The following is a 72,089-nucleotide window of genomic DNA, read 5'->3' as shown; positions in this document are numbered from 1 at the left end:
GTATCTTAAAAAGTCTTATCATGCCACTGCCTGGCTGAGAGCCCTGAATGTCTTCAGAGAAGTTCAAAATTCTCACCATAGACCATAAGGATCAACATGGTCACTGCTGACTTTCCAGAATCTATGGGAGTTACTCTCCCATAGCACTGGTCTTACTTCTGTTCTTGAAAGTAGCCTGCATTTACTCCTCCCAAGATGTTTCTATTTCTCTTCCCTTGATGATTTGTACTTACCCTTTGGGGCTTACAATAAATTATCAGTTGCTCAGAAAATTTTGCCTCCTCCCCATCTCCCCTTGACTTCAGAGCCCCAGATAGACTCTCTCAGCAAGTGGTATTCTTCCTTCACAGCTTGTATCACTGGCTATAATTTTACTTGTGTTTCTGGGATTCTTGGCCTCATGTCTCTTCCTCTACTGGAAATATATATGCTACCTGAGGGCAAAGGGATCATGGCATTTTTAAAATCTGGCCCATAGAAGATGCTTAATAAAATTAATTGAAAGAATCAATGAGTTGATTATTTATCAAGTATCTTCTATTCACCACAGTAATCATCTTGAAGGAGGAAGAATGCAAATTAATTCAAAATAAGTAAAAAAAAAAAATCAAAACAAAACAAAAAATCTTAAACCACTAAACCTCCAAACAATTAAAGAAGAAAGGAAGACAACATGCAATTAAGTGTGAAAATGTATAATACAGCATGAAACTGCTAGAGGAATGCAAGCAAGGAAGAGATACTCTGGGCCTCCACCTGGTGGGGTGACTCTTTGGACTGGGTCAGATTTCTGTGAAACAGGTTTTGGTCACTTCAAGTAATAGATATACATTTTTATTCTCCCATAGCCGAACCTCAATTATAACAATTATAGATTCTTTTTACAGCCATTCTTTTGCTGTTGTAAAGGGCCTCATAAATATGTTATTATTTAAAATTCCTTTTTTCATCTTGACATAGTCATATGTTTCTCTGCTGCTTACCACCCGTTTGAGTGACATCAAGCAATTCAGCATTTGCTCTAGAGGGGCTGTCCCAAATCAGAGCCTTCAGAAGGAATGGTGTTCATGGCACCAAAGTGACACTTCCCCCACCCCCAGCAGCAGATGAAATATTTCAAAGAGGACATCTGCCACCACCACTGAGATTTTATGGTGTACCCACACATGTAGACTCACTAAAGTGGGCATGACAGCTGAAAAATATTAAAAGTGTGTGTGTGTTTTTAAAAACAACTTATGGTTAGGAATTAAGAAATGACTTTTAAATAAGAACAGAATTTTTTTTTTTTTTTGCAAGTGTGTACTTTTTTTCTTTTTCCTTTTTTTTTTGAAGACCCCACACTTGCAAAATCTTTTAGGTCATGTGTTTGCTTTACGAAACATTTGGCAAGTAATAGGTGCCATGGGAATATATCCACTCCATCTGGAATCAGCAGATCCTCCTGGTTTCCTTGTACCTGTGTTACCACCAGTCCCCACGGCTCACAAATGTTTTTGTTTTCTTTCTTTAATAAATTTTGGATGCAATAATTAAATGGAGGAGCCCTAGTGAAGAGACTTATTCCGTAAATTTTGTAAAGCAAATCTTGGGGAAGAAAGTCAATGTATACTTGCCAACCTCATGTTTATAAAAATGAAACCTGTGTAGAATGTCATTACTTCTTTCCTTGATAGAGTATTTTCCTTTTACAAAACAAGGCCCAGTGAACACATTATTTCTGACCTGGTTTGCTTTCTACCCCTCACCCCTCCAATGTAAAACTTTTTTTTTTTTTTTTTTTTTAAAATGTAAAACTTTTTAAAAGCATTTAATTTTATTTAGATAACAACAAGTTATGGGTCATGTTGTCCTAACTTCTGTGTTCCTTTTAAAATTTGAACAAATATTGTAACTGGAAAAATGATTTGGTTATCTGATCCATTCACTGTCAGAGTAAGATTGTTTCTTGCTATATCCTTTTTTATTTTCAATTTCTGTCATCAACTGAGGATGGTTATATCATTTCACAAAAAAACCTTCTGGGTTTCCACTCCTCCAATTACTTTATTTTGTTTTATTTTCTTTTAAAGGGGAGGTCATGTAGAAAATCAGGCTTATAATCTCACAAATACAGCATCCCTTGTTTGATATTTGGATCTTTCTTCTTTCATTTTGGCAAGAAATACTGTGGGAATAAGTGTTTCTGCCAAGTATCAGTTATTTAAATATTTCATTACCTCACAAAATAAAAAAGAAGACAGAAAAAAAATAGCTTCTCTAAGACAATTGGACAAAGACAAATTCCTGATTTATCTGAAGACTGAGTTTCTGCCCTTTCTTTAGAATAACACACTAATTTTTAAAAATTCCTATAAAAATTTCTGGAGGTATTCATATTATTAAATTGATTCATATGTTGACAATTGAAGACACAGTTTTCCGAGAAGGAAACAATTTAGTTTAAGAAAAAGAAGAATTTGTCTCACAAAAGCAAAGCCAAAACAACACAGGGTAATGACAACCAAAAAATATAATAATAAAGTATCACATTAAATACCCTATTAGGAGAAAGAACATACGTTCACACATATATCCACACACATAGAAATGTCTTTCATTTATTTTAATGCCTCTTGCCATTTTCTTGTTATACATATATTTCTTTTTTTTATTGTTAGTCACCATAAAATACATCATTAATTTTTGATGCAGTGTTGTATACACATATTTCTAATTAAAAATATTTGAGGGGATAGTAGTCATGAGAAGAGATTGGTGTGATGTGTGTGTCTGTGCCTGTGTGTGCGTGTCTATGCAAGTAGAGACTGAGCAAAACCAGAGATACTATGTAGAAATGAATTAGTTTGTATGTGTTAAAACTTTTTGTTTGCTTAATTGCTACAAAATACAATTTTGTTTTTGGTAGAGAGCCATAAACCTAAATTTAGTAGAAATCCAAGTAGATCTAAGTAGCTCTAATTTTGCTATCAAAAATATATTGTCTCATTTATTTGGCAAGAAACAGTCAAATCAATTTTAGTAAAACACATTTCTAGTTTCATATTTATTTCATCCATCACTTTATAAATGTGTCCTCAAGTTATTGACTAACTTGCTAAAATATGAATTTCAAATAAAAAGAAAAAGAAGAGAAGAGAGCAGTAAAGGACTAATACACTTTTCAAAGAGAATCTTATTAGAACATTGCCCATAATGGTGGGGCATTTGACTCAAGATTGTTTCTTTTGGATCTAGGTCCAGGGTCTTTATTATTGGTAGCTTCAGATTGACCTTGCTTTTAATTCATGTCAGCAGCCCGACAAACCCATAGCATGGCTGTAAGGAAAGCATATTGTTAAGTTTCAGTATCTTATTATTTAATAATATTTTAACTTTCTAATGACAGATGGAATCCCCTTTATGCAGCCTGTTGCTCCATGCCTGGTTTTAAATTTCCATGTTAAAATAAAGTGAATGCCTCCATTTCAACCTAAAACAATTGATTTCTGAATTAAAAGTACCAAACCTCTGATAAGCTAGAGATAGTCAAAACTCTAGGACACACTTCTCTGCGTGCAATTATATATAATTTGAACACCAGTAGCTTACACATTTCTTATATGTCAAATATAAGGCTCTGATCGTAATGAATGGAAAGGTAATTTTTTCCGACATTATTATTTTTTTAAAAGACTTTATTTATTTGACAGAGAGAGAGATCACAAGGCAGAGAGGCAGGCAGAGAGAGATAGGAGGAAGCAGGCTCCCCGCTGAGCAGAGAGCCCAATGTGGGGCTCCATCCTAGGACCCTAAGATCATGACCTGAGCTGAAGGCAGAGCCTTAACCCACTGAGCCACCCAGGTGCCTCTTCTCAGACATTATTAATGAAAACTTTTCAACATATTATCATGTACATTCTTGATGATACTATACTTTAGAGATGATACATAAAAATGAAAAGAATGAGTGATTATATATATTACAGATTTTACAACAGACTGAACACTTATTACACCTGTGACTTCAGCTGATACTTCTAGTATTTCTTTTTTTTTTGTAATTATTTTTGTGGACAATCCTCTGAAGCCCAGTTATAGCAAATCTCTGAACATTTCCATATATTACAGATCAGGGGAAACTTGAGTCAGATTATGCCTCTCAAGTCATAGATGACATAGAATATTAAATTACAGAAAGAATATTTATCAGTTCTGATTTTATTCATAAAATCAGGTTTTTTAAAAATCAAGTTTTAATGGAATTTTAATTTCTTTTTGAATCGTTGAAAATAACTTACCCTTCAGAATAAAGACTCAGAAGGTGTTCCAAGAAATAAACAATTTCTGAAACTTCCCCTTTTATGAAATATGGTTTTAGTAATCATTGGATTGTCTTCTTTTCTTGAATGGATTAGCCTAGTCCCTCTCTCTCTCCCTCTCTATCACACACACACACACACACACACACACACACGGCACCTTATGCATTTTTCATTATATTCCCTTGACTGGATACATTTGGCCACGGCATTTAAATTTGGGGATTTGAGCAGAAGTGGATATAGGTGTTTAAGGCCTGAAATGCATAGAATTTGGGAAACCCTTCTTGAGAAAAAGAATACACAAACATAAAAATAGGTATAACGATCTTGGAAGGAACGCTTGTTGGTGAGTTACCAGAATCTTATGCTTCATTAGCTTCTGAGAAATAGTCTGGTGAATATAGGATTATAGATTGAGGCTTCTGTGTGAAGCCTCAAACACCTCTCTAATCTTTTTCTCCTTTTCTGCACGAGATTCCCAAGGGGAAGTGTTAATGTTGACAAAGTCATTGAGGACACTAACATGCTAACGTCCTAGTCTCTCTCTCTCCCTCCTATTTTCTTACCCTGGGGCTGGTCCTTTTGGAGACTTTTTTTTTTTAAATTAATTAATTTATTTTTTCAGCATAACAATATTCATTGTTTTTGCACAACACCCAGTGCTTCATGCAATACGTGCCCTCCCTATTACCCACCACCTGGTTCCCCCAACCTCCCACCCCCGCCCCTTCAAAACCCTCAGGTTGTCTTTCAGAGTCCATAGTCTCTTATGGTTCGCCTCCCCTTCCAATTTCCCTCAACTTCCTTCTCCTCTCCATCTCCCAATGTCCTCCATGTCATTTGTTATGCTCCTTTTGGAGACTTTTATCATCACTTCTTCATAGCAGTTTTAGATTGAGACATGTCTTAAGAAAGTCTGGAGGGAACAATGACATTCTCCTTATTGAGTAAGAACCTCTTACTTTCCTCTCTCCCTCTTGAGGTCCTTGGTGCTCATTCCTTGTCATTGATGTTTTCAGATACAGAGGGCAAAGCCAGGCAGGTAGTGAACATGAACAAAGACGATTTGGCATAAGAGCTGCAACAATGAGGGACAAAGACTGGACGTTGTCTTTCATGGACAGAACCACCAAGCTTCAACTCTGGAAAAATGGTCACAGATAGGCAAATATTCCCAGGGGTGCAGATCTTTTTTTGTTTTCCCCATAAAAACAGCAAACTTGCTTTTTAAAGCAAGGAATGCATAGAGAGGAGCTGTCCATCCTTTGGGCTGCAGGCTCCATAAGTCTGCGTCTAGTTTAGGGAAGAGGAGTCTTTTAGTCCATGCTAGATATTTGGGTTTTTTCCTACTCCATCAGAGGAATGAAGAACGTGTATTTGCTTAGCCATATCTACTGTGCATATATCTCTTCTCTAGTGACCTTGTGTTGGTCACTAGATGAAGTGATGAAATTTTAATGGAATTAAATTCACTAGATGAAGATGGAGATAGGAATTGTGACCTAGTGGCTGGTGTCAGGACAAGCAGGAATTCATGATCCTGATCCCTAATCAAGTACCTTCTGTTCTTAAATATTATTAATATAGCATGCACTGTCCTTTCAGGGAATTTCTGTAACTTTTTCTTGGGCTTCAGTCTATAGAAGCTGTTCCTTAGCTCTGTAACTGTGGCATTTTGTGGTTTCAAATCCATCCAGGAATGCTGTGCTGTTGAGGATATTCCTATTCCCACATTAAACATGAGAGCAGCCTGATTCTACCAAATGCATTTCCTGTCACTTGGCCTCTTGACATTTGCAGTATGTTCTATAGCTGAGCCTGGAAGGGGTTTTGTATGTAGTTTAAATCACTTGCAAAAAAAAAAAAAAAAATGCAGGTCTGGAATCTCATTTCTTTTTTCTCTAGGGAACATCCATGCACTAAATTGACATCAACACATGATAGAAATTGGTCACTCCCTGATATAGTCATTCAGGAATTTTTGCTATTTTAAGGCCTATTATTATTTCCAGCAGTTGCTACTTCATCATTCAGCAAAATACAGTCATCCAGAACTTCCTGACATATCAGTAGTCCTGTTCCAGGCCTTAACTCCCCAGTAGCCGGCCCTGCCACTTACAGACAGTGGGGCATGAGCTTCTGGGTGTGGCGCCAAGAAGACATGGAGTACTCTGTCCTCCATCCCTCCCTCTTGACTGCCCCAGCAGTCTTATCTGAATGAAATCAAGCTGATTTTGAGACTGCATCCTGCCTGTGCTAGTCCGATTGCATCTGCAAGTTCTTTTTATGCAAAATGAGGGACATGAACAATGAAGGAAGTGAAAAGAGCAGAAAAATAAAGCATGTATAGTTTGTTGCATAAACTCAGGCGCAAAGAACAGAAAAGATAGGGAAGAAAAAAATGTGAGACCATAAGAATGAATAAATAGGAGGGAATTAGGGGAAAATGTATGCTCAGTTATAAAACTGTTCTTTCTTTTTCATCTTCTGTATTTGAGTGTTTTACAGAATTTCTTCTGTAAGAAAGAAATTTCTTCATTTTACATGCAGGAACTCAATAGGATATTTGTTCCCTTCCCTTCCCTTCTCTTCTTTTCCCTTCCCTTCCCTTCTCTGTCCATTATGCTGGTTCACTATAGATTTTACATCTATGTAGTTGCCAAATTAATGCTTCATAGGACATGATGTCTGCCCATAGCCTGATCTTACATTCTTTCTACAAATGCCCTTGTTTTATTTTTGAGGTTTTGAATTTCCAAGTTTTCAAAGCATGGATAACTGAAGATTGATTGACTTCAGCACAAATGAGTTTCTAAAAAAAGGTTTGTATAGATGTAGCCTTACATATATAAAAATTTAACAAACTTCAGAGAATAAATCAACAGAGCATGGCAGGAAAAGCATGTGAGGTCTGCAGCTGTGAGAACTTTTAATAAAAATATGGAAAAGAATCATTTTAAACCATAGTTTACTGCATTATTGGTTTATAGTAGGTAGTATGGACTAATTGTGTGCTATTGTTTGCCTAGATGACTAGGTTTTCAGTTAATTAGTTTTTGTTTTTCTTAAAGGCTAATTGCTTTTAAAAAATCAAGATTTCTTGATTGCCAATGACAAGAGTAATAAGTAATATGGTTACATACTTTTAAAAGAGTATTCACAAACCTTTCTAATTGTACAGAACTAGATTCCCTTTGCATTTTTTAAAAATAAGCTACATATTTTTAAAACCAGAAAAACACATATTTACTAATAATATTAGTAAAATAATATGTCTTGTTTTTGGCAAGTGAATCGCTGCTAACATATTTCATAAAACATAAACAAACATTTCTGGTTCTACTTGGCTTTAAAATGTATTTTATATCTTCATTTCCTTATAACTATCATATCTTTCTGGACTAATACACTATACTATCTAAATAAATATGCCATATATACAAGTGCTTTGGGGACACCTGAGTGATTCAGTTGGTTAAGCATATGCCTTCAGCTCAGGTCATGATCCCAGGGTTCTGGGATTGAGCACTGGGTAGGGTTCCACACTCAGCAGTTCTTCCTTCTCCCTCTGCCCCTTCCTGTTCGTGCTCCCCCTCTCTCTCTTTCAAATAAATAAAACGTTTTTTTTTAAAAAAAAGAGTTTTTACTGATACCCCCTACTAATAGGTATGTGCTGTAAAGATTTTTCCTTGTTCAGATCACATTCTGAATTGCATGGTGTCATCAATATTTTCTTATCATTGTGACTTACCATATACAATGTTTAGGTGGAGGGGAAATACTAAGGTATTGTCTTTGTTGTAGAATGCAGATTTCCCTTCTGCAGGGCTAACTGATTCACAGATGAAACAGGTGATTAACCTTCTTCCCATGTTCAGAAACTATTGGCTAAATTAAACACTTTAGATCCTTCCACAGGTTTTATGGACTACTTGCAGGGTGTACATGTTTTGAGCACCTACTATATTCTAGGCACTGTTCACAACAGTGAATAAGGCAGACAAAAAGCCCAGTCCATGGGCTCTTATTTTCATGGGAGAAAGACAGATGATAAATAAGATGAATAAGTAAATTAAGTGGAATATTAGTAAGTGCTATGGAGAGAAAGTGAAACAGGGAGGGTAAGTTGCAGGTAAGTGTAGGAGAGTTGCACTTTTAAATAGGGAGGCCAGAGATGATTTTCCTAAGAAGATGATATTTGAACAAAGATTTCAAGGAAGTAGGAGGTGAGCCCTAGGGTGGGTGTTTATCAGGGAGAGGTGGGACAGGGAAGCACAGCAAGTAAAGACAAGAGCTAATGGAAGGGTTGAGGGATGTGAATGTGCCTGGTGTCCTCATGGAGGAGTAGGGCCTACAGGAGAGGTCAGCCAGGGAAAGAACCCAGGAAGCTCGGTTAGGGTGTTAAGGTGGAATGGATCTTATAGGGCCTCCCGGACATCTGAAAGATTTTGGATTTTGCTCACAAGAGAAGGGAAGGAGGAGATGCTAGCCAGGATGGTCAGAATCGCACTTAGCATCTGATGAGAACATTCTGCTGGAGGCACTGATGGAGGAGGGTAAAGCTGGGGGCTGAAGGATCATTGACGAGGCTAGTGTAACCATCCGTGTGTAAAGAATGTCAGTTGTCTTTAGTGTTTCTCCACTTAGCACAGTTGAGAACTTTAGTTCACCACCCTTATGGAGAAAATGATGGTCAAGCATTGAGAGGTCACCCAGAGCTCTCCTCGTGACTCCCTCCCTCACGTGTTCCCCTATCACAGAAACAGACACAGGGAAAGCTTCTATCAAACTCTGGGACATTTTGGTAAATATGTAATTATACATGCAGTATCTTCACATGTTCTTTTCAGCAACTGATTAATAGAAACCAGATGTGTGGTGAGCTGGAATATGCTCTGGAGGTTGTCCCGAGAAAGTAAAGACATATTGATGGGGAGAACACACCTGCAGTCCTTGCTGCTGTGGACTGCTTCTGCCTCAGCTGTGACGTCACCTGCTGAAGGGAAGACTTTGCTTCCCAAATCGTCTCTTGTTGATTAAGCAGAGGAACTCTGGGTCAACAAGATCATCTAAGCACCTCATTGCAAAGCACAGAGCATCAGGAAATGGCATCTTCTTAGAAGGGGTCACCAAACCCCACCTGGTGTTGAACACGATATGCTTGTTTTCTAGAGAGCTCGAAGCAATCACTTCTGGTTGTTTGTGAAAAGAGAGACCCAGAAAATGTAAGAATAGGTAGAAGTATTTGAAAGGTTGTGAGAAAAATGTAACCTCGCTCAATGCTCTCCATAAGCCAAGGAAGAGTTGTTTTCGCTTTAAGCAAGATCATGTGCTTAAGACATCTTAAAAAAGAGATGAACTAAAATGGAATTGTTAAGTCCACAAATAGTTAAAAAAAGAAAGGATGGAAATCTTGGGATTTAAATTATTTATGAGAATAATCTGGAACTATAGCCAAACAAAGCACTAAACATGGCTTAGATCAAAAGTGTTTTTTTTTTTTGTTTTTTTTTTTTTTAATTTCCCTGTTTTGCTGCTTAAGCGCTGAGTGGAAATTTACTATACTATTGGTAAAATAGGCATAGTTAGAACATTCTTCTTAAAGATTAAATGTTCAATAATTATTGAAGATATTGGCAATAATTCCATCTCAACTTTGAGGCTTGATTTTTTTTCCCCAGATTTCAGTTATGTGCACCCAAATTATTACAACCAAATTTTACTAAAGAAATCTTTACTTCTATTATTATTATAATTTTATTAATAAAGATTTGGTTAACCCAACACCTATATTTCATTATCAATTGTTCTTCTCTTGTATAAAGAAATCCAATCCTGATTTTTAGAAATCATATAATATCCAAGGTGGAATAGTTCATGTACCCAGTAAGGCAGACAATTTGGATTGTTTTTCTCTTGGTCAGGATAAACCTGGACTTCCTCTTTAATTAATAGAATAAGAATATTTTGGTAATGGAATTTTGATAGGTTCCCAAGAGAATTTGATAGTTAAAGTCAGGGGAGAAAACATACCCATATAGAGAAAAGTTGCAAATGGAGGTTGTAGGTTAGTCATTCTCTTATAATAGGAAAGTTAGAGATCTCTTTAGTGCTGGCTACTTCTTCCCTTGATGTAGCCACGGATCCTGAGAATACTCAGCTCTGCTGAATTTCTCTACTTCTGTTATAACGCAGGAATCAGTTGGATCCTGTGTTCTTCCATCTCCTCTTTTAACAAAATAGAATAGCTGCATTTTCTTCCACAAATATGAAGGTTAATATAAATGATAATATTTTATTTTTTAATCTCCAGACAAGATAAATGATTTGAGGGCAAGGAAACACCTATCTTCCTTCCTTCCTTCCTTCTTTCCCTCCCTCCTTCCTTCCTTCCTTCCTTCCTTTCTTTCTTTCTTCCTTTTTTCTTTCTTTCTTTCCCTTATTTAAAAAAAAAGAATAAATTAATTTCATTTGAAGAAAGCCAGATGTCCTCAAGATAAGTCCTGTCTGCCAAAAGAGTTCTTTAGAAATTCTCTGATGAGTCAAAATTCCAAGGTTTTTTCCCATGTTGGCTGTGTGGTTCTTTGAGTTAGGTCAGAGCGATAAGGCGTCTCTCCCTAAAATGTTCCTATAATACTCTCAATTGTCAGTTGATTCCCTGAATCCAAAAATCTTATCCCAACAAGTCACTTTATTTCTCACTGATTCCTGAGCAGAGCCATTAACTAAACAATGAAGGAAACAACATTTATATGAACGCTGATTGATTCAAATACTAATTGGTAATATCTGTGTGCAGTAGTTTCCTTCAATATATGTTCTATTATACTTAACTAGTCTCCTGTCTAGGTTATCAGATATCATGCATTTGGACAATATTTGTTATACTTTGTTTAACTGTCCTTTATAGATTATCAATAGAACATTTAAAAGAGATGAATGGGAAATACATGCAGAGTGCTGCTCCGTAACTGAATGGGTGTGTATTATATTATCCTTGGTCAAATTTCCCAGAGACCCTTCTCTGAAGTAGTCATTTAAATGATAGTGATCTCCGGATGATGCTGTTAGGATTAGATAATAGGAGTATGACTCATAAACATATCATTTAAACATGGGAACAAGTAACTAGAGCCACTCTTTTTAGCCAAAAACCTCTCATTTTTATGGGTTTTCCACCCCCACACAAATGGCATACACCTCCAGTCTTTAAACTGGCAGATTTTCTTAGAAAAATGACCCATTCTGTGATGAAGAATACCTAAATCCCACAAGTAAAAGAAGCAGTCTGTTATTACTCTTCCTGTTCGGCGCATGAAAAGCAGAAGTATGTGAGAACCAGACCCAACCTGTAATTTGGTAGCCAAACAACAGATCTGTGCTGTCACAGGAAAAATAAAAATATAGCTCTACTTTGGTATTCTTGGCTGGTTTTCCCTGGAGTAGTGAAACCTTTGCTTGATTTTTTTCTCTTCTAGAACAATGTTCTTGTCTACCGCTAGATTCCCACTAAAGAAGCTTGTGCACATGGGGAGTTAGACATTTGCTTCCATTCCAAGGACCGAGATTGAGGAGTGTAGGGTTTGTGTTTCCTCTGTTATATGCAAGGCTTTCCTCTACTAATGCACATGCTTTCTCCTAAGTACCTTTTAAGATCGAGCTGTTTTAGGCTATATATATATAATTTTTTCTCTCTATGCAAGTGATAAAAGATAAACAGAGATACAATAACATTTTCAAAAGTTTCTTTGAGTATATATCAATTCAAATCGGACAGTGTCAAACAGAAAGCGGTTAGGAGGGCTCCACCAAGGGGAGCTAGGAGAGATTTTTACAGACAAGGTGGAAAGCAAGGTGAAGAAATGAATTGATTGGCTTGTAGCTTAAACAGGTTCCTTATTTGGGAACATCTATGTGGCTGTTTGTGATTGGTTGTGCTTAACTGTCATTTTTGTGGATTCAAGTGCATGGCTTTAGCTTGGGTTTTGGTTTATTTTCATGGGCTGCCAAGATGTTAGAGCCCTCTCAGTCTAATGGCCTCCCTGTTCAATTATTTTTAACACAAGGGACATAGTTATCTCACTACTGAAGTGATCAGAGTTCCTCACATCCAAGAGTGATTACATCTTGCTTAGTGACAAAAAGGGCAGGTCTTCCTAGTGCAGTCCATACTACAATAAAAAGGAGATTGATATTAGTCCTTTTTTTATCAGTATCACTGGCACATGTTGACCCTTTTGAGTAAGATAATATCATATTTAGATCTATAATTTTCATAATGGGAAACTATATGTGTAAGAACATATGTGTGTGTCTCTGTGTGTATGTATATATACTCTCACATACATACATACTTATACATACATATACACAGAAAAATATACATGTATGTATGAATATATATAAGGGTGTATATAATTTAACACAGAACATTCATATTTGTCTTGGTCCCTATAAAAACAACAAAAATAATGAAGACAGTGTTATTTTTCTACAGCTACCATTGAAAACAAGATCTTGTCATAGGTCAGTAAGGAAAGGGGAATTTGACACAGTTGTAAGAGAAATAGCTTTTAATCCACACAGATTCCCCAAAGCACAAATCATTCCACCGAAATGCTGGGAATCTGAAGCTCAAAGACAGACTTGATACCTTGACAATAGGCGTCTTGCCTTCTTTATCTAGTACATGATCTGGGGTCAAATCAGTGATTTGATTTTTAGACCACTGAGTTTCCCTTATTCCAGGTTGCCTTGTCACCTGAGGTGTTTAGATCCCAGGTGTTATCAGTTTCTTACTTCCTTAGTGTTCAATTCCTCTGCCTTTTTATTGAGTAATGTATATATATTAATAGAATTTGACACTCTGAAAAAATGTACAGAATAGCTTCCATCATTAAAAGGAATCCAATTAATATCATGATAAAATTTTGTGTGCAGTAGGCATTTATAAGGCAGTATCTTAAGATAGATATTAAAGTATTTTTCTGGTAGATGAAAAATCTGAAGAATCTTTTGGTGGGTTCCTTTGTTATGGGAAGAAATAAAATGTTACTAATTGATGTGAACCTTTGAATTTAACATGTGTGTAGTAAGATGAGCCAAAAGCTTGCTTTTTCTATTCTTTCCTTAGCCTCACCCTAAATTGGTGGGGTTAACCTCTGTGTGTCTGAAGGGCTAAGTTGCCATTATTTCCCTGTTCACCTCTAGGACAGGGAAGGGGGAGGATGAAAAGTGCAAGATTTCCATGTTTTAGGACCATTGAAGGGGATTATTGAGAGTGCCAGAGCTGAGCTAGTGGTTTGAGTTGATGAGGCTTTGTTGCAAGGGAATTGGGAAAAGAGGAGTGTTTTAGAGTGTTGAAAGTCATTCTGATATGAGAAGGTAGACCTTATATGTCCTCAGCCCATGCACTGGTAGATAGTCTTAACCCTAAGAGATGCCAATATCACTCTTGAGGTGGTTTAGGGCTTCTGAAGGTGGGGGTGCAAAACATTAGTAACCATGGCCATGAGGTTCACCGTGAAAGGTGCCTGTACCCAGCAGAGAAAGCTCCTCATAATCTCATCTGGCATACATAACAGCAAAGTCTCATGTACACTGATGGCCAGAGTGCCCAGATACAGATGTTCTGGAATGACCCAAGAGGAAATCGTGACTAAATCACAACTTCCTTTCTAAGAGACAGGAGGGAATTCTGAGCACATTGTTTGATGAGTAAGAGAAATGTTAAAAAATGAAAAAAAAAAAAAAAGTACGGACCAAATTTCATTCACATGCCAAAAAACCTAGCCCACTCAGATGGGTTCTTTCCCTTTTTTGTCTATGTGCATATCCTTCATTCAAACTTTGAGGTGAGGAGGATGAGTTGGAAAAAAAAAAGAAAAGAAAAACCATGAAAGTTATTTCCTGGCATTTCACCCAGGAATGAGTGATGAATAGAGCCTGGAAACAACTTTAAAAGCTATTTTCTTTGCTCATGTGAGGTCACGAGGTTGCTCCGTGCAACTCTCTGGGCACTAGAATGAATGAAAATGGCACAAAACACACCCAAGGTCTATCATTGATTTAAAGTGATTGATGGCTGGTCTTGTCTGATTGTGCTGTATTGTCAAACCATTCATCATTCCAAACAAACCCTATCTATACTCCATAGTCTAATATACAGTTACATGTGGCCAAAGAGTTAAGGAGTGATTATTTTATTTTTATTTTTTTTTTTCCACAGAGCAGTTGCTGGTGAGGTGGGGGCAGGGAGAGGGAAAGAAAACATGTTGCTTCCTATCACAAAACTGTAAAATCGTTGTCTGTTAAGAAGAAAGTGCTCTGATGACACATGCTACATTCTTGTTAAGTTTATGTAGGAGTGTGTTCATTTCCATTGAGCAAACCATATTTTCCACATTTCCCACTCTTTCTTCAAGCCGTGTCTTCCCAAGCTTTTTCACAAGACCTAGTATTTGTCCTACTTAGGAAGTCAGCTGTTCCTAATTCCTAGACCAATCCTGGTTTGAGACAGGAAGTTCATTTTTTAGAATACCTAAAAAATGAGTATAAAAGTATTTCATACTCATTACTCAAAATGTAGAAGATAAAGAAAAGTATGAAGAAATAAAAGTAACACATTATCCCCTATCATCCCATATCTTAAAGCATATCTTCATGTTTTCCTTCCACGTGGTTTCCTAAGTGTTATTATTTATATATAGTTATGTATGATTGCATCTTTCCCCCCTTTATTATAAAAGTAAGATCACACTATGTATGTAGTTTTGTGTCCTTTTATTCCCACACAATATTGTATTTTGATCCTTTTAACCAGGTTGTTGCAAAACCTTCCGATTCATGACTCTTGAGGCAGACAGGGAGTGTTAGCATCTCTTGACTCACTCTACTGGGTTAGCAGGACTGTGTAGGAGTGCACACTAGAGCATTAGGGGTGACCCTGCCCAGTCTGAGTCACCACTGCAGCTTATCTCACCCATGACATGGCATCTTTTGCTTACCTCTAGGCTCCAAGGTTGAGCCCAGAATCAAACCTGCCCCCTTGAACCCTGAAGTGCCTTTAGTCATACACAATCTCGGGTCAAATTCTGCTCTAGGTGCCATAGTTCCTAGATCTTGGCTTTTCCTTAATCACCATTCAGGCCTCTATCTTTACACAGTAATGAGGACCAGATTTTGCTTTTGTGTCAACCTGTACTTCTCTAACTTAGAGAGGAATGGTGATGTGTTTCAGAATCTAAGTATCACTACATTAGATCCCATCCCATCCATCCCTGCTTCCCTGATGCTACATTATGACTATCTCTTACGAAGTTCTACTGCATCTTGGACCCTGAGACTAAGCCTGTATCATGAATATGTATAGCTATATTTTATGGGCAAACCTGTTAACCTCAGCCAGGCCTTCCATTTTCATGAGCTCCTAAGTCCCATAGAAACACACTTGTGGCTTCAGAAGTTATAAGCTAGTTGGGTGAAAGAATTGCTCTAGCAAGCACCCAGGTGGCTTAGTTGATAAAGTGTCTGCCTCAGCTGAAGTCATGATCCCACGGTCCTGAGATGGGGTCCTGCATTGGCCTCCCTGCTCACTAGGGAGCCTGCTTCTCCCTCTCCTTCTCCCCCTGCTTATGTGTTCTCTCTCTCTCAAATAAATAAATAAAAGCTTGGCGGGGGGGACGTAACTGCTCAAGGCTTCACTTCCTATCCAGTCTCTTCAAAACATTACCTCCAACTGGTTGGGTTTTTGTTTGTTTTGTTTTGTTTTGGTACCTGGATTTTCCTTCTTGGGAAGCTCTTTCAAAGTGACATTTCATCTGGGTGGTTTATATGAATTTAGGAATTCAAATCTCCCAAGATGCTTTGATTGGCTCATTGTGTTAAGCCAGTGGTTCTCAACTGGGTGTGATTTTTGGCCCACCCAGAATGGGATCTATTGGAAATGTCTGGAGATATTTTCCTCTAGTCATAACTAGACGAATGCTACTGGTATCTAGTGAGTGGAGGCCAGGGATGCTACTAAATGTCCTACAAAGTACAGGATTGATCCACATGACAAAGAATGAACTGTCCCCAAATGTAATAGAGCCAAATTTGAGAAACCCTGCCTTAAGTTGTCCACATGATGGCCCATAAGATTATGAAGCCATACCCAACTCTAGCTCAAGACATGCTATGCCTCCCCTTTTTTGAAGATATACTCAATGTCCCTCCACCTGCCTAACTTACCACTTGTAGGTAAATGTAATACTTGGCTCTGAGTCCTCTATATTGAAAATATACTGTCGGTGAATTCTGAACCCTGCATTAATATATGAAAAGCACTAAGCTAAACACTTTGAATAAGACAGGTTCTTCATGTTCTAGAAATTTTTAGGCTAACTTGGAAAGTAAAATGTGTTCATAGAGGACTACATAAATCCCTGTCAATGTATTAAGACATGAATCTGTCCAAATAATTAATTACATGGAATATGACTATTGCAGGTCACTTCCTTCCCTCCTAATTCCCAGGGATATATTCAAGTCTGGATAGGCACTTACAAAAAAATTTGAAAAAAAAAAAAATCCAGAAATAAAGTATCAAACACACCAAGCCAGTAATTTCATATGGAAGCCAAAATACTTATGTTGCCAAAATTTTTATCTGACAATATCCTTCACTTCACCTAATAACTCCTATGTTCTGATGAATGGGAAAATGAAAAAAGAAATGGTTTCTCCTTCACTGCAGTGCATTTATACTCTCCATTACCATCTTCCTCCTCATTGCTCTTGGTTTTTCCTTTACGTTTCTACTTCAGTTGAACCCAGAGAGGCTTACCTGCTCAGCCATTTGTAAGCTTTTCTGTCAAACTCTCTTCCCTTTATATACTTCAATTTCACATCTCTTTGGTATTTAGTTATTCTCTTTTTTTCCCTCAACATTTTACTATAAAAATTTTAGACATAAAAATAAGTTGCAAGGACTATACAGTGAACACCTATAGACACACCATATGGATTCTACAATGATGCTATTTGCATTATCACATAACCGTTTATCCATCTATCTACTTCCCTTTTTGATGTGTTTCAAATTACATCCTAGTCATCAGTACACTTCACCCTTACAGATTTCAACATGCATATAATTGCTAGAATTTACATCTAATATGTCCAGGATATCTGTTCACATATTTTTATGATAAAATTTATGTACAGTGAAATGTTCAAATCGTAGGTGTTCCATTTAATGAGTTTTAACAAATACATACACCAGTGTCACCCAAACCAGAAAGACATTTCCCTTCTCCTTCCTTCCTTCCTTCCTTCGTTCCTCCTGTCTTTCATTAAGCATATGTGCTGAATGCCTAATGTATGTCAGGTACCTGGACACTCCTAGGCTTTGGGCAAGTGTGGAAATCACTCTATCAAACATCAAAATAATGTCAAGGTTGGAGATAAAAGATGACCTGGAAATTTGGGGTGGTAGCTTTAACCATCATTTCTCTCCTTGCCCCCTCTCTCCCTTCAGTGAATGCTGCTACAATCAAGCGTATAATGTAGTCAATGCATCTAAGAAGTGAAATCTTATCCAGAGTCAGCCACCACTCAGCCACTAGCTGGGAGATTGAGTTAGGAGAAAGGAATTCTACTATAAGGTTACAGAAGCATAATCCTGGAGCCTTTTGGCCACATCCATGGTCTCAGTATTTTCAGACTTTTTGAAGTACTTGTGTCCCTAATAAATTCATGGGGCGCATCTCTCAAACCCCTGAAAAAGACTCTGTAGTGTTTTTCTAATCACTTGGCCATACAATTGACATTAATATAACGATTTCCATGATCCATTTAAAGCCTTTGCCTCCCATCATCTTAATGTAAGCCCAGGAAAGGGGCAAGATGGACCTAGATCCCATGTGGCTGCACCGGTGGTATCCATAGACTAGGTGTGTTCACTTGGACTTACTGAAATGATAGATGATTGGGGGAAAAAAAAGTTGCAAGATACCTCTTTACTTTGATGGGTCCCTTATCAGAGCAGCTTATTAGGTAGGTAATACAGAAGGGCGTGTGGATCCTCCCAGCACTTCCAAATATTCACCACCCCAGAAACATTGGCATTTATTTTACATTAAGGATAAAGATGAGAACCTTTGGGAGATCAGAGGAGGAGATTTTACATCTGTCTGAGATTTAAGGCACTTATGGTGTAGGTAGCACTGGATAGAAGAATATTCTAGTAGAAGGGACAGAAGACATGTGCAAAGGCATCCTTGCAGGGAAGTACATGACATACTTGCAAATGAAAAGTTATATGTTTTGATTGGAGTGTAGTGGGTGTGAGAAGGATCAATGAGTAGAGAGGCTGGAAATGGAGATTTGGGCCAGATTATAGCAGGCTTTGAATTTTAAAGCTAAGAGTTTAGGCTTTATTTTATGGGCAATAAGGACCCATTGAGCTGAGTGTGTTATAATCAAAGCTGCACTATAACAAAATTACTTTGGCAGCAGCCTGAAGGATAAGCAGCAGCATGGACTAAAGTCTCAGACCAAATCTGTGTGCTAGACCTGTCAGGTATTAGCTGAGCAAACTGGAGTGAGAGATCACCAAATCTTTCCTCACCCATTTCCTCATTTATAAAATGGATATGGCAATACTTACCCTGCAGGGCTCTCACACCAATTTGACATACTGGATTTAAAAGACAAGTATCAAGCCTGGCATATTCAGGCACAGAATTTAGTTCTTCAGCAGGTTATTTATATTATATTAGTAGATAAGGACCAAATGACAATTGTCATATAATTCTTCATGGTAGGCACATAAGGTATTATATATTATCCTTATTTTAAAAACCAAGAAACTGAGATCCAAAGAGATTAATTGCCTAAGTGCCCAATACTACTAAATAGCTGATCCAGGCATTAATTCCAGGCACTCTGGCTCCAGAATCAGGAAGCATTATCTCTATGTTATACGGAAAGAGCTTAACATCTTAGAAGAATTTCTAGATAACTCAGCTTTGCTGAAGGACTTTTCAGGCATGGCTGGTCTACTGTGGAGAATTATAAAGATGTAGAATGTCAATGACTTCCTACAAATTTTAGTCAATAAAGAAGTTTATCCGTACCTTCTTTAAATCAATTCAAATATGACAAAGGCACTGTTCTACCATGGATTCTAGGTAAAGTTAAAATGTTGGGGAGTTATTCCAGACCTTAGTAAATCCATTTTATGTATTACTGAGGATCCATTTGTATCAGCTTATACAGGTACCTGTAGGTCTAGTGACTCTACAACTCCCAGGGTCTCTAGAGGCAGGAGAAAGTTCGAGATTTGGGGAGTCCAAACTTCATGTCCAGTATCTTTAGTTGGTCACATCCCTGCTGTGAAGTATTGACCCCTCCCAAGGACTATGCCACAAATTATGCCTGATACACCTACTCTTTCCCTAGTTAAGGAAGTCTCTTCATACTTATTTGGAGGAATTCTCTTCATTCTCCTCCCTTATCATGAAACCAAAGATAATTTTTCAGCGAGTTTTGGCTTTTACAAATAAGTGAAAATGCCTCCACTTTTAAAATTGCAAAAATACTCAGGGCAACATATAACAAGAGATTGACTCAGGAATTGAAAGCCCTCCTACAAGGAAAAACCCAAACCCAGATGACTTTACTAGTGAATTCTACCATTTATAAGAATTAGTGCCAATTTTCGATGAATTTATCAATAAATTAGAATAGGAGAAACTCATTCTGAAAGGCCAGTAATTACCCTGATAGGAAAACAAAGACATCACAAATAAACTGCAGAACAAAAACAGTTTTCCTTATAGAAGCAAAAGTCCTTGATAAATCCTGCAGGCCATATCCAGAGACATATAGAAAGGATTATATACTGAACAAGTGAAATTTATCCCAGGAATGCAAGGATGGTTTAACTTCTCAAAAATCAACTAATAGAATACAAAATGCCAATAAAGGACAAAACTACATGATCGTGTCAAAAGATGCAGAAAAAGCATTTGACAAAATCTAAAATTTTGTCTTGATAAAAGCACTAAGTAAACTGGGAATTGAGGAGATCTTCCTCAACATCTATGAAAAAAACCATTAGCTACCATTATACTTAATGATGAAAGACTGAATGTTTTCTCCCTAAGATCAAGACGATGTTACTCTTGCCATTTACATTAAACAATTTACTGGAGGTTATAGCCAGAGCAATTAGGCAGGAAAAAGAAATAAAAGACATCCTGAGTGGAGAAGAAAAATTAAAGTTTTCTGTATTTGTAGCAGTCATGGTCTTATATATAGAAAATCCTAAAGAATCCACTAAAAATTTTAGAGCCAATAAGAGTTCAACAAGGGTGCAGGGTATAAAATCAAAATAAAAATTCAATTGTATTTCTATACACTAGCAATATACAATCTGAAAACAAAATTAAGAAAGCAGTTCCATGAAAAAGAATAAAAAACTCAGAAGTAAATTCCATAGATTCAATACAATCCTTATCAGTAGTTGAGTTGTTTATTCTGCAGAACTTGACATGCTATCCTAAAATTCATTTAAAGGACCCAGAATAGTCAAAATAATCTTGGAAAAGAAGAACAAAGTTAAAGGACTCACAATCCCTGTTTTAAAAACTTAGTATAAAGCTACAGTAATCAAAAGAGTTTGGTGCTGGCATAAGGACAAACATACAGATAAATGGAATAATTGAAATTCAATTTAAAAAAGACCTTCAAGAAAAAGGAGGGGAGAAAAACATAGAGGAAAATCCAAATTTATATCTTAAGAGAAATAATTCAATATATTATCTATCTGTCTATCCTCTTATAATATTGGTTTTCATGATTCCCTATGAAATCATTTTGGAATGAATATAATCAATTGGAATGAATATTTTCTTTTTTCTTTAAGATTTTATTTATTTATTTTACAGAGAAAGAGAGACAGCGAGAGAGGGAACACAAGCAAGGGGAGTGGGAGAGGGAGAAGCAGGCTTCCCACCGAGCAGGGAGCCCGACATAGGGCTCCATCCCAGGACCCTAGGATCATGACCTGAGGCAGATGCTTAATGACTGAGCCACCCAGGTGTGCCCATAATGAATATTTTCTAATTGAAGACTGACAATCGAATCTTTTTGTCACTGCAGAGAAAACAATCGGTATTTCTCTTTTCCATTCCACGATAGTATCCCCTGTCCACCTCCTTCACTCCCAGCCCCATTACTTCACCCCCATCCCCATGGCCAGCCACCTGGTGAAGTCTCTGGAAAGGAAAAACCCTAGCTGATTTAAATACACACTGAGGTACAAACGATTCATATCCCAAATTTTTCTGGGGCTCAAAGGTCCTTGGAGGGTTAGTGAGCCACAGTATTCCAAAAGCTCTTCTGCGACCTCTGAAGACAGACCCAATCAAGTTACCATGTCACTTAGGATCAGGATTTAGAGCAAGGCAGTCAACTTGGTAAAAGAGACTCTCTGAGCTTTAGTAATAAAACTATAGTCCGGTTCTTAGAATTACTATAAAGTAACAACTGTTTTGAAAATTGTGTTAAGTTCAGAGAGTTGAGAGGATTCAGTTAAGATTTAGGAAGATGTAGGGAACATCCAGAGGTATCAAATTGGAGAGAGTATTCAAAAAGGAAAAATATTCTTTGTAAGAGATTTTAAGTAGGAAAGTAAGGCGGATTGCTGCTGTTTCAGAAGGGGTAGGGAGGAGACAGAACAAAACCAATAATTAATCTTACAATATAGGAGACTGAAGGAAATTAAAGTCAAATGAATTCTAGTAACTTGAGTTTGTTTTGGAATAGAGAAACCTATTTAATAATGAGGCAATTGCCCAGACTGAAAAGAAATACTTGGGGTGGGATGAAGAGAAGTTTATAAATTTATTGAGCTCTTAAAATATGATCGTGTTGGAGCAAATTTCAGAAGTTGTGATTATTAAAATTACTTACTATTCTCTTCATTTTTATCCTGTCAAATCCTGGCAGTGAAAGAGCACACAACTCACCCTATTGTAACGGAATTTAGAGAATCCACAAACCTTCATCAATCATCACAAAAAAACACACTGAATCTAGCAAAAATCAGTTTTGCCTACCTTTCAAATATTAGTTCATTTGAAGAGTCCATATGCCAAATATACGGTGGTAGTGAAAAGAAGAGCTGCTAAGTTGCAAATGTTCTAAAGACATTGTGATATTCATCTTCAATATATATATTGTATTCTCAGCTGTGCCCCCCCCCCCCCCAGTATTCTGGCACATTCAGATAATATGTGCTACAGAATTAGAAAATCTCAGTGAGGGCACCTGGGTGGCTCAGTGGGTTAAGCCTCTGCCTTCGGCTCAGGTCATGATCTCAGGGTTCTGGGATTGAGTCCCGCATTGGGCTCTCTGCTCAGCAGGGAGCCTGCTTCCCCCTCTCTCTCTGCCTGTCTCTCTGTCTACTTGTGATCTCTCTCTGTCAAATAAATAAATAAAATCTTAAAAGAAAAAAGAAAATCTCAATTGAAATCATAACCTAAACATCTAATCGTAATTCTTAAAAAACAAAACAAAACAAAACAAAACAAAACAAAATGAACAAACAAAAACAACAGAGCTTTTTCCTCTAAATTAAAAAATACAAGAAGATGAATTTCAGTGTTGTATATTAACATTAAAGCTTAACAAGCTTGGTGGTGAGAGATGGGGTGGGAAGGACAGGCAGAACTGGGCAGCAGCACCACTGGAAATACACTGATAGATTAACAATTAAAAAATTAAGTGGAAGGAAATTGCCTACACATTTTTACAAGAGAAGGTTAATCTAAAACGACATTAGTCCTGAAAAGGTTAGCTGTCACATTCGGCGGCAGGGGCATGCGGCATTCACCTGCTACCTAAAGGAAGAAGCTGGTAAATTTCTCCATGTCACATACTTTCTGGAAAGATCAGCTCTTCGGTCTCTTTGGCTGGCTGCTTTAGGAAGGTTTCCCATTCTGTGGAAGGTTTTGTGAACCCAGCTAGCAGCAGGTCCCGATTGGTCATGGGAGAATCTGGGCTAAATGGTATACATTTCCGATGATGTAAAAGTAAATTAGAGAACAGGGCAAGTTATTACACCAGAGAACGGGGGCATTGGGGAATAATAAAAATCAGGCTACTCTAATTTCCTTTGAACAACTAAATATATACAGGTCATTATTTCCTGTAATCCGCAGGCCTCCCAGTGCAAGTCCTGGCCCTGTGTTAAAGCCTCTGAGACAAAAACAACAAAATGCAGTGTGGAGAGAAATATAAAAAAGGCTGTAATGCTATTTAAAGAACGGATTAAGTACAGTTTTCAGTCGCCAGATTGCCTCTCAGATTGGAATGTTGAATTAGTTAACCAAGAGGAAAATTCACCTTGTTTGAAAAATTTAGATGTTTCCCTACCAGTAATTTCCATTCATATTTTCTATAGTTTGCTCCTGCACATCATTGAGGTGGCTGGGCCGCATTTTTACTTTTCTTTGCCAAGGCTGGATCATAAAGGGAGTCACAGTTTCTCTTTGAGTGGGGTTTAGGCTATACTTAACATTATTTCTCTGGAGATTGATCTTAGTCCTTAATTTCAAGTCTATGCTAAAAGTGGTCTGTTTTCCCAGGACATTACCTTACCACTTTTATAGGAATGAGGAAGTCTCTTTTCCAGGCACAGGTAGGTCTGAGCATCCCTCCTAATGCATGAGGACATGCAGACAACCAAAAGAAGCTACCGAGAGGCCCACAGCATCCTGTGCATTGACAAGAGGACGACTGAAAAAAAAATGAAGGCTTTTTTCTTAGTGCTTTTGACCATATGGACCCCTGATACCCAAATCACCTGATGGGTTTATTATACATACTTCTTGGGCATCTAATCCAATTTGCTGAAGGATGGAACTCAGGAACCATTACAAATGACTCCAGGTGATTCTTATAAATACTAAAGTTTGAAAATGACTGCTAGCCATTCTTTACATTTTCACAAAACGTATCCAAAGGAACTGCTAGGGATTTTTTTTTTTTTTTAACAGTCTTATTTGTACCTGGAGACAAGTACAACTAAATCCATCATGACCATGCCAGGGTTTTTTGTTTTTTTTTTTTCTATGCACTCTAATATTACAGCAAATAGGATTTCTTCCCATGGTACTGTGTTTTTGTCCTACTAAGTCAGCTTGTGATAGAGTTCTACTTCATTTCACATGTCCTAATTGTTTCACCCATGCAACCATGCATAAACCATGAAGCTTTTCTTGAATCGGGACTCTTGGCTCCCAGCTGGCCTGAGACCGAGGGTCTGAGTGATGGCAGAGAGCTCTCACTCTAGGAAGCTGGCCTGGAGACACCAAAGTCTCACCTGATCCTAGCAAATCTATCTAGAAAGCCTGGAGAATATCTGGAGATGGCAAAGGTTGAATTTAGACTCTAGGAAGCTAGTGGTGTTGACCCAGGAGTTCAGCTTAAAGGATGGGGCAGTAAGTGAAAGAAGAAGGAGGGGTTGTCTGGTAAGGAAAAAGACAGCGTACAGCCATCTGATGTATGTCTAAACATGGGTTTCTTTACTATCAAATATTTACATAAATACATAAGATGGTCCATTTACCTGGGACAGTTTTGGCTTGGGCTTCTTGTCCCAGTGCAATAGTTAATTGCTTGGATGTGCAGTTTGGTTAAAGATGGTGTACCTCAACAGTAATATCTAGTCCACCCATGACCTTTGTTGGTCCTAAAGGAGGCCACATATCCAAGTTCTCTAGTTAAAAGGTAACTAAGACCCTTTAAGACTTTCTCATTGCTTAGACTTAGGACAAGTTTTAATGAGAAAAAGAGAGAAATAACAGATTCCATTGGTATTAGGCATGCGGTGGGGGAAGGGTGGCATCCAAGAGAATGGTGTAGAATACAAAAATTGAGGACAGATTTTCTTCAGGCCATCTCATAAATAAGAAAACTTGTTACCTCAGATAATATTATTTCTTTAAAAGTCCTATTTGTAATTCAGAACACACAAAATGTTAAGACTTTATCTTTTTATCAAACCATTGAATGTACTTATTTTTGTTACTTTTCTTGATTATTCTCTTGAATATTAAATACTAACATGTTTGAAAATCACACATTTACTCTGATTTACCTAGAAATAACACTTCTAGCAATCTTTTCCAGCTATTTTTCCCCATTATCTTTTGTAACAGTTTAAATATTACTGACGTATTAGAAAAAAAATCCCTACCTTTCCAGGAAATGTTGTTATTCCAGAACCATAGAAAATTGGACATCTCTATTTAAAGAAAATGATTGTCATAGGTTCACTTAGGTCTCAGAGGCAGAAAAGGAAGTTAAACAAAATAGGGGACTGATATTTAGTATTTTAAAATTGGGGGAAAAAAAGAAGATACTTGAATAGAACTGAGTTCTGTTGTCACTGCCAGAAAGTGTCGTGAGAAAATAAACATATACACTCCCTTCCAAAAAAAAAAAAAAAAAAAAAGTGACAACAGGAGTTTTTTCCCCCTTCTTAATTTGCTGTTTGTTTCTAAAAAAAATCCACCCCCACATAGGTCACTTGGAATTCATTTTGTCTACATCCTGGACTGCACGTAGGGAGACAAAAAAAATGCCTGGGATCTGAAAAGAGGAATGTGGTAGGGCATGGGAATCGCAGTGTCGTGGTGGTCACCGAGCATATTTTGGCTTGTCTTAAAACAAGCAAGCACCGTTGGACCTTTGGAATACTAGCAAGTTGGTCCCCTATCACCCTACCTATCAGAGGCTGGCTGCCTGAGAAAAAGTGTGTGGGTTTGAGGCTGCAGCCTGAGGCGTTGTCAGGCTCTGCGTCAGCCCCTGCCCGATTTCTGACTTCCAGAACTGTTTCAGCGACCTCTGTCCCTATCCGGTGTACTGTTACAGTTCATTTCAATAATTAAACAGTTCGGGGATGGCAAGACTTTTGTGTTGTCAAGAGAAAATCAGGGCGACGGCTTTTTCCTTAATACTGAAATCAGGAGTGTTTGGGTTTAATTATATTAGCCAGTGACTGTTCATTAATTTTAGCAATCATAGAAAGGCATGGTTGCCAGCAAGATTGGCAATGGGTTCAAGCGGTTATTAAGGCAGGGCATTTCAAAGGAAAGGGATCCGAACTCTGACAAAATCCGATGTCTGAAATTTCAATCAAGTGCCCTGAGTTCCAGTGGCAGCTTTACTTCTTGAAATAAGACAGCTTCTCTCCCATCTGGAATCCCAACTTGCTCAGGGAATGGGACTAAGCCATTGGATGCCGGCTCCAAATATGGTGATTTCTCAATGCCAGGAAAGTAAACTGCTTCCTTCAAACTCCCAGTAATTGGTTAATGTACCACTTTCGAAAAGTCTCTTACATCCTTACTATTGCTCAGTGAAGCTTTACCACCTCCCCACTTCAAGAAAAAAAAAGAAAAGGCAATATAATGTACTTAGTGAAACCAGCAAATTTGTTATTTTTGCTACTTTAGCAAAAATGTTAATACTTCAACTTTTTGTTAGGGATGTCTTGGAAATTTTGCTTATTTTTTCCCCCCTTTGGAGAGTTTAATGTGTACCTTAATGCCCCCTTTCATTATTGGCCTGGCCTTCTTCCCAGCTCTTCCCTGCTGACTCCGGACCAATCCTGGTTATTTTGCGGTGGTGGCTGGCTCTTGGTCATTCAGACATGTTTGTGGCTTATAAGTGTATCAAATTAGATGCCTCAGTCTTTTAGGTCTCCTCCCTATACCCTGACAAAATTTGTCTTGTTCACAAATCTTCACTGGACTCCCTTTTTTTTTTTTTTGTTAAGTCATCTCTTTTGTGAGTCTAAGAAATGCCCAAATGCCTATCTCTACTCACAAGGAAAATGGCCAAATCATAACAACCCAAAGGTATCCTACTCACCCTTTTTTAATCCTTGAAGTTACAGTTTGCCAATGAATAACCTTGATGTTTAAGCTTGCAACCAGTCATGTTTATACTGAGTCTCGAGGGAATGAAGCAATGACTATAATAACCATATACTCTTCCCAATTTCAGCTGAAGAACTGTATTTCCTTGCTGACTAGCTGAAAATTCAAGTGGAGAAGACCATTAGAAGCTGTGAAATATTTCTCAAATTTAGTTCTGCAAAATTTTATTGGTTTTGCTCACTCTTGTGGACTCCTAGGAGCTATGCAGCAGAGAGTTAAAAAAATGGCTTTTGGAGTTTGAAAACAGGACTCAAATCCTAATCCTGTCTCATCTTATCCTTAGGATTTGGGCAAGTTACTTAAGGTCTATCACCATTTTCTCATGTGTAAAATGGACTTAATAATATAATCTGAGAGCATTAGTGGAAGGAGTAAATGAGTAATTCATCTATAGAACAGTGTCTGCCACAAGATAACAAATGTCAGTTCTTTTTTTTTTTTTAAGAGTTTATTTATTTGTCAGAGAGAGAGAGAGCAAGCGAGCACAAGCTGGGGGAGTGGCAGACTGAGGGAGAAGCAGGCTCCCTAATGAGCAAGGAGCCCAATGCAGGGCTCAATCCCAGGACCCTGGAATCATGACCTGAGCTGAAGGCCGACACTTAACCAACTGAACCACCCAGGTGTCCCCAAATGTCAGTTCTTATTATAGTACCATCACCTGACAGCTATGAGAACATCTAAGACTAACCTATAAATTTTATTTAAATTATTTTATTCCTTTGTAAGTTCTTTAAGGGTGAAGACATCAGACTCCTCATCTCTGTGTTCTTAATGCAACAACCCAGTGTTTCATTCAAAGCTACTCCATAAACATGTGTTCAATGGATGGATGGATGGACAGAAATATGGATATATTGCACCAGGGTTGGTCCTGAGCATCACTTTAAAATCATGAGGGGTGCATCTGGGGATATCTCCTTTCTATCTTCTCCTTCAACTGCTTTGACAGTGTTGCCATTCCAAGTTTGGAAATGCTCCAAGCCTTGTTTTTCCTCCTCTTTCTTATCACAATTTTCTCCTGTTTAGTCCTTCTAAGTGACTAATTATCTAGTTTGATCAGTAAGTAAAAGGGGCTTTATGTGTCATGGCTCTGAGATAGCTTGTATATTTTATCAGATAATTTTTTTTCTCACTGCTTCATTCCACAGAAGTGACTAATATGGGAATATCAGGAAAGCTATTAGAAAAAAGTATTTTCAATAGGGAGTTTTGGACATTAAAAAAGAAAAATCAAGCCCTATAAACATCTGCCTTCTTTACCTGGGGCTAAAGTTTACCCTGAACAGTCCTTTGTTCCAGTATATGAACAGCTAAATAAACTAATTTTGCAAAGAAAAGGTAGGGGGTACATATCAAAAGACGAGGAGACCACCAGGAAACCCCTGTGGCATATGCTGAGTTACAGTCCAGGGGCAGGATTAACACATGAAGTTCAACCTCTCTCTTCATCCCCAGGGGAAGAGAAGTCAGAGTATCAACATGAAATATTTGAGTCTCATATTTTCCAGGTGTACACAAGCCAAATCTCGCAATGATGTTGGCGACTCCTTAGAATTGCAAAATAATGGAGAAATTTTCGAGTGAGTGATTCTCTGGCTCTCTTAAGAATATTCTTTATTTCTGTTTGTTCTTTCAAACTTGATATTTCAACACAGGTGAAAGGTCAAAGTGGAATTCAGACAAATGTCACATATTTTGTTGAGGTGACAGGTATGTCATGAAGGCTTCCTAAAACTGAGCATACAATGGATGAAAAAAGAATTGCAAAAAACTCTGAAATTTAATATGCGCAGTGTTGAGGCATTTATTAGCCAGGTTGGGACTATGTCATTACCAGTTTTCCAAATGCCTGGATAATGGCTATTGGTTATTAAAAGAATATTAGGAGCACTGTTGAAAGGGTAATATAACAGAGAGATGGATACTGTCCACATCAGCTTTTCCTTGTAAGCAATCCCTATTCATTGTGGCTGCCCTGAAAAGAGCTAATAAAGGAAGCTGTAGAGGAGACAGGAATGGGGATCTTGGGCTCACTCATGGTGAAAGAGTGGGTCTGAAAGGGAAGGGAAAATTAACATAGGGGTGAAAAAGGAAAAGTCACTGAAGTAGGAAGGAAAATCCAAGAACTTACTTCTACAGATGATAGGGAAAGATGTACTGATCAGTGGAAGATATTCCTTGAAGAAAGGTGGAAGAGTGTGGGAATTAAGAACAGAGAGAGGATACATTTATTATTTACCTCCTATATTCTGGGCAGAGTTGGTCAGGTTCTGCCACACCATCAATCCTCTAATATAGGTATTTTGGGCGCCCATTTCATAAAAGATTAACTTGGGGCTCACTGAGGTGAAGCTACATGCCTCAGGTCAGTGTTAAGTAAATCAGCTTCAGGACTCCAATGTACATTGTCTGGGCCCATCTAAATTTTTTTCTGGACCTTCTGCACTTTTTTCTGGACCTTCTGCCTCACAGTGAGGACCTTTGATTTAGCTCTAACATGTTAGTTTCCTAGGCAAAGGTGCAGACTCCAGAGGGAGTGACAATATGACCAAGAGAAACCTGTCATGGGAGTGGTGAATCTCTTAGTTCTGGTATAAGCTTTGTCACTATAGCTATGTGATTTTAACTACTAATCTAGGCTCTTTTCTTCCTCATCTGTGAAATGAGGGAGTGCAGACTCAATGTTGTCTTAAGGTAGCTTTTGGCTTCAATATTCTGTTGTTCAATTGAGTTAAATGAAAGTGAACATAACTAGATGAAGGCTGAGCTTCTAGAAATAACACATTCATGTACTCCCTAGCAAGTAAGGGTTATTAGGGTCACTGAGAGAACGGCTTTAAATTAATTTTCCATTTAGAATATCATGCTTGTAAGATGCAAAAGAAATTACATGAGAATATTGAACAAACATGAAATTCAGAAGACAGATATTTCAAAACTTTTTGGAAAGCAATTGAAGGGAAGTAAGAAGGGAAGTCGGTAGGAGAAAGGTTGAATCAAAGTCCCCCCCACCCCCCTTTGGGGAAACAGCTGCACTACTAATGTTCCTTTCCTCATACCAGAATTGTGTACTTGTTTCAGAATATGGAAGAAACATTTGTAGCACTTTTTCCCCATTCTTACTGGTTCCAAAGTGAATTATATCCCTAACAAGATCATTCCATATTCTTTATTTTATAACTTGCTGTATCTTAAGTATTAACAATTAATCTATCTTTGTATTCAATTCTGAGACTGCTAAACTAAAATAATACAAGTTATAATCACGCTGCCTAAATTAGACTTTAAATCTCTAATATACTTTATAGATTTCTAAATTATTTTTATTTACCAAACTGTCTCTAGATTCTTTATGCACTGAGGTAAATATGAATAATTAGATTAAATTGCAAATACATTATGAAATTTGATTTTCACACAATCTTATGAAGAAGATAAAGCAGATTTTTTCATTTTCATGAATGAGATGAGGCACAAAAAGATTAATATTCTTACTTCCTTTTTTTGTTTTTTTTGTTTCTGTTGTATTTTTAAATTTGGGAAACATATTCCTTTATTGAAAGGAATGGTGAAATCGAAACAAACAAAATCTTAAGTAAATGTTTTGCAAGGGCAATATTGCAATATTTATGCCCAGCATGGTGATCGGGAAAAGTCACCAGGGGCCACGTGGAAGGCAGACAAGCTGAGTTCTTACTGCCATGGACCACACGGGGCTTGTCAGAGGTACTCTGCCTCACTGACTTCCAGGGCCCCCATCCCACACAGGTAGGTGAGATAGCCACCCACTCTTTGAAGGACTCGACCTGTTTGTGGAGGTAGTGACTCTCAAGGTGGGCACAGCTCCCATCAGTGGCCAGCTGATGCAGATCAGGGAGACATGTCCTTCGCTTCTCTAGGTAAAAGGCGCATGCCAAGGCTTTCCTGTGCCTGCAGCCCCCACAGCCCTGCATCTTGATGCTGTGAGGCGATGCGGCTGGCGCTGGTTCTCCAAACACTTGGGATTGTCTGTGAGTTCCCTCACCTCCCTCCCCAACCAGAGCTGCTGCAAGAAGTCCAGGCAGAGTGCTTCAAGGCCACGTCGTTGTGGATGTACAGGTAGGACGCATAGAGCGCCAGGTTGGTCTGGCTGTTGATGGCGGCCTCGCATTTGGGGTGGTAGTTAATTAGTAGAAAAAGGAGTCTAGAACCCAGGTGTTCTAATTCCAGTTCAAGTTCTACTCCTTTGATTATGGCCTGCTTACTGAGGGCTGGGGACATCACAAAACTGAAACATCAGACAATAGATGGAGATGTGCTATGGGAGACAGGGCGTAGAATTAAAACAGTTAATCTGGGTGCTAATGAGAGCTTCAGGATTTAGTTGCTGTTTGGCTTGAGGACAAATGTACTCAGCCTCTCTGAACACTTAAAACAATCTTTCTGAACTTTTTCTTCACTTGTAAATTGTGGGTGATTACCCCAAACTTGAAAGGTTGTTCAAAATAAGTAAGATTATCTCTGAAAATAATTAAAATATACATTGTACAAATAAAATTTATATTATTGTGACTATAGAGCCAAATCTTCAATTATATATATTTTTGTCATATAGTAGCAGCATACATAAATCGAATAATTCCAAATCTATTCATTGTTTCCTTTAGTTTTAATAGTTCATCCATAATTAAAAATATAACATGGCTATTTTATCATAAGGAAACGAAACATTGAAAAATGAATCTCTTTTCCCTATTCCTAGAGCTTGCCTTCTTTTCTGTGCTTACTGGAAATACATAAAACACACTTCTTGATCTGTGGTTCTTAAAATGTGATCCCCAACTTGCAGCCATCTCCATCTCCTGAGAATTTGATAGAAATGTCGGCTCTAGGGTTCCTCCCCTGACCTACTGAATCAGAAACTCTAGGAGTGGGGTTAGGTAATCTATGATTTGACAAGTTCTCCAGGTGATTCCAACTCACACAAATGCTGGAGAACCAAAGCCTTAGTTTAAAGTGCTATCTTAAAGTAAGTTTTTTCAAAACCATGAATATTCATTGGATGGCTATTAAATGTAAAACACTGTGCATGCTGAATTGAAGAATAAGGCAGATCTCATGATTCTCCTTCCTGACATCCCTAGTCTTCTAACAGAAATAGGAAAAGGCAGAAAACTGTGTCAAGTAATAAAAACATTAAGTTTGAAATCCAGCTCCTTTGGGTTAGAAATGGCAAGTAATTGAATTCAGGATATAAGGATTTCCCCTGTTATGTAACATTTGAGGCTTACCTCACATGCCCAAGAATAGTCTTGACAGGATGTGTCAAGATGTTTAATAGAGGATTTGTCTTTCCTATTAATATCACAGCTCAGGAACACACCTCAAACCATCCAATTTCTCTCAATGAGAGTAGGAGAAGGAAAAGGAACACTATTTATTCTGTCACAGGATCTCTCTTTGTTCTGCTCAGGTCCTTGAACCAAGATAAATTGAAGGAAGGATGGTGGAAATGTTGGTACTGTATACAAAGTAGGTCAGGTGAAAAGACACAAAACAATGAAAAAACAGACCAAAAACCTCTCAGAAGCCCTCCCCCACCCCTACACCACCTGTAGCATTATTGCTAGGGTGGTTTTAATAAGGTAAAGGAGAAGCTATCACACTGCTGAGTGCATTCCCCAAATGCATGTCTTCATAAAGTAATTCAGGAATTGAGACTTCTAACAATTCTGAAGCCATAAAAATATTAGGGTCATGCCTTCAAAATTTGTATTTATTTGGGTATTTATTTCCTATGACTTTTATAAATATGCAACTCAGACAGTAGAACTTAAAGGAAAAATTGTGCAGACAAACAAAAATAATTGTTAACATTTTCTTCACAACCATAGGCCTGCCTTGTTCGCCTTAATGTGAAGTTACTAATTTAGTTACTAAGGTAAAGCATTAACAGTTACAGTGGGAAAGGAAAGATGGATCTGTTTACTGGTCCTCAGGTAACAGTGATCCAGGTAGATGTGGGATGACTGCAGTTTTGATCATTATCACATATTTGAATATGCTGTATCTCATCAAACCAATATAAGATCTGTTCTTCCCCTATCCTGGTACGTTCTAGGTACACCAGAAACCACTTTCAGTGGTAGTGTTGTCACCATGGCATTAAGAAAAGGAACATCCAGACTTCTTTGTTGGACACAATATCTCTTCTTTCATGACTCACAAGCTCACAGTTTTGTAGACAAATCCAAGTTAGCAATGTGCTTGTGGGTGATTTGGAAAGGTGATTTGGAGAGTTAAGGGGAAAGAATTGTGAGGAACCCAAGTCCATTTTAAAGGTATAGCTTTCAATAACAATATAATGAGTAGGAATACCGGGAACACCAAAAATTGGAGACAAAAATGACTCTTCACTTGGAAAATAAACTTGCATAGGTTTTGGGGTGAATTTTTGTTTCTGTTAAATGAAGTTCCCATTGTGTGTGTGTGTGTGTGTGTGTGTGTGTGTTCAGCATTGTCTACAGATATTGAGGAGGTTGTTTTGTTGGAAGGAAAACAATAGGAGAAATATTCGTCAGTTTCATCTGGAAAAAAAATGCCAGGCAGATCCTGTAGGCTGGGAACTTAACCTATCACAGAGAAAGTTGTAGCTCACTGTATTTATAATCACAAAACCCAAGTCAGCAGGTTAAGACCTTCCCCAGGTATCTACTTTTCAGACTGAATGTCCTCCTCAAATAATGGAATCACTTAAGTTTACTTAGTTTGTAGCCAGAATCAAGACATTCAAATCCTTCTTTTCCATGTCTTCCCACATATACATTGTATGTAAGCACCGTAATTAGACAAGCATTGCCATATTTGTTGTGACTGCAGGCGTACCTTGTTTTATTGTGCTTTGCCTTATTGCACTTTACAGATAGTTGTTTTGCAAATTGAAGGTTTGTGGGAACATTGTATCGAGCAAGTGTGTCTGTGCCATTTTTCTAACAGCATTTGCTCACTTCATGTCTCCGTGTCAGGGTTCAGTAATTCTCATACAATTTCAAACTTTTTCATTATTATTATATTTGTTATGGTGATCTGTGATCAGTGGTCTTTGATGTTACTATTGGAATTGTTTGGGGGCACCATGAACCAAACTCCTATAAGAGGACGAGTTCAGGGGCGCCTGGGTGGCTCAGTGGGTTAAAGCCTCTGCCTTCGGCTCAGGTCATGATCCCAGGGTCCTGGGATTGAGCCCCATCAGGCTCTCTGCTCCGCGGTGAGCCTGCTTCCTCCTCTCTCTCTGCCCGCCTCTCTACCTAGTTGTGATTTCTCTCTGTCAAATAAATAAAATATTAAAAAAAAAAAAAAAAGAGGACGAGTTCAGTAAATGTGTGTGTTCTGACTGTTCTACCGACTAGCCATTCCCTAGCTGTCTCTCTCTTCCTTCCTCTCCTCAGTCCTCCCTGACATTAGGACAATTAGTAATCCTACAATGGTGTCTAAGTGTTCAGGTGAAAGGAAGAATTGTACATCTTTCACTTGAAATAAAAAACAAGAAATGGCTAACTTAGTGAGGGAGGCATGTGGAAAGCCAAAATAGATCCAAATCTAGGCCTCTTGTACCAGTTACCCAGGTTGTGCATGCAAAGACGAAGTTCCCGAAGGAAATGAAAGACACTACTCTAATGAACCCATGAATGATAAGAAAGTGAAACAGCTTTACTGCGGATATGGAGGAAGTTTTACAGTCTGAATAAAAGATCCAGCCGCAACATTTCTTTAAGCCAAAGCCTAATCTAGAGCAAGGCCCTAGATCTCTTCAATTCTAGGAAGACTGAGAGAGGCAAGGCAGCTGCAGAAGAAAAGTTTGAAGTTAGCAGAGATTGCTTCAGGAGGTTTAAGGACAGAAGCCGTTTCCATAAGGTAAAACTGCAAGCTGGAGCAGGAGGTACTGATGTGGAAAATTTAGCCAGTTAGTCCAGAAGATCTAGCTAAGATAATTAATGAAGGTAACTATATTAAATAACATATGCTTTTGAAAGACTTATTTATTTATTTTAGAGACAGAGTGGAGGGACAGAGGGAGAGAGAATCTCAAGCAGACTCCACACTGAGCACAGAGCCTGACATGGGTTTCAATACCACAACTCTGAGATAATTACCTGAGCTGAGACTGAGTAAGATGCTTAACTGACTATGCTATCTAGGTATTCCTAAACAGCCTATTTTTAATATAGATAAAACAGCTTTTATTAAAAGAAGCATCCATCTGAAACTTTCATAGCTGAAGAGGAGAAGTCAATGTCTGGTTTCAAAGCTTCAAAGGACAGACTGACTCTTTGTTAGGGGCTAATGCAGCAGTTGACTTCAGATTGAAGCCAGTGCTCATTTACCATTCTCTAAATTCCAGGGCTTTTAATAGTTAAGTTCGATATACTCTGTTTATGCCCTATAAATGGAATTACAAACCCTGGATGACAGCCCATCTGTTTTCAACATGTTTTATTGAATGTTTTAAGCCTACTGTTGAGACATACTGCTCAGAAATAAAAATTCCTTTCAAAATATTTCTGCTCCCAGATAATATGCCTGGTCACCCAACAGCTCTGATGGAAACAGACAATGCGATTGATGTTGTTTATATGACTGCTAATACAACATCCATTCTGTAGTCCATTGACCAGAGGGTAATTTACACTTTCAAGTCTTATTATTTAAGAAATAAATTTAATTGATAAGGCTTAGCTGCTGTAGATGGTGATTCCTCTGATTGATCTAGGAAAAAAAAGTCCTTTGAGAACCTGGGAAGGATTCACCATTCTAGATTCCATTAAGAACACTTGTGATTCATGGGAAGATGTCAAAATATCAGTATGAATAGGAGTTTTGAAGAAGTTGATTCCAACCCTCATGGATGACTTTGAGGGGTTCAAGACTTCAGTGGAGGAGGTAATTGCAGGTATGGTGGAAAGAGCAAGAGAACCAGAATTAGAAGTGGAGCCTGAAGATGTGACTGAATTGCTACAATCTCATGACAAAACTTGAATGGATGAGGAGTTGCTTCTTATGGATGAGCATCTTAAGATGGAAGCTACTGGTGAAGATGATGTAAAAACTGTTCAAATGACAACAAAAACATAGTTTATTACATAACTTGGGTGATAAAGCAGCAGCAAGGTTGAAAGGATTTACTCCAGTTTCGAAAGCTGTAAAATTAAACAGCCTCACATGCTTCAGAGAAATTGTTTATAAAAGGAAGAGTCAACTAATGAGGCAAATATCACTGTTGTCTTATTTCAAATAAAACCCCCTGATACACATACACACACACACAAAGAAAAGAAATTACCACAGCCACCCCAAACTTCAGCAACCACCACCCTGATTAGTCAGCAAGATCATCCACCACCAAAAGGAAAGCTCACTGAAAGCTCAGATGATAGTATTTTTCAGCAATAAATTCATTTTAAATGAAGGTTAATACATTGTTTTTTAAGATATAATACTATTGCTCATTTAATAGGTTATAGCATAGTATAAACATAACTTTTATATGCACTATGAAACCAAAAAGTTCTTTTGACTTGCTGTATTATGATACTCACTTTATTGCAGTGGTCTGGAACTGAACTACAGTATCTCTGAGGTATACCTCTATGTGGCCAAGATTGGGATCACTAAATCCATGAATATAACCATCCATATATGTAGGAAAGAGAACATACTAGATTAATATACTTGATTAGTAATTTCAGATAGGAAACAGTGCTCTACATAGTCTATTCATCATGATCAAAAATTGTCCAGGTATGAGCTTCAAGGATTCCTTTTTCTTTTATCAAATTAGAAGAAAGAAGACCCCAGACTTATCAACATTGTAGAAAGGAAGAATGAAATGGCATATGATCCAATAGACCAGCCACCCAAAAGCAAACTTTCCAAACAGAAGTAACAACTTGTGTCTGGCTTTCACAGGTGATGCCGAATCCTCCTGTTAACACTAGTACAGGGCTTGAGAATGAAATGTGGGTAAGGGGAAGAGGAAACAAGTGAAGAGACTTTATTCCTTTGTATAGCTTATAACACTTAAAATATTGTCTGAAAAACTTTCAGAAATCAATGGGAATCTTCAAGTACTAAATCCATACATACTTGGGGATTAAACAATGAGCCAAACTGAAGATAAAATATTTCTAAAATATTTCCTTCTACAATGATCTTGAATTGAGATCAACTTTGCTGTCATTATTGACCAAGTATAAAGTTATGTTCTTCACAAAATTTCACATTACAGAGGTATTTTGAGAACCTTCCAGTTTCATGAGTACATGTATTCCTGATTCCAGGATATGAACATGTTTCATCTCATTTTTCAACTCTGCTTTCTTGGTGGTGACTTCATGTTTAGAAAATAATTCATATACCATTAGATTTTCATGACTAACTTTCAGTGGCTGCCATTGCTGTGGTGACTGGGGACAAAAGTGTGTGTGCATGTATTTGACATTCAAAAAAAAAAAAGAGTAGGAAGTGAAAAGAAAGGAGGAGAATGAGAAAGACTGGTAGATGTTTGTGTTTTATACAAAAAGTAAGATGAACCAGGGATATCTTATGAAAAAAATCAAAGATTCCCAAAGACAGGACAAGGCTTATGCTTTAAGATCTCATGGCAGGAAAGTACCAGTTACTTGGCTTAAAACAATTTTAACATTTTAGTATTAAAAAAAAAAAGTATGTACACTTAAAAGGTACTAAAAACAAGTTAGAGCTAGAGCAAGCTTGTGGCTCTTTGATGTAGGACAAATTCAGGAAAGAGCCGTTGGAGCCCTATGAGTGAGTTTTCCCAAAGGATTATAAAAGGATGCAGTGCTGAGCCAGTGCACATTCCTTCTCACGGTCTCCTTTACCTTTTCCCTGCTTCCTTTCTGATGTCTCTTGTTGTTTATGGCTGAACATTTAGAGCTTCTTCCTTTTAACGAATTCTTTGGCCTTTGACTTGCCTGTCACCACTGAGTTTTATGCTTTTGTTGTAAGGCAGTGAGCTTGCTCCACACACAGTCCAAATTGAGCAAAAACCCCTTCAAAAGCCCCCCAAATGATGGCATTGTCCTTCTTAATGTACGCTCAGAGAATGAAACAATCTGTTTCATTCCTTGTGTTAGAAACAGCTGGAATGAAATGAATAGAGGGGGTCTGAGCAATTCTGCAAAATCTTTGATAATAGAGAAGTACAAGTGTTCCCCATCAGCAGTAGGATGATAATTTCTCTGGTATGAATGATGTAACCAAGTGGTTGTATATTACTGCCCCATTCTTTCTTGTCCCAAGACACCCTTGGAAACGCAATGCTACATCTCAATGGGATTTTCCAGTACAAAGATTCTTTTCAAATAATATAATTGTGGATACACACCACTCCTACAGAGGTAAGTATACTGAAGATGTGCCAAAACATTAGGGCAGAAATTCAGTTCCCATGGCACACAAGCAGGAATCCAAGCATTTGCAGCAATAAATAAATTTTTCGTATACTCCAAGATTATAGAGTATACACTCTCTATAAGACTCCAATTGCTTGTTTATTTGTTTTGAAGTAAAACAATCTGATACATGAAACAAGAGGAAAAAGTACACAAGAATGCAGAATATTTTTTGTTTCACAGCTGAAATTGGTATTTTTCTATTGTTCTCCAACATAGGATGCCTATAAGCAATAAGAAATGATATGAAGAGAGAATAATCCTTTGCTTACTCTTTGTTGAACTTTTACTTCCTTGACTTTCAGAGACTATGTAAACAAAACAAACAAGCAAAATAAAAACAACAGAAGCACTAAAAAAACTTCCAATCTAAGATTCAACCAAAATGAAGTCCAGGAAAAAATGAATAGCATAACACTAGAGATAAAATGGGAATAAATAAATAGATAGTTGGTGTAAAATTTCTGGAAATCATGTCATATGCATAGCAGTTGAATAGACCTGCCTTTATATATGTGAAGATCTCCTATGTAGAATACATAATAGACATAATTTGGATGGCTCCAAAGGGAAAAATGAATGGATAGACCATGGAGGGGTAGATAACCAGCTCAATATAAGAAAGAAATTTTTAATTACATGTGCTCCACATTAATAATGACCACAGTTATTGGGAGTTCTTAAGCAGAGATTGTAGGAAGGAAGATCAAAGTATTCCCTGCATGAATTTCCCTAGGCTGTCATATTGAAGCCATGATGGTACGGTTTGTATATGAAGAGATTTATTCACTTAAGATCACCAAGAAAAATTAAATGTAAGACTCTCTTCTGGTAAGGAAGGATGTGAATCCTAGATCATTGTCCAGAACTATAGACTTTAGTGGATACTTGTTTTGATCTAGTATTTATTTCCCCTCTCATTTTGGCTAAGGTCACCCTGATTTTCCAGGAAAACCAAATTTCTCCCACTCTTCATTCAGTTAGGGTTTATATCCCCCAGTCCTAGGGGAATTCTTGACATAGATTTGCTCAATAAAATCATTACATGCCTGGCCACAATAATTTGGCAAGCACTGAGTGTGTGATTCACAACAAGCTAGTTAGGACAAATGAGGAGTCTCTGGGCTAATGTTGTTGAGCGGTCCCAACAAAAGTTGGAGCTTTTAGAAGTTATTTTGTCATCATGATGAAAGAGCCTATGTAAAAATAAAGTCAACTCAGAGTTAAGCAGAGCTTAGGGGCAGAGACAAAAAGAGTAAAAATTCATGTAAATTCTTAAAACCAGTCATGCCTAAAACTAATTCTATCCCCAGGTTGCTTATTCTTTGAGCCTCCTTGCCTCTGAATAACTGTGGTACTTCAGCTTATTTGAGTTCGTTTTCTGTCACATACAATGGAAGTGTTCTTATTACTACATGAATGTCCAGTGAGAACAAGAGTGTGAAAATCCTGGCCAGTCCATATTCACTAAGAGCCAGAAAAGCAATGGCAAATTTAGTTGCCTCATGATTTTGTATAAGAGCTGGCCTTGAATATCATACACTATTGACCTTAACTAGATTCTCTCTTTAAATCATTGATTGAATCTTAATTTTTTTTCTCTCAACCTCTACTCAATTATTTAATTTCCTTATAGCCTTCCCAAGCCAATCACATTGATTTCAGTTATTCTAGACCTCAGGTTGTCTTTTTAAAGGCCCAAATACTGGGTATAATTTTGTGTAACAGAATAATTTGATAAATTGGTTGAAAGTATTTATCTGTTGGGATGCCTGGGTGGCTCAGTCTGTTAAGCGTCCAACTCTTGATTTTGGCTCAGGTCATGATCTTGGGATCCTGGGATAGAGCCCCACCTCAGGCTCCATGCTCAGAATGAAATCTGTTTGAGGATCCTCTCTCTCTCTCACTGTCCCTTCCCCTGCTTGTGAGCAATCAATCTCTCTTTTTCTCTCTCAAATAAATAAACATATCTTTTAAAAAGTATTTACCTGTTATTGTCTTACTGTATTCAACTCTTCTTCATTTATTTATTTTTGTATTGAGTTATTATTGAGTTATATATTATCTTTGTGTTAAATTTTACTACTCTAGAAAGAGAGAAAATCAAGTTATGAATACTTAGAGTGGTGTAGTATCCGCATAGCCATGTTATTTCCATTTTGATTTTTTATTTGTAACTCAAATTCTTTAAATACTTTGGTCAAGTCTTTGATATATACTGTTTTTATTTGGAAAGAAATGTAATTCAATTTGATTAGACACAATTTGTAGCACACAACGAATCCTTAAACAGTTATTTTTCTGTTTAGTTTCTGATAGAGTGTGTTTCACAGTTAACAGAAGACAACATGATAAGAAAGTTAAGTAAGTTACTAAATTAGAATTTACATTGCCAACATCTTAAGGTAGGGAAGTACTATCAGTTTTTCTATTTCTCACTGCTTGTTTTTGAGGAAAAAAAGCCGAAGAACTCTACTCTTGTGAAACAGTGAAGAAAAAAAAAGCAGTATCTTTTTGTTTCTGATTGCAGTATTTCTTGATTTTTCTAGAAAGTAAGATATGTATAGAAAATAATAGTACTTATTCCAAGATTGTTGCATGTTATAGGAAAATGGTCCGCTTTCATTATTTTGAATGTAGCTGTTCGGGTTTTCCAACACCATTTGAAAAGACACTCTTCTTTCTATTGTATATTCTTGCTTCCTATGTCATAGATCAATTGACCATAACAGCATAGGTTTATTTCTGGGCTCTCTATTCTTTTCCATTGATCTATGTGTCTGTTTCTGTGCCAGTACCATACTGTTTTGATTACTGCAGCTTTGTGGCATATCTTAAAATCTGGGCTTGTGATACCTCTGGCTTTGCTCTTCTTTCTGAAGATTGCTTTGGCTATTCGAGGTCTTTTGTGGTTCCAAAAATAAACTCAAAATGGATTAAAGACCTATATGTAAGGCCTGAAACCAGAAAATTCCTAGAAGAAAATATAGGCAGTAATTTATTTGATATCAGACATAGAAATGATTTTCTAGCTATGTCTCCTCTGGTAAGGGAAGTAAAAGTGAAATTAAAATATTGGAGACACATACACACATACACACGCACAAACAGCTCTGTACGGTGAAGGAAACTATCAACAAAACAAAAAGGCAGCCTATGGAATCACGGAAGATATTTGCAAATGATACATCTAATAAAGGGTTAATATCCAAAATATATAAAGAACTTACACAACTCAACACCAAAAAACCCCCACAAATCATTGAATTAAAAAATGAACAGAGGACCTGAATAGACATTTTATCAAAGAGGACACACAGATGACCAATAGACACATGAAAAGATGCTCAATGTTACTAATCCTCAGGGAAATGCAAATCCAAACACAATGAGATGTCACCTCACACTTATTAGAATGGCTAAAATTAAAAAGACAAATAACAAGTGTTGGTGAGGTTGTGGAGAAAAAGGAATCCTCTTGCACTGTAGGTGGGAATGCAAACTGGTACAGTCACTACAGAAAACAATATGGAGTTTCCTCAAAAAACTAAAAATTGAATTGCCATATAATCCAGTAATCCCACTACGAAGTATTTCCTAAAGAAAATGAAAATACAGTTTGAAAAGGTAGATGCATCTCTATGTTTATTTTGTTTATATTTTGTTTACGTTTATATTGCAGCATTATTTGGAAGATTTATATTTTGTTTATGCTTTGTTTATGTTTATATTGCAGTGTTATTTGGAAGATAATGGAAGCAAGATCTGGAAGATATGGAAACCACCTAAGTGTCCGTCAATGGATGAATAAAGAAAATGTGGTATATACATTTCATAGAATATTCTATCATGTTTTTTAAACTAGCAAAACATGCGTAGAAAACAATAGTACTTATTCTGAATAATTAGATTAAAATTAAAGATTACCAGAATGGTCTGAGTTAGAACTCAGGGGCTGTGGGATTTAGGCCTGGAATTGCCTCTATTCTCTGTTCTCTGCCAATAGACAGTGTAGATCCATGCTTTCTAGACTTGAATGATTATTGGAATCAATGGTAGAGCTTGCTAAAAAATAGAGAATTCTCCGTATACCCTACCCCCAAGAGATTCTGATTCAACAGGTCTGGGGTGCAGCCATGAATTTGTACTCCCAGGGAGTCTGGTAGGCTGATCCTTAAAAAAAAAATCACTGGCCTACACCTTGATTTTTCTCATCTTTATAATGTAGGGATCCAGTTAGGCCTATTTATAGCCCTAAAAAACAAGAAACAATAATTTCAAATTTATAAGGGTACAAAGATTTCGGTTAGGAGTTCCATACTTTAAAATATTAATAAAAGTTTCACTCTTATAAGCATCATGTAAGAGTATGTAATGAACATTGACACCATCATCCACATGTGGGAATAGAAGCATTGTATGTTTACATGTCTAAAGTTATCCAGCTAGGGGAGCTTGGGTGTCTTAGTCAAGTGTCCAACTCTTGATCTCTGCTCAGGTCATGATTTCAGGGTTGTGAGATCATGCCCAGGATGGGGCTTCATGCTGAACATGGAGCCTACTTAAGATTCTCTCTCTCCCTCTGCCCCTCCCTGTGTGTGCTCTCTCTCTCTCAAATAAATAAATAAATACATAAATAAAGTTATCCAGTTGGATAGTAAGAAAGTTACATGGTGTATAAACAATGAACTTTGAGACACTGAAAAAAATAAAATCATAAAATAACTTATGACTCATCTTGTATCTTAATCAAAGCCCTATTATCTTTCATTGATATGGTATGGTTTTTATAAGTGAACAATAACCCCTTCATAGCCTGTTTGTGGTGTTTAGAATGGGTACTCTCTATTACTTGGGCCAAACGTGCCTCTCAGATATAGCTTTGTGGCAGAGGCAGGTAATAGTTTAAAAGAAGAATCGTATGTAATAGTAATAGTAATGAAGAAGAAGAAGAAAAAAGGTTGCAAAGCACAAAAGAAATAGCATTTTCTGGAATGAGCACTTGGCATCTTTGAAGGTATCAATATTGCTAACAAGAAGGCCTCGGTCTGGACTTTTTTGCAAGAACCTCAACCCTATACACTCTTGTGGGGAAATACATATTTTTTTCATTAATTGAGATGAGACACCCGCTATGAACAGATTTAGCTAACACTGCAGTTCTGTACCTTCTGTCTGAACCTAATTACTGTCCCCCACCAACAAATGTTTGCTCTTACCTCACCTTCAGTATCTCAGCTGTTGAAAAGTAAATCCCCAAACATTCCTTGATTAAGTTCTTGCTTCATGCTTGTAAGTTAATATTGAGATGCTGAGCCAGAAGGCGGAGGCATTGTTAGTGACAACTAAAATGAAAAACAAAGTGAGAATTAATTTGTTCCCATAGCTGTCAATGGGGGCTCCTCTGAGGCAATGCCAGTATAATGCCAGTTGCCATATTGTGCTAACAGGAATTGCATCAGGTTGTGCATGGCCAGCAAACATCAGCTATTTGGCATATAATACAATTTCAGGCCATCTAACAGGTTGAGCCTCATGATGCCTTTATTTTATTTTTTGTTTCAGATATAGTTTTATAGATATTTTGCGTAACAGTTTGCTAATCTTAAATGTTAAAACAACCTGCACATCCTATTATTTGATTTCCACTATTTTCATTGTTGCATTTTTTAGCCCATTCTTTTTAATCTTGAGTTAGGAAAATTAATTTTGTAATATATTTTTAAAAGTTATAGGAGACTAAATGCTCCTTTTGTAAAGGGGCTCTCTGACTTGTACTTTATAGACTAGTAAAACTAAATAAAAATAAGAACAGATAGAAAGTTAGCATTTTTTGTTTTAATGAAAAAAAAACACTGAATATGTAATTTCTCCTATTGTAATTCTCTCATTTGTCAACAGCATGAATTTTAGAAAATAAGAGAGCAGAAAAATTATGTTAAAATTTAAGGAAATTAGCCTATGAAATACCTAACACAATGTCTTTAGTGTTTTTTAAGATGCACCCCTGAAAACCTTTGTTGACAACCTAAAAATATCAAGACCCTGTGTTTGAGGAGGAAAGGGTCAATTGTGTACTCACTTGAGGAGAGGCACACATGATGGGCATGCTGAAGTGGTGATTTTGTAATGAGGTAAACAATACTTCAGAGCACTTGGAAATAGGTGATCTGTTCCATGAATAAGGATAATAGAAATCTCCACACTTGCCTTAATATTGGTTGACTAGTGTGCATGGATCTGGTCAATAGCCTTGTCTTTTTTCTCATCAGATCTTGACAGACTTGTAAGAATTTCATCACTGTGAGGAACATGCCTCATGTGTTACCATAATTTTTTCAGTAGGAAAACAAGATTTATTTTTAAAAATTTTACTTTCTTATACATATTTTCTTGTATCCTGTTACATCAGATGAGTGTTCTATCATGTCAAAAGAAGAGATGGCCTTTTTCAGATAGTGTATGGACTTTGACACATGAAGTTAAATACTATGGGGAAGTCCATGTGCACAGTGCAGCACAGTTTTGGGGGGCTCTTTCTGGTCAGGGACAGAAAGCTAGACTTCCTGGCCTGTTGTCCCCCAGCTATTATATCTTTGGTCTTAAGCAGCCATGTCAAATTGGTCTAATAGTCAAAGCCTACAGAGGGTGAGCAGGATGAGTAATGTCCAGCATTTGCTACTTGGCTATCGTGCACTGAACTTAGAAGTGAAAGTCTAGATAAGTACTTCAGTGGCCAGCTGTAGAACTTATTGTGTCCATTTTGAATCAAGGTCTTTGCACCTTCTGGAGGAGTCCCTTTTCAGGTTTTCAAAAAGAAAGCCTTGTAGTCTGAATTGTGCCTGAGATGGGAACTCAGTGGGTTGAATGGTAGCAAGGTGGAGATTCTTAGTAGACAGAGCTGAGGCCAGAGGCTCTACATCATTACTTTACATATACTGTATTCATCTATCTTATTGTGGATCATTTGTATTCCTTTTTTTTAAATATTATGTTAGTCACTATATAGTACATCATTAGTTTTTGATGTAATGTTCCATGATTCATTATTTGCATACAACACCTAGTGCTCCATACAATACATGCCCTCCTTAATACCATTACAAGGCTAAACACCCCCCCGCCCATTCCCCTCCTCTCTGAAACCCTCAGTTTGTTTCCAGCAGTCCATGGTTTCTCATGGTTCATCTCCCACTCTTCTCCCCCCCTTCATTTTTCCCTTCCTTCTCTTAATGTCTTCCATGCTATTCCTTATGTTCCACATATAAGTGAAACCATATATTAATCGTCTTTCTCTGCTTGACTTACTTTACTTAGCATAATCCCATCCAGTTCCATCCATGCCAATGCAAATGGTGGGTATTCATCCTTTCTGATGACTGAGTAATATTCCATTGTATATATGGACTACATTTTCTTTATCCATTCATCTGTTGAAGGGCATCTCATCACCTTCCACAGTTTGGCTATTGTGGACATTGCTGTTATGAACACTGGGATGCATATGATCCTTCTTTTCACTACATCTGCATCTTTGGGGTAAATAACTAGTAGTACAATTGCTGGGTTATAGGGTAGCTCTATTATTAACATCTTGAAGAACCTCCATATTGTTTTCCAGAGTAGCTGTACCAGCTTGCATTCTGACCAACAATGTAAGAGGGTTTCCCTTTCTCCACATCCTCACCAAAATTTGTTGTTTCCTGTTTTGTTAATTTTTGCCATTCTAACTGGTATAAGGTGGTATCTCACTGTGGTTTTGATCTTAATTTCCCTGATGGCTAGTGATGTTGAGCATTTTTTTATGTGTCTGTTAGGTATTTGTATATCTTCTTTGGAGAAGAGTCTGTTCATATCTTCTGCCCATTTTTTGACTGGGTTATTAGTTTTTTGAGTGTTGAGTTTGAGAAATTCTTATAGATCTTGGATATCAGCCCTTTATCTGCAATGTCATTTGCAAATATCTTCTCCCATTCTGTGGGCTCCCTCTTAGTTTGTTGACTGTTTCCTCTGCTCTGCAGCAACCTTTTATCTTGATAAAGTCCCAAAAGTTCATTTTTGCTTTTGTTTCACTTGTCTTTGGAGATGTGTCTTGAAAGAAGTTACTTTGGCCTACGTTAAAGAAGTTACTGTCTACGTGCTCCTCTAGGATTTTGATAGATTCCTGTCTCACATTGAGGTCTTTCATTCATTTTGAGTTTATCTTTGTGTATGGTGTAAGGAAATGGTCCAGTTTCATTCTTCTATATGTAGCTGTCCAATTTTCCCAGCACCAATTATTGAAGAGACCTTTTTCCATTGGGTATCTTTTCCTGATTTGTCAAAGATTAGTTGCCGCAGATTTGAGGGTCCATTTCTGGGTTCTCTATTCTGTTTCATTGGTCTATGTGTCTGTTTCTGTGCCAGTACCATGCTGTCTTGGTGATCACAGCTTTGTACCTAGCTAATAGGTCGAACAGTACACTAAAAGGATTATTCACCATGACCAAGTGGGTTTTATGCCTGCGATGCAAGGGTGGTTCAACACTCGCAAACCAATCAACGTCGTAGAACACACCAATAAGAGAAAAGACAAGAACCATATGATCCTTTCAATTGATGCAGGAAAAAGCATTTGACAAAATACAACATCTATTCCTGATTAAAATTCATCAGAGAACAGGGATTGGGGGAACATTCCTCAATATCATAAAAACCATCTATGAAAAGCCCATGGTGAATATCATTCTCAGTGGGACAAACTGAGAGCTTTTCCCCTAAGCTCAGGAAGATGGCAGCGAGGTCCACTCTCATCACTGTTGTTCAACACAGTAGGAGAAGTCCTAGCTTCAACAATCAAACAACAAAAAGAAATAAATGACATCTAAATTGGCAAAGAAGAAGTCAAACTGTCCCTCTTCACAGATGACATGATACTTTATATGGAAAACCCAAAAGACTCCATCCCCAAATTACTAGAAATCATACAGCAATTCAGCAATGTGGCAGGATACAAAATCAATGCACAGAAGTCAGTTGCTTTTCTATACATTAACAGTGTAACTGTAGAAGGAGAAATTAAGGAAGCAATTCCATTCACAAGAGCAATAAAAAACCATATGATCTTAGGAATGAGCCTAACTAAAGAGGTAAAGGATCTATACTCTAGAAACTATAGGATACTTATTAAAGGAATTAAGGAAGATACCAAAAAGATGGAAAAATATTCCATGTTCATGGACTGGAAGAACGGACATTGTTAAAGTATCTATCCTGCCCAGAGAAATTTACACTTTCAGTCCCATCCCTTTTACAATACCATTGGTGTTTTTCAAAGCTCTGGGACAAAAAAAAAATCCTAAAATTTGTATGGAACCAGAAAATATCCCAAATTGCCAAGGGAATGATGAAAAACAAAGCTGGGGACATCACATTACCTGACTTCAAGCTACATTTGTATTCTTTTAATGATGTCCATATTAGTTACATGGTAACTGCTCTAATAATACATATGTTCACAAATTGGATCTTAATGAGAAAATATTCTGTTGGAAATTTCAGCATTATATTTATCAATGCATGGAAGAACTTTTGGATTTGCTATCTATAATTTTTAACTGTTTTAATTTTTTGAATAGTTGTAAAGGTTGATTTGAAAATTGTTTTACCTGTTTGTGATTTTTTCATTAATGGAGACTGTTAATGATCTGGAATATGCTTGTATCATTTTAATTGGATATAAATAAATAAAAAGTGCTCCTTAGTATTCCTGGGTACAGATGGGAGTTCTGGCTACCCACTGTAGTCTACCGATAGCAACTGGGCACCATGTCATTTCAATCTCCCCTCTCTGCCTCCCATGTGAACAGAGACTGAGTGGGGAATCTGGACTAATGTCTCAAACTGTCCACGATGCAGTGGTGCCCCACATTTCCCTGCTGGAGTGGCATAAGAGGAGGCCAGCAAAAATTAAATATTCATATAAGATCCAGAATTTCCTAAGTTGATGTCCAAAAGGTCCAGGTTCAATAAAAGATAACTAGTCCTACCAATGAGCAGGCAAATCTCAGCTAGAATGAAAAAAGGCAATTAATAGATGACAATACTGAGAAGACAAAAATATTATTTGACACAGGTTTTAAAGCAGCTATCATAAAAATGTTTCAATGACCAATGACAAACATAGCTGAAGCAAATAAAGAGTCTCAACAAATAAATAGAAAGTTTCTGCATATAAATAGAGCATAAAAGAAAAACAAAATGGAAGTTTAGAAGTTAAATCTAATATTAAATTAAAAACTTAGTGAATGGGCTCAAAAGCAGAATGAAGGGGATGAAGGAAACAATCAGTGAAGTTGAATAAAGACAAAAAAAAAATTCAATCTGAATAATGGAGAGAAAATAGACTGGGTGAAAAAATTAATAGATCTCTGGGATTATACCTGGAGATCTAACATTCTTGTCATCAGAGTCCTAGAGGACCGGGAACACAGCTCAAGGCCAAAAGGTATACTGTGTCCTGGGCCATAAAACAAACCTCAATGTTAAAAGAATTGAAGTCATCAAAGTAGGTTCTCTGATCAAAATGAAAGCAAACCAAAGTCAAGAACAGAAAACTAATAGGAAAATCATCAAATATGCAACTTAAAAATAGACTTCTAAATAAATTATGGGTCAAAGAAACAGTCTGAAGGAAAATAAAAAATATATATATGTATATATATATATATATATATATATAGGATTGAATTGAATGAAAATGAAAATAGAACATATCAAAATTTAGGTGACACCACTAGATCAGAACCAAGAAAGAAATTTATAGCATTAAATATGTGAGAAAAGAGAGCAAATCTCAAAATATTAACTTCAACTCCTACCTTAAAAATGTAGAAAAAGAAGACCAAAAATAAATATAAAGCAAGCAGACAGAAGGATATAAGGACAGAAATAAATAAAATGGAAAGGAGAAAAGCAATAAAACAAAAACTTTTTTACAAAGATCAATAAAATTTAGCAATTGATAAAAAAGGGAAGACACAAATTATCAATATTAATAGTAAACTGGGGATATCACTATAGATCCCGCAGACATAAAAAGGAAAATAGTCAAACAGTGTAAATTACTCAGACAAACTTGAGGACTTAGATGAAATGGATCAATTCCTTGAAAAACACTATCACAAATAACTAAATATGAAATAGATAATTTAAATATTTCTGCAACTCTCTCCCCCCACCCATGACTGACATCTTTATTGCTTTGGAAGTGGGGGGCAGGTGCTCAGGAGCTCTTGGTGGGGTGGGCTGCTGCTTCTTCACCATCACAGGTTTCTGGCTGCACGGGATGGTGGTGGCTATGTGAATGGCAGCCATGCACAGATTTGGGCAGTACTTGTTCTTGCAGAGTATGTGCCTGATGCTGGTGAGGATAGCTGATGCATTCTTAATGATGCTGGTCCCTATGCAGGAGGCAGTGGATTTTTGTGGGCCCCATCTCCTTTCATGACCACTACTACAGCTCTGCCGTGGGCCACTGGTGCTACGTCCACAGTCTTGTTGAGACTGTGCCTGTTGTAGCACAGTTGCTATTCTTCAGTCTGTTGGAGCAGAATGAGTTGCAAGCCTTCATGTTACCAGGCTCTGTACTGTTTGTCTCCTTGTTCCTCTTGATCAGAAAGCTGGAGCAGTTCTGCAAACCATCCATTATAGGTGGGCCGACTTGATGGCAGCTCTGCTCTTTGCTGTGTCCAGAGAGGGAAAGAGGCCCATAGTCCTGCAACTATTAAGAAAACTGAATTCATAATTTAAAAACTCATGAAAAGGAAATCACTAGGCGCAAATCATTTTACTGGGAAATTCCACTGAATTTCTAAGAAAGAACTAAAACAAATTATGTGTAGTCTCTTCCAGAAAGAAGACAAGGGAATACATTTCAATTCATTTTATGGAGCTAGTATTACACTGATACTAAAACTATATAAAGACAGTAAAGAAAAAGAAAACTACAGTCTGATATCCCTCATGAAATTAGACACAAAAATCTGTAACATATTAGCAAATAGAATTAGATAATATATATGAAGAACTATATGCCATGGCCAAGTGAGGTTTATTACAGCGATGCAAGATTGGTTCAGTCCTCAAAAGCTATTATATGATCCACCATATTAACAGGCTAAAGAAGAAAAGCCATATGATATCAATTGGTATGGAAAACGCATTTGACGATATTTCAACACCATTTATAATGAAAATTCTCAGAAAAAATTGGAGAAGAGGGAAACTTCCTCAGCTTGATAAAGAGCAGCTATAAAAAAAAAAAATCTACAACCAATACTTAATGGTAAAGAATTTGAATGCTTTCCCTCTATGATTAGGAAGAAGGAGAAGGTATCTGCTCTAATATATTCAACATGGCTCTGGAAGTCCTAGCCAGTGCAATCAGATTAGCAAAGGAAATAAAGATCATACAGATTAGAAAGGAAGCAATGCAGTGCTTCCTTTTTACAGATGATCTGATTGTATACACAAAAATCCCAACGCTTCTACTAAAAACTCCTAGAAAATAAGTCAGTCAGCAAGATTGTAGGATAGAAGATAAACATCCAAAAGTAATTACCTTTTTATATGTTGATAAACACATAGAAAAAAAGTTTAAAATTCAATCCCACTTAAAATAGTTTAAGAGAAATGATTAGGTGTAAACCTAAAACAATATGTGTAGGACTTACATGCTGAAAAATGCAATAAACTGATGAAATAAATCAAAGAAAATCTAAATAAGTAGATATATTCTGTGTAAGGTTTGGAGACTCAACATAGTGAAGATTTTAGTTGTCCTTAAATTGACACCTAGGTTAAATGCATTTCTTTCTTTCTTTCCTTTTTTTTTTTTTTTTTTTTTTAGATTTACTTATTTATTTGAGACTGAGAGAACGAGAGAGAATCCAAGCAGGATGGAAGGGGAGAGGGAGAAGCAGGCCATGCCTGAGCAAGGAGGCCGATGCAGGACTCGATCCCAAGACCCTGAGGTCATGACCTCAGCCGAAGTCAGATGCTTAACAGACTGATCCACCCAGGTGCCCTAAATGCAGTTTTAGTTAAAATAGCAACGAAATTGTTTTGTAGACAGAGGGAAGATTATTGTAAAAGTCATAGGAAAGGGCAAAGGAACTATAGTAGTTAGCGTTTTTTTTTTTTTTAAGATTTTATTCACTTATTTGAGAGACAGAGAGTGAGCAAGAAAGAGAGCACAAGCAGGGAGGAGAGGAAGCAGGTTCTCTGTGAGTGGGGAGCCCTATGTGGGGCTCAATCCAAGGACCCTGAGATTATGACCTGAGCCAAAGGTAGACACTTAACCAACTGAGCCATCCAGGCACTCCAGTTAACATAATGTTTAAAAAGAAGGGGGGAAAAAGGGAGAAATTGGCCTAACAGATTTCAAAACTTGTAGAGCTAAAATACTGAAGACTGTGCAGCATAGGCAGAGATATATGTAGGTCAATGGGACACAAGTAAGAGCCCGTAAGTAGATCACATAAATTTGTTCAACAGACTTTTTGCAAAAATGCAAAAACAATTCAATGGAGGAAGGACAGCCTTTTAAACTAAAGATGCTAGAATAATTAGACATCTATCAACAAAATATAACCTTACCTAAACCTCACAACTTAGATAAAAATTATCTCAAAATGCTTCATTGACTTAAATGTGGAACATATAATTACAAAACTTTTAGAAAAAATACAGGAGAAAATAGTTGGGCTCTAAGAGCATGATTTATAGAACAGAAAGTGAATTAATTACATTTGATCAAAATAAAAACTTTTGCTCTGCAAAAGATACTTTTGAAATGACAAAAAAGACCAGCTACAGACTTGGAAAAAATACTTGCAAACCACAGTCTTACAAAAGAATAATATCTATAACAGTAAAGAACTCTTAAAATTCAATAGTAAAAAAATAAGCAATCCAATTAGAAAATAGGCAAAAGATCAAAATTTTCACTGAAAAGGATATGAAGGGAGCAAATAAATGTGTCCAATAATATTCAACATAATTAGTCATTAGAAGAAAACAAATTAAAAATACAATCACTATACTCCTACCAGAATGACTAAAATAAAAAAAAAAAGTAACAAAGCTAACTTCTTATGAAGATGAGGATAAATTAGATCACTCATACATTGTTGGTAGGAATGTAAAATGGTACAGCCACTCATAAAAAGGGCTTGGCAGTTTCTTAAGGAAATTTAACATGTAAGCACTGTACAACCCAGTAATTGCGCTAAAGGGCATTTATCCCAGAGAAATAAAAACTTATATTCACACAAAAATCTCCATACAAATGTTCACAGAATCTTTTATTCATGGTAGCTACATACTAGAAACACCAAGTTGTCTTTCTGTGGATGAATAGTTAAAACAGTCTGATGTACATGGAATATTACTCAGGAGTTAAAAATAAATATACTTGAATGAATCTCAGAAAATTTAACTGAATGAAAAATGTTTCCAAAGTGTTACATACTGAGTTACTCCCTTTATGTAACATTCTTGAAATGACAAAATTATGTAACTAAAGAATGTATTGGTGGTTTCCATGATATAAGAATGAGGGGAGCAAAACTATAAAAAGAAACATTAGTAATTCTTATAGTAATAGAAACATCCTGTATCTTGGCTATATCAGTGTCAACATCCTGGTTATGATATGGTACTGTATAGTATTGCAAGATGATACCATTGGGGGAAACAGTAAAGGGAACATAAAACCTCTTAGTATTACTTAGAGTTTTATGTGTATCTACAGTTTTCTTCAACTCAAAAAAAATTTTTTAATTAAAGTTATAGGAACAAGTTTGACTTTCTCATAAAAACAAGATTTTACCCAAATGTTTTAAAAATTCAATATTTAATATATCCCCAAATATTTTGAATTATTCTTATCATGTGTATATAGCATAAAGAAAAATAGAATTAAATGTTTTTACTAAACCTGATATGAATGCCCATCAGATTTATTCTAGTTCACCCCAAAATGTGTTTCAAAGAATCCAAGATTTTTATCATAAGAGGAAAACAATTCAGAGGGAAAAAAAGAATTTTCAAAACTATTTTTTGAAACCTCCAATAAAGTAATTATGTATGTAATACTTATACCAAAACTTGCCTGAATATTTTGACGGGGCATTTTATAATGTATCTATCGGGCTGACAGCACTGGATTCCACTGATAAGACTTGACTGAATATCAGTTCATCACTAAACAAACATACAAAAAATGGCATAAGCAGATATTGTACAAATGGATACCAACTGGATATTAAGTGGATCCACCATGGTACAATAGGGAACGCATAACACCAACCATGAGATATTGTTACCTCACAAATACCTCTGAAAATATTAATATGACCCTATTTAAAATTCTATCTCTACCCACCTATTTGTAGGAAACCTAGAGATAAGGAAGAAGTTAAGTGACAATCTAAGGAAATAATAACACACCTCAAGAATCAGAGAAATTCAACATGAGAAACAACCCAATTTCTTTGACTGTATTCTGATTTGAACACACAATCTAAGAAAGACTGCAGGGAAAATTAAGTGTGGACTAGATAATGATAACATTAAGAAGTAATTGCTTAATTATTTAGGTGCATGGTGACATTGTGGTTGTTTAAAATGGACTCTATCTTCTAGATATTTATATTGAACTTAGGGGTAAAATTATATGATGTCTGGAATTTGCTTTAAAACATGCTGGATATTGTTATTTATTTACTATTTTTTTAATTTAAATTTAATTAGCCAACATATAGTACATCATTAGTTTCAGATGTACTGTTCAATAATGTAAGAGTTGTGTATAACACCCAGTGCTCATCACATTACATGCCCTCTTTAATGCCCATCACACAATTACCCCTTCCCCCACCCACCTCCCCTCCAGCAACCCTTGATTTGTTTCCTATAGTTAAGAGTCTCTCATGGTTTTTCTCCCTTTCTGAAGACTTCTCATTCAGTTTTCCCTCAAAAATACAAAATAAAATGAAAAATAAATAGAACATTCCAGATATGTAGCACTACCAATGACAACAATGAACGTGAGAAAGTGGGGACATATTGAGACTATTAATCAATAGCTGGTAGTTGTTGAGTTTGGAGGATGGATATACAAATGATCATTATATCATCCTTTATACTTTTGCATGTGTTTGAAAATCTCCCATTAAAAATAATATATATATTTAACACCCAATGTCCATTACAACAAGTGCCCTCCATCACTAAATTCTACTCCTGAACTAATAGTATATCCTATGTTAACTAACTAGAATTTAAATAAAAAATTGAAACAGGAAAATAATACATACATAATATACTATTTATGCCATGCCAAAGCAAATAGAGGTATAAGAAAGGATTGTCAGCTTTTCATAGAATATTTTTAAACAGCTGAAGTGATCTATCACTGGAACTGCCTCAAATTGTGTCAGTCACACAAACTGAATGCCCTTCTACTTTTCCTGATAGCCTTTTATAGTATCATTGGTCATCTAGAGGGTAAAACTTTAATATACCCTGACTTTTCTCACTGTATCAGTCCTTAGACAAATCTATTGTAAATCTATCCTCTCAGGGATCCTGATTTCAATTAATTTCTGAGGCTTTGTAGTAGTGTTGTTAAAGGAATTGCTGTGAAGGTTTTTATGGTCAAAAATGGTAAGTAAACACAAATGGGAAGAGACATTATTTGTTTTGGTCCTCCCCTGTCTCCTCTTTCCTTCCTTCCTCTTCACGTTTCTTTCTTCCTTCCTTTCTTTTTCTACCTTCTTACCTAGGGATTCCCTTGGAATCAGTGGTGTAATATATAATAATAATAAAAAAGTGTTAGTTACCCAGGGCAAATATCTTTGCACTTGATCAGGGAAGAAACAAAATAAAACAGAACATATTTTGTACAGTATGTTATCCTGCTGAGTTGTCATATGAGACCAGAAGACTACACTCTTGTTCAAACTTATGAAGTTAGAAAAAAAAAACATGCAAATTAAGTGTGAAACATAAATTATTCTGAAAACAAACAAGAACAGCAACATTAAAGGAACAGGGTCATCAAGGGAAATTCAAATCCAGGACACAGCTGTGAAAAACCTTAGACAGTGAAGAACAGCAACACTCAAGGAAAGAAGGAAAGGATTACATTAAAAGAGAATCCTCAATGAAAAGGAAATGGACTGAATCTATTTTGATTTAGAGGAGACTGTTGTAAGATATTTTAATTACTGTTTAAAATATCTTTAAGGAAGAGCTTCCATTTACTTTAAAGAAAACAGAATGGAATTTTGGTTCATTTGTTGAGTGTCTTTATAGCTACAAGGTGTATAAAGTGAATATATTATTACCTAATGTGGTCAAAGAAGAGATTACTCATTCATTTGTTTAGTAATTCAGCAATCTCTTCTTGTTTTCCTGCTATGTCATGAGCATTAGTGGTTCAAAATTAAGCAGGTATAGTCCTCAACCTTCATGTACTTAAAATCCTGCAGGGATTCACTGTAACAGTGAACGTACTGATGGAGGTACATCTAGAGTCCAAGAGGAACACAAAATGACCCCTAAGTCATACCAGGGACGTAAAGATTAAGGGAAGTTTTGAAGGACTATAAAAGTTATTGTAATGGGGGGGAAAAAGCCATAGTGATGGCTATGTGGGTGGTGGGTTGGAAGAGGTTAAGCATCTCAAGCACCATAAAATCATGTCTGCAAAAACCATAATTTATTCTGGGGTAAAATTTGAAAACATCACAGTTATGTTCCCATTGCATCACTGACCTTCATATTATTCTTGGTCTCCTTGTATTTCTCTCTGTATGTCTGCTATGAACCTTATTTCTGTGTTTCCTGTTTTGGCCCTTCTCTGATAAAAAAAGGAACTTATAGTGCAGCTGTGTGGGCAGGAACAGTCAGGTAGGTGATAAGGTAGTAAGAGAGACAGGTAAATACTTGATATTTACCAGGCAAACCAAGACATGATGATGCGGATTGAGAGAAGAAGAATAATTTGGGATCAAAATCTAGTCTCTAATTTCTGGATCCCAGAAAAGAAAATGCTTGGAAAGAATATCCCCAACTAAAATTTCTAAATTTCTAAAATTTCTAAAATTTCTAAACTAGAAAATACAAACAGATTTCCTATATGGATATGGAAAAGAAAGGGAATTTTGGAGGTAAGATAAAGGGAGTACAATAGAGGGACGTTCCTTATTAAATTTTAACATAAAGAATCATTCTTTTTTTCATTTTTTTATTTTGTTTTCAGATTATGTTTGTGTCAGAAAGATAGTGTCACAGTCCCATGTAACAGAGACAAGGGCCTGGAGAGAGTGACCATATTTGCTCTATGGACAAAGAGAAAGTCAACCATTCACCTGAAACCAAAACATCAGCATCAAGGAAAACACCACTTATGGCAATACGACCTCTCTTCTTTTTAGTGTTCAGAGACTCAGTGTGTGGCATACTCAATGAATATTAGCATCCAATAAATATTGGCTTAATAAATGAATGGCAAAATACATAATTTTAAAGACTTCATAGGGGAAATAAAGCATTCTTTTACTTATCCTCAAATCCAAGTGGTTTCCAACATATACACTTAGACCAAAATTATTAATATTATTTTAATGAATAAGTTTTTTATTCTTATGTTGAAACAGTGGGTCAAATTTTATAGACACCTTAAAATTGTCCAAAAACAATTTGCCCTTGAAATGTAAAAACTGGAGTGTGAGCTACCAAACATGATGCAATCATCTATTGACATCTTCATTCCCTTCCCAAGATATGAGATTAAGCCTTCCTTTATTTTAATGATGAAAATATTGGATCTGTAATATGGGAAAGTAAACTTGAATTTTCTTAATAAAAAATATAAAGTATCATTAGCAAAACTGCAATATCCTTCCAAAAAATGAAGCACAATAGACAGAATATTCCATGGACAGATGTTAACTTAAAGTGCGCATTGTTTGGGAAAGGAGTTAATTAACAACTTATTAATTGGATAGAAAATCTGAAACTGTTGTACTTCTAGCAAATACATAATTTTCTTCAAGTATTATTAAAGCGTTTTTGTTGTACCTATTAAAGATTCTTGTCTCTAAGTTAATTTCATTATGCTAATAAGCTATCATCGTTACAGAACCTAAGCTTTGATCCATGTTAATTGTCGTGATCTTCAAAGACAAAGTCACCACTTACTTTAAATGAATTTTACATCTTTTTAAAGAATCACACGGAAATTAGGGGAAGTAATTAATTTTTTATTATGTGTCTCAATATTTTTAAGGGAGGAAGTCAATGGTATTGGCTAGAATTCATTTTAACATTTAACTAGGGAAAACAGCATGAGGCAAAAAAACTGTTCAGATGCAAAAGATTAAAGAAAATTTGAAACTGGGACCTAATTTGTCTTGATAAACTTTGGTGCTTAATATGCTTCTTTTGTTCTCAGTGTGAAACTGCAGGGTTTTGATTTGTAAAAACTTTTTGAAGAATTAATTCTTTCTAATTTCTATTCATTTCTTTGCCTTTCTTTTACAGTAAGACAGACAAGTTGACCTTCAAACCATAACACTTTTAAATATCTATGAACTTACAAGGTTAAATCTATTAGTGATCTGATATTAGCTATTGTACACTAACAGAGTATGTTTCTTCTGAAGCAGAATAGACCTAGCTGTTCCCATATAATAACTAGTTATTTGAACCTTGAGGGGTATAAGCAAATAATGTTATTAAATTATTTGCATTTCTCTTTGTAATGAGAAAAGGTCAAGTATGGAAATATTAACTGGCTCACTTTGTGAAATTTTTTTACACAAAGAAACGTATTGGTTTTAACTTTGTTATAATCAGTGAGGTGCAGGTAAGGGACATTCTTCAGTGTCCCTTCAAATTCTTCATTTTGATCAAACTAGATCAAAACTGCATCAAAATCCAGGCAGGCAAAAGCAAAACGTAATATGGTGGTTTTTTTTTTTTCTTAAACATTCAGAGAGAAGGAATGAATTGCCAAAAGTGTAAGAATTAATTTTGTAATCATTTATGCTGTATCAAGTCACCTGATGTTCTTTTTGGAAAGTTAGGGGTTAAACATACATTAAAACAACAACAACAGAAACAACAAAGCCACCAGAATTCACCAAATGATGTAAATAGGTTGCTTCACAGAGAGTAGAAATGCATTAAATGGGATTTTTTAGAGAAAATCTAGTGGCTATAATATAAATGTTAGCAATGGAACATCTCAGTACATCAAACAAGCTAATGATAAGGTTTTACTTTGCTATGAAGGATTTATGATATCATTATGAACTCATCATAATAATTTCTTGAGAGATAAATCAATAGTTCTTAATTCTTTCTGTGCAAAAATTAGGTGATGATGACAAAAATGTGAATCTATCATGGTGTCCAAGTTTTTGTTTTTAACAAGTACTCATAGGTGATTCTAATGCAGACAGTTCATAGACCACAAAACTCTAACATTGATAAGATTAATAACAAACTCAAATTTTATCTGATGATAAACTTTTTCTGACTTTAAGATATATTTTAAAAACTATATTTCAATTAATAAAATTATTAGCCTAGGTTCTGAAATATATCTAGAAAATAGCCATATGAATTAATATGTCAGCTTAATAATTTTAATATTAGTAACATCTTATGTATTATAGTGACTAAAAACAACACAACTAATTAATTACATTAGCTCAGGTCTGTCAAAACATACACCTTAAATTAGTATTGTCTTCTTTATAATGATGGACCTAGGTACCTTTTATGGTAAGCCATTTTGTATTGTGTCCTTTGCATGTTTTAGACACTTCATGGTTGTTCCCTAAATGGAGAAATTGGATTTTAATCTTTTATGTTGTAATCCAGTGAATGACCCAATTTAAGTTTATCCACTTTATTGCCAAACATGGCTATTTTCATAAAAATCCTAACTATATACATGGAATAAGCATTTTCTACCTGAAATTATTCTAAAAGCTGTGCTGGAGTTTCTGAAGTTATTTGCATGAGTTTTGCAATACTTGAAGTTCTATAATAATACATGAACATGTGTTCAATGTGCCATCTTACAAGTAGACCAAATCACAGATATGCATGTGTGCAAAGGTCTAATTTTTCCTAGACTTGTGCTGATAGGGGAGTTTTGCATTATATTTTGAGATTGGGTCTTGGTGAGTATAATTTAGGGTAAAAAGACAACTTACTTACATTAAAAACTAACTTCTAAATTTCCACTAAATATCCCCTTTTATCCTTTAACATCTCCCTCAAACATGTTAAGTCACATTTCAAATGCATTCTAGAAATGATAATCAGCATCTGAAATCATTCTTGAGTTAAAAGTGTTGACTTTGCTACATAGTAGGATTTGCGGACATGCTAAAGATGGCGGAGAGCTCAAAGCTCATCCCTCATAGGACTGTGTTAGGCTGGCATAGAAGAGAGAAGAGGCATATGAAGAGGCATAAAACATCTAGTTTTGTCAATTTCATTCTAACCTGTCAGAGGGGCCTGATTAAGATAGAAGGGGGAAGTAAAATTCGTAGAAAGTTTTCCCACCATTGTGACTATAAGGGCTGAATAAGGTGTGCATTACTTTTTCTGATAGATCTTAGCATAGATTATCTCAGCCAAAGTCACCTGGATGTTAACCCATGAGGTCATTGCTACATATGATGGTTTAGAGCAACATGTGCCTTGTACAAATGGCAGATCAAAGGAGAAATATATGAAGGATCAAACCCTCTATGTATAGTTTTAGTAAATTAAGTGTTTTAGATCAGGCTTCCATATGAGAAAATTATGAATAAATAAATTTAAGGTTAGGAGTTGAGAGACCTAGGAAATTAGAACTGTTAAATAATGTAATCAAAGATGGAGTTTATTGTATAAAATCTTTGTTGCAAGATTTTTTTTTGTAAAAGTATCAGAACAACACTGCAATGACTTCAAAGAAATTCATGATCAAAGGTGTAGCAAATCTATGATTAAGGACCATAACGTAGACTTTGTCAAATGCTATATATATCGAAGAGCAATATTTCTGAATAATATCTGATTTATTTCTAAACACCCCATGGCTTTCTACCTAAAGGAATAAAATATATGCTAAAGGAAATAGTCATTTTCCCAGCTTTTGCCTGAATTAGATCATTAACATTTTTTATTTATTATACTTTATAACAGTTTACAAACTAGCATCAGCCATATTTTGTTTGGCTTACACAATATTTTAAAATATTTCCAAGTTAGTTTCTAGCATTTAAATATCATGTGATTTTATACAAATGGTTGGACATCCAGCTTTTTTTTTGTTTGTTTTTGTTTTTGTTTTTGTTTTTGTTTTTTTCCATTTTATTTATTTTTTCAGCGTGGACATCCAGCTTTAATCAAAAAAAATCTGCTATCTGAAAATGCTGAGTATTTCCTTTGACGCCCCAAAGACGGTATGGGGCCAAGTGGAAATTTCCTCCTTTAAAGCCATGTTCTGTGCTGTCCTGTTCAACTTAGCACCTGGGTAGCAGGATTTCCTTCTTTAAATAATTTGTCTAAGACCTAAAGACACTTGAGTTTGCCTCAACTGATCAAAACATGGTCTACTAGAAATAAACATGATTCTAGTATCCACTCCTGGGGAGCCCTCCATGTGAAAATTACTGAGGTTGAATTCAAAAAGGTATTATGAGCAATATTGTGAGGAATGAAAAGACAGTGGAAAAAGGAGAAGAGACTGAACTATTGTTTGGAGGGACACAGTTATATAGCGTCTTGTTCCAATTACCTTTTGCAGCACTTGAGAAAACCTTGGGTGAGCCTGAACTTGGCAAATCTTAGATTAAGAGAAATGAAATGTTAAGGTTTGGAGGAAATAATTTTCATTTCTGCATGTAGTAAGTAACATTCTAACTTAAAAATGTAAAAATACCTCTGACTGAAGATTGTTAGAAGATGTTTGGGGTTAACTGTGTTAGATGCTTTGCTCTTCTAAAGACCTTTGCTTTTAACTAAATGCTTGCTTATCTTTCTAATTTAACATAGTCCCACATTCTTCTTTGTAGTAATTTTGGGCTATCTGATAACATATAATGGAAAACATGTTTATGTCTTCCACCAGTTCTTGTTGCATATTTCAAATGCTTAGAACAACAATTTTCAGAAGCTTTCATTAAGGTTAATTTAAAAACTACATTAAATACAAACAGATTTTCTCACAAACAAAATGCAATGTGTACTTAACAGACTTCTGTATGTTATATTTGATAAACTACCTCATATAAATGCAAATTTTGACTTTCTGCCAGAACCAGGTGGTATGGAAAATATTTCTATTAAACAAATAATGCTCGAAGAGCAAACTTCAAGCACTGGTATGTTGCATAGAAAAAGAGGATGTTTTCGTTCAGGTTTGATGTATATTTTCAGGTTGACCTTTTCATATACAAAATGAAATAAACATACTGAAGACTGATATGTGGTAAGCAGTTGTCTTTGGGTGAAAGAAGATTCAGGAAAATATACTTGGGGAGGGATTTTACATATTCAGAGAAAGAGGCTAAAATATGTTCTTCTGTTTTTCATGGTTATTTGCTAGCATCATCTCATCTCCTTTGGTAGTTATCTGAATGGCTTTCATCTCAATCACTAAGTAAAATTGAGCAAGGAGAGCTAAATAAAGCAGGATGATTCCAAACATTGCCTGACATGGAAAAGCTTTTTTTTTTTTTTTTTTTTTGAACTCTCGGCCAGACAAAATACAATCAGAACATAAAAGCAAACAGAAGACCTCCCTAAACTGATAACTCTAGACAACCATGAGAAAAAACAAATATTAGAAAAAAAACAAAATCATGAGGCATTCTACTAATTATCTGATCAGTACTCCTTAAACTTTGTCAGGTCATCAGAAACAAGAAACATTTGTGGTACAGACCAAAGGAGATGATGGAGACATGACAACTAAATGTAATGTAGTGTTCTGCATGGTATCTTGAAATAGAATAATGACATGGAAAAACTAGTGAAATCCAAATAAAGCATGCAATTTCGTTAACAGTAATGTAGCAATGTTGGCTCAATAATTCTGACAAATGTACTAAAGTAATGGAAGATGTTAACAATACAGGTGTGGGGCACATGGGAATTCTCTGTACAATGTTTATAACTTTTCTGTAAATCTAAAACTAGTTTTAATATTAAAACTAGGCATATACAAGTTTTTGGGTTTTTTTTAAAGATTTTATTTATTTACTTGACAGACAGAGATCACAGGTAGGCAGAGAGGCAGCCAGAGAGAGGGGAAGGGAAGGAGGCTCCCCGCTGAGCAGAGATCCCAAGACCCTGGGATCATGACCTGAGCCAAAGGCAGAGGCTTTAACCCACTGAGCCATCCAGATGCCCCTACAAGTTTTTATATTAAAAAAAAGGCATATACAAGATAAATGGAGGAAATCTTTTTTGTCCTTAAGGTACATATGGATCCTTATGAGGATGCTTCTTAATCAGTTTTTTTGTTTATTTTTTACTGAATTATAGGATACACAATACTATTGTGTATTATATTGTGTATTCGTTTCAGGTGCACAACACAGTGATTTGGCAACACTTTATGTTATGTGATGCTCACAGGAAGTGTAGCTACCACTTGTCACCATGCAATGCTATTGCAATACCATTGACTATAATCCCTATGCAGTACCTTTTATCCCTGTGATTTATTCATTTCCTAACTAGAAGCCTATATCCCACTACCTTCTGCTTCTTTCTGCCCATCTTTTCACCCATTCCCCTTCAGCAACCCCCAGTTCTCTGTATTTATAGTTCTGTTTCTGCTTTTTTAGTTTTTTTCACTTTTTTGTTTATAGACCCCACATAAAAGTGAACTCATATAGTATTTGTCTTTCTCTGACTTTTTCAACTTGGCATACACTTTAGGCCCATCCATGTTGTCACAAATGGCAAGATCGTATTCTTTTTTATGGCTGAGTAATATCCATGTACACACACACACACACACACACACACACACACACACTGTGTCTTGAGTATCCATCTACTGATGGACACCTAGGTTGCTATTATCTTGGCTAATGTAAATAATGTTTCAATGAACATAGGGCTGCATGTCTCTTTTCCGATCAGTGTTTTCTTTGGGGGGTTTTGGGGGAGAGGATAAATACCTAGTAGTGACACTACTGGATTGTGTGGTATTTTTATTTTTAATTTTTAGAGGAAACTCCATACTGTTTTCCGCAATGATCGTACCAATTTACATTCCCACCAATAGTGCACGAGGGTTCCTTTTCCTCCACATCCTCACCAACACTTGTTATTTCTTGTCTTTTTGATACTAGTCATTCTGACAGAGGCAAGGGGATATCTCGCTGTGGTTTTGATTTGTATTTCCCTGATTATGAGTGATGTTGAACATCTTTTCATGTGTCTGTTGGCCATCTGTTTATCTTCTTTGGTAGAATGCTTATTTAGGTCCTCTCCCCATCATTTACTCAGGTTATTTTTTTACTACTGATTGATCATTCTTAATCAGAGATGATGATGACTGTATATACTATCATACACTTTCTTGCTTAATTTCACACATGGGGTCCACCAAAGGATGAGGTGTGCCATCTTAAAAAGAGTTGTTGCCTACATGTAGGACAATGGGAAAATCCATAACTTTGACTGTTGGTACCAGGTTCTACACATTAGGCCTAACAAACTTACTCCTTACTATGGTGGGGTCTGAAGACCCTATAGAAATGTTTGAGTCAAGACAAGGAATTAATATTTTAAAATGCTATAAGTAATTTAAAAATACTATATTGATTATATGCAATGTAGCAATAATATGTAAATAAAAATATTCAAAATTGGAACAATGTAATAATTTTTAGGTTTGATATTATAAATTATATATCTAAAAGTAAAATATGAAATCTGGGGCACCTGGGTGACTCAGTTGGTTAAGCATTTGTCTTTGGCTCGGGTCATGATCTTAGGGTCCAGGGATTGAGCTTACATTGGGCTTCCTGCTCAGCAGTGAGTCTGCTTCTCCTTCTCCCTCTGTGATTTCTCTCATCCTCTCTCCAATAAATAAATAAATCTTAACAAAGATAAAATAAAAGTAAAATATGAAATCTAAATACATATAATGAAGAAGAAGGAGGAGGAAGAGAGATGAAGAAGAGCAGAAAAGAAGCTTCTCTGTTGTGGTGGGGGAGGTCTCTGTTCTAAGCACTGAGCTTAAAACTTTACATACTCTGTAAATTTGTATTATTGTTCCTATTTTGTGGATGAGCAATAAGATTCAGAGAGAATAAGTAACTTTCCTTAATACTCTCAACTTGTAAGTAACATAGTAGTAACTTTACTCTCATCCTTACTCTTGACAACACCTATCACCATCCTTGTCAAACTTTCTTACTTATTTAAGTCTCCCGGATCTGTATATTCTTAGCATTTATCCCTGTCTCTGCCATTAGACTGAGGACACATTTTTATGGTGTCAGAGATCATACATGATACAGCTGAGATTCTAACCCAAGTTCACATAACTCCAAAGTCTGTATACTTCAATTAAACCAGTGAATTAACATGCCTCTAGTAGAGTGTGTTTACCTTTGAAGTACTAATAAAGACATTTTATACCTGAAAATGTTAAAGTACTTCCTGACCAAAGTACCCATTACCAAAATGTTTTATTTATTTTTTTGGACAATAAGGATTAAATTTCTCTTTAGTGAAATACCTATTAACTTTCAAATGTAAATGTTGATGTAGATTAACTACATAATATAAAATTGTGTAGGAATTTTAAAAGTGAATCCAGGACAGAGGAGAAAGAGACGATTAGATAATTTGAAAGGTCTTAAAAAAAATTACTTGGAAGAGAACAGTAGAGTTTGTTGTTGGTGCTGTTCTTGCTTGTTTGTTTGTGTACTAGAAGAACTTAGGTTTCATCCGTCTAAAAATAGTGAACATTTTCATAAGAAATACGAACATAGACTGGGCTAGCTAAGACTTCTGAAAATCTCTTCAGACCTCTGACTCAATATATTATTTCTGCTATGTGAGATTAACATTACTGATGCACAAAATAATTTTGTAATTGTTTCTAACAACATCTGAATGAGCATACAACTCCCAAGAGGCAACCAGTTTCAATAAAATAAACTTCATTAATATCTTACTGAAATTTATTTCATATAAAATCAAAATGGAGCCAAGGTTTTTATAGTTCATGAACTTTCAGAAAAAGATCTCTTATTCTCTCATTGAAATGGGAATAGTGTCCCAATAAATTTTTGTTTTTAGAAATCTAGTAAGTTAGGTATACATACAGATAATCAGAAAATCAATATTCTATTCTAAGAGGAAGTTAAATTTCAACATTAGAGATTTTTTTAATTAATTCTCTATATCAAACATTATTCTGAATCCTTGAAAGAATTCACAAGTCAGAGAGGGCTTGATTATATAAAGTATGATTTGGGTGGTGAGTTAATAAAATCAGGTATACTCTAGCATATTTAACGAGGAAGCTGACAAATGGCATCGATTTTATAACAAAATCAATATTTGCCTTGCTAAGTTGGGCAAATTCATTTCTCAAATTTTATTTAATATCAAAAGAACAAAATTCAAAAAAATATGTAAAATCAGAGACTTTCAAAATTGAATATCAAGTGGAACATTATCAAAAATTATTATTAAGCTGGTCCAGATTAGTTATTATTTAAAGCAGATAGTCACAAATACTAAGCTTTTTTTTTTTAAGATTTTGTTTATTTATTTGAGAGAAAGAAAGTGAGCATGAGAGGGAAGGGGTCAGAGAGAGAAGCAGACTCCCCACTGAGCAGGGGCCCCGATGTGGGACTCAGTCTGGGGACTCCAGGATCATGACCTGAGCCGAAGGCAGTTGCTTAACCAACTGAGCCACCCAGGTGCCCCAAAATTCAGATTTTAAGGTAAGGTTCTCATATATTTAAATATGAGTGATTTCAAATTTAATACTACTATTATTTCTTTATCTTTTTTTCCAGGGAAAGTTTTAGATTTTGAGCCAAGTATAGAATTATATGGTTGGAGGTTACATAATGCAGATTTACAGAGTGTTTTATATTATGTCTATGAGACAGAGCATTAGATTTCACAAAGAAAGTCATAGAGATGCCACATTGTTGAAATTTCTGATCTTGTTGCAATGCTTAGGTTTGAAAGAAAAGCCCAAGGGCTAATTCACAAAACAATTGCATTTGCTTTTCTACACCCTTGATGCCCCCAAACACTAGAATTTGCACTTTTGAACAGTCAGAATAAATTCTCTCTTTCCTCCTTACTAAACTTTAAACTTACAAATGTTTCTTACCTAACTTTAAGTACTTTCCTTAGGGGCTTTGCTGGCGGGGAAAAAAATGCAGCGCTGCCGAGAAAGGTGTTCCCAGCTCAACCATCCTGTTTATCTATCTGCTCAGCTCCTGTTCATTCTAAAGCACAGGCGCATAAAGAATCCTACCAGGGGCATCTATAAAATATGTAACATCACTTTAACACAGTAGTTTATGTCATGACTTTTTAACACAGTATATTTCCTTCCAAAAGAAAAGATTCAATAATATCACCAATCAGACCCTATTTTTACTATTGAATATCATAATCTATCCCTTTAAAATTCACTTTTAACCAGTGTTGTCAGAAAATATATAGCCACTCATTACATACGCTGTAACTATTAAATACATATCCAGATTTTCTCCTATTCTGAAGTTTCTTTTAATAGGTCTTCATAAGTTCAGAAATCTATTCATAATCTAGGTTATTAATTAGCCAGATGAAAAACAGATAACTTTCCTAGTTCATCAAAAATAAATGAAAAATAAATGTAGGCATGATACAAAGATGGTATCTGTCTGTGTAAATGGACACCCTTAAAGTCTCTTTTTCTGGTTCTCCCCAAAGACACTCATACCTTCTAAGTACCACATAACATTCCTTTTATCAATTGCTCTTGAGAACAACTGTCACCAGTCTTGTCAATCTTTCTATCCTATCAAGTCTCCCTGGCCTTCCTCCTCTTGGCATTGTGTCTTGATCCTCCTTTTAGATTGAAGTCTCCCTTCTATGGTCTCATATCCAGGCTTTTAGTTATACGTGTCCAAAGACAGTTCTTTAGATTGTATCCAGTGCTGGAGTATACTTCGACCTGGATGAAGGGCGCTTCCATCATTGAAATAACTCTGCATCAAAGGATGACACATAAATATTCCAGTGATGGAATTACCGACACCTAGGGTGATCACACACCCAGGATTGCCAAGACGGTTCTGTTTTATGCTTGTTATCTTCAGGTGATTATTAACACATCTGCTCACACTCTCAAAATTCCTTATTTGATCACCACGTCAATAACCAATTTGTTAAGATAAGTTGAATGGGAATAAATTCATAAGACTTGAGGGACAGGGGCGCCTGGGTGGCTCAGTGGGTTAAGCCACTGCCTTCGGCTCAGGTCATGATCTCAGGGTCCTGGGATCGAGCCCCGCATCGGGCTCTCTGCTCAGCTGGAGGCCTTCTTCCTCCTCTCTCTCTCTGCCTGACTCTCTGCCTACTTGTGATCTCTCTCTGTGTGTCAAATAAATAAATAAAATCTTTAAAAAAAAAAAAAGACTTGAGGGACAAATTTACTATTTTAGGCAGGAACACTATTTGAATTATGTGCAGTGAATATCCCTGAACCCCTAATAAGAATAAATGCATAAAAGCCAAGCTTTAAAGGGCCTTCTATGCGAATTGCACAAGAAAGTCCCAAAGGCAAATAAATGGAGATGTTTCAGTCCAATATCTTCAGTGATCATGTGCTAGTAATTAGAATTTACAAATTTAAATATACCAATTTGGTCTCAGTAACAAGGTTGTGATAAGCAACTAATAATAACATATCTAAGTTATATTTATAGTGGTAGTATTATTCTGAGATACCTCCAATAGCAGCCTAGATTGAAAAAGGAAAATAGCACATATGGACAGACAGTGATAGGTCAGGCATTAAGACGGGTATTATAGTTATGCAACAGGACTATAGATACTGATATATTACCACAGAATGATCAGAGGGCCTCGTGGAGGATCATTTTTATGAGAAATTAATTTCTTGGGATAAATGAAGAATCAGAAGACAAATGAAACAGATACTCATAGGATATAATAACATCCCATTCTACATGGACAATGAGGAGGTTCAACAATGGCTGGATGATTGCTATTGTGGGAAGCTCATATCATCCTTGCAGGTGGGAAGGTAAATGTTTGCATGCAGGGATGAACACTGGAAGAGAACAGAGACAACTGAGAAACAACTCTGACCACTCTTAAGACGTGACACCTCCTGGGCAATGCAAAGGCTGAACCCAGCCAAAAATATACCCCAGATTTGTCATGGACAGTTGAGACACTGGGGTTGAGAGAGGTTTTACATATTGAGGACACTCAGAAATTCCCAGGGTAAAAGTGCAGTGTATCCGTTTAATGCTAATGAGCATTTTCTGTGTTATGCTTTCTTTTCTGTAACCTTTGTGACAAGAGCTATTGTCCTCTAGGCAGAGGAAGTGAGAAACATGTTATTTGGTAGTGTCCTATAAAATGTATTACCTGAGGTAGTTCAAGAACAATTGCATAAATGGATGCATTTCACCATGATATTTATTCTACCCTCAAAACAAAGTAGGGAGGTAGATATTATCCCACATAACAGATGAGGAGACTAAGGATAGTCAGATTGAATAATTTATCCAAGGTCACACAGGCACTTGATGGCAGAGCAGCTCTAACTTTAAACTGTACTTACTTTTAAGTGTAGTATTAAACCATAGACAGGGCTTTTCAAAGCTAAATGTTTATAGCTATCACCTGATTTTTGTTCTTGCTTTTGTTTATTTTTTGAATGAAAACTTTGAAGCAGGCAACATGGGATGGGCCTAACATGTTAGGATGATAATGCTGTCAGTCCACAGACCACATTTTAAGTAGCAAGGGTGAAGTAGAGAGGTGAAGTCACAGGATGCCTTTATTCTTAAATTTTCAGGATTATTGATGCACCTTTTGTTATAAGTTATTTACAGACTTGCAGTCATTTTTTTTGTTACATTGCTTTTTATTTAAGGAATTCTAAACTACTATGTATGAAATTGACTCTCATCACCGTTTGTACTTTCTAATTAAGTATAATATTTTGTTGGAATGGATAATTGCAGATGTAACCATTTGTGAGTTAATGATATATTTTCAGAATGAAGCAGGATCATAATGCTAGGTTGGTGCAATGTAATATTTCTCTGTAGTCTATAGTTTGCTTCCATAGTTGCTATCAAATTGCCCACTAAAAATAGTTTTGTTGCTCTGCAGGTAGCATTCAAAACTATGTCCTGCCTGTGGAAATTGAAATTTTAGTGCAACTGTTTATGTTTTTTTATAAAGCAAAATTAAAAATGCAAAATAAATACAAAGCAAAAAAAAAAAGGTGAACACCCCCAAATTAAAGTTCTATAATTCAATAAGATATCACCAGTATAATTTTATTTATTTATTTTTTTAATATTTTATTTATTTGACAGAGAGAAATCACAACTAGGCAGAGAGGCAGGCAGAGAAAGAGGAGGAAGCAGGCTCCCCGCAGAGCAGAGAGCCCGATGTGGGGCTCGATCCCAGGACCCTGGGATCATGACCTGAGCCGAAGGCAGAGGCTTTAACCCACTGAGCCACCCAGGCGCCCTCACCAGTATAATTTTAGTGAGAATCTTTTCATGAATCCCATAGATAACCAAATTTGGAAAGGATTTCCTCCTTTATGTATTACAAGATTTCACTACATTATTATTTTGTTACATTATTATTTCTCATTTTTGAGATCCTCAGAACACCTTTGTTCAAGAAGCAGTTCTTTTTTCTATTAAGAGTCAGGTATAATTAACATACAGTGTTACATTAGCTTCAGGTTGTAATATAATGATTCAATAATTCTGTATATTACTCAGTGCTCATCAGGTAAGTGTACTCTTAATCCCTAATAAATATGATGCATTTGAAGAAATATGCTGAGAGAAATGGAGTATTTCATTTAACTAATTTAAAAAATCCCAATATCTCAGAAATTGCTTATTTAAAATAATAATAATTTTAGCTGCTTCGTGGTTTATTGCAAATCTCTTCTTTTAACTATAACTTTTTGTAAAACAGAGTCCAAGAATTTTATTCCCCCAAATTTAAATTATACAAATTATAATCACTAGTATAAAATTAATTTTCAAAACAAATAAAAGTTTTATTATGGAAAATTCTTAAGAATTACCCTTGCTCATAAATCAAGTTATAGTCATTCTGTCTTTCTATGTAGTTATCTTAGTTACCAGGTTTTTCCACAAAGGATAATTCTAGAATTTGTGCATGTAAATTTATTTCTTAGCCAATATAAAAAGGACAGAATAAAAACAAAGTTCTTTGAAAAGAAAGTGATTGGGGGCGCCTGGGTGGTGCAGTGGTTTAAGCCGCTGCCTTCGGCTCAGGTCGTGATCTCAGGGTCCTGGGATCGAGTCCCGCGTCGGGCTCTCTGCACTGAAGGGAGCCTGCTTCCCTCTCACTCTCTCTGCCTGCCTCTCTGCCTACTTGTGATCTCTCTCTGTCAAAATTAATAAATAAAATATTTAAAAAAAAAAAAAGAAAAGAAAGTGATTGGACAGAGTGAGTCTAAAGTTTACATAGAGAGGCCAAAGACCCAAAATAGTCAATGCAATATTGAAGGTTAAGAACAAAGTTGGAGGATTCACAGTAACTGACTTCAAGATGTACAATAAAGCTACAATAATGAGAAAAATGTGGTACTGTCAAAAGAATAGATAAATAGATCAATGGAAAAAGATAAAGAAAACAGTAAACAATCAGTACTGTCAATTGACATTTGACAAAAGAGCAGAGGCAAATTCAATGGAGAAAGGACAGTCTTTTCAGCAAATGGTGCTGAACAACTGGACATCCATATGTAAAAAGAAATAAAGCATAATCATCATTATCATCGGCATCTAGACATTCACCTTAAACGTCACTAAAATTAACTCAAAATGGATCACACACCTAAATGTAAAATGCCAAACTGTAAAAAATCTTGCAGTATAATACAGAAGAAAATGGAGATTAAAACCTTAAGTTTGACATTGACATTTTAGTTAACTATCAAAGGTACAAATCATAAAAGAAAGGGTTGATAAGTTGGACTT

The 72,089-nt window shown here is 36.2% G+C and overlaps 1 long non-coding RNA gene and 1 pseudogene across 1 annotated transcript; one reads left to right on the top strand and one right to left on the bottom strand.

The window, feature by feature from the left end:
- Positions 1-30,978: 30,978 nt before the first annotated feature.
- Positions 30,979-42,568, top strand: LOC123951064. The gene is made up of 4 exons (XR_006820337.1): positions 30,979-31,069; positions 31,201-31,399; positions 38,600-38,697; positions 42,488-42,568. It is a non-coding gene; the product is annotated as an uncharacterized LOC123951064 (long non-coding RNA).
- Positions 42,569-48,017: 5,449 nt separating this feature from the next.
- Positions 48,018-50,502, bottom strand: LOC123950443 (annotated as a pseudogene).
- Positions 50,503-72,089: the final 21,587 nt, after the last annotated feature.

The sequence above is a fragment of the Meles meles genome, chromosome 9, assembly GCF_922984935.1.
Source record: "Meles meles chromosome 9, mMelMel3.1 paternal haplotype, whole genome shotgun sequence".
Lineage (NCBI taxonomy): Eukaryota > Metazoa > Chordata > Mammalia > Carnivora > Mustelidae > Meles > Meles meles.
The sequence above is the reverse complement of the archived record's forward strand: the minus strand, read 5'-3'. Positions and strand labels throughout refer to the sequence as shown.